The 72,089-nt window shown below is 39.6% G+C and overlaps 2 protein-coding genes across 5 annotated transcripts in view; one reads left to right on the forward strand and one right to left on the reverse strand.

The window, feature by feature from the left end:
- The first annotated feature begins 12,906 nt into the window (after positions 1–12,906).
- Positions 12,907–38,445, forward strand: dtx2 (deltex 2, E3 ubiquitin ligase). Of its 2 annotated transcripts, XM_012868889.3 has the most exons (9): positions 12,907–13,532; positions 16,035–16,623; positions 19,803–19,861; positions 26,056–26,277; positions 29,165–29,232; positions 31,061–31,228; positions 33,700–33,861; positions 35,823–35,912; positions 37,461–38,445. In XM_012868889.3, exons 1-9 carry the CDS (start codon positions 13,199–13,201, stop codon positions 37,698–37,700), a joined length of 1,932 nt encoding a protein of 643 aa, XP_012724343.3. In that variant the 5' UTR covers positions 12,907–13,198; the 3' UTR covers positions 37,701–38,445. The 2 variants fall into 2 exon arrangements, with proteins under 2 accessions (XP_012724343.3, XP_035998669.1); XM_036142776.1 differs by lacking the exon at positions 26,056–26,277 and having other exon boundaries at positions 12,908–13,532.
- A 3,603-nt stretch (positions 38,446–42,048) lies between these two features.
- gtf2ird1 (GTF2I repeat domain containing 1) overlaps positions 42,049–72,089 on the reverse strand; it is a 49,221-nt gene continuing 19,180 nt past the window's right edge. The window contains exons 6-27 of one of the 3 annotated variants that reach the window (XM_036142778.1): positions 69,761–70,074; positions 68,988–69,083; positions 65,253–65,336; positions 63,444–63,627; positions 61,494–61,519; positions 60,859–60,979; positions 59,162–59,205; positions 57,879–57,959; positions 56,457–56,609; positions 52,783–52,836; positions 52,620–52,700; positions 50,260–50,443; positions 50,064–50,125; positions 47,198–47,266; positions 46,833–47,100; positions 46,719–46,747; positions 45,981–46,028; positions 45,818–45,895; positions 44,429–44,621; positions 44,062–44,099; positions 43,873–43,982; positions 42,049–42,379 (exon numbers count right to left, since the gene is read on the reverse strand). In XM_036142778.1, coding sequence (XP_035998671.1) covers positions 42,311–42,379; positions 43,873–43,982; positions 44,062–44,099; positions 44,429–44,621; positions 45,818–45,895; positions 45,981–46,028; positions 46,719–46,747; positions 46,833–47,100; positions 47,198–47,266; positions 50,064–50,125; positions 50,260–50,443; positions 52,620–52,700; positions 52,783–52,836; positions 56,457–56,609; positions 57,879–57,959; positions 59,162–59,205; positions 60,859–60,979; positions 61,494–61,519; positions 63,444–63,627; positions 65,253–65,336; positions 68,988–69,083; positions 69,761–70,074 — 2,386 coding nt within the window. In that variant the 3' untranslated portion in view covers positions 42,049–42,310. Of the gene's footprint in view, positions 42,380–43,872; positions 43,983–44,061; positions 44,148–44,428; positions 44,622–45,817; positions 45,896–45,980; positions 46,029–46,718; positions 46,748–46,832; positions 47,101–47,197; positions 47,267–50,063; positions 50,126–50,259; positions 50,444–52,619; positions 52,701–52,782; positions 52,837–56,456; positions 56,610–57,878; positions 57,960–59,161; positions 59,206–60,858; positions 60,986–61,493; positions 61,520–63,443; positions 63,628–65,252; positions 65,337–68,987; positions 69,084–69,760; positions 70,075–72,089 lie in introns of those variants that run through there. The other 2 variants (XM_036142777.1, XM_036142779.1) reach the window with 2 other exon arrangements.

Consider the following 72,089-nt stretch of genomic DNA (forward strand, 5'->3'; position numbering starts at 1 on the left):
ATAGAAAGTAAATTATACACAATTTACAATTTAACGTAAAAATAAGTACAATTTTCTTAAAATTAGTGTATCTGTCCTTGATTTGAGCAGGTAAATAAGATGATTTGCCAATGGAATAAGATTTTTGCACTTAAAATAGAAACAACTCATCTCCATCATCTTATTTCAAGTGTAGGATGTCTAATTATCTTAATTTAGGGGTCAAAATACTCATTCCATTGGCAGATAATATCATTTACCCGCTCAAATCAAGGACAAAAACCCAAATTTTAAGAACATTTTACTTATTTTAAGGTCTGTTTTTGCAGTGCAACTATAAAGGGTTCCTGGGAACCCATTAAGTAATCTGGATTACAGGACTCTGGGAGTTCAGATGATAAAGTCGAGAGATATAAGGACTCGGGGAAGTCCAGTGTTGATTTTCTAGTTAACTGAAACATGTTTAGAATAATCAAAGAAAGTTGAGCAGGTCCTCTGGGCGATTTCTTCTTTGCTGAATCGTTTCTTCTCTTCAGTCGGTAGAGCTGTAGGTAAACTCAGCCTTATCAGCAGTACCTTTGCATAGTTGTTCAACAAGTTTACCAGTGACAATCAAAACTGTTTGGTTGTTCACATGCAAAAGAGGACCATCAGCCTACCAACCAATAGCGTACCGCGAGCGAGCTATTTTTAGAAACGTAACGTCACGAGGACGTCACATCACGTGGTACGCAGTAGGGCAAGCTTGCGTAGTCCGCCGCTGTTTCGCTGTAAAAGAGACGTGCGTTAGCCTTGGTTTTACTCGGTAAACGACTGATTTTTCCAAATCTAAAACCATGGTTTTTAAACATTGTTGCTATGGAACGTGCAACAGCGACTCGAGGTACGCTGATCGGCCGCATATGAAGGATGTTTTCTTCAAGACTGCCAAGGAGAAACGTGTGCGCTTGGTACACCGGTGCGGTCAGCCTACACAACAGTTCAACCCGGAAAAAGTTACCAAATTCAAGTACATATGTAGCAAGCATTTTGTCGGAGGAAAGGGCACAACCGAAGAACATCCTGACCCAATTCCAGCGACATCAAGTCAAGGTAAGAGTATTTTGGTGGCCGACATGTTAATAAAGTAGCGCCTGCTACCATGATCGCATATAGGCTATCATGGTAGCAGGCGCTAACATGATAGCCTGCTACCAGGATAGCTTACTCAAAAACATTTCAAATAAGACAAACATTAAACATATACCCATTCCTGGACGGTGATTACAAACAAAAAAAACGGCCAACGACGCCATGACTATGGAAGTTAATTTGTGTCACCGGGATTTGAATTAAAAATGCCACTGAAATTTAAATGTTGTATGTTTGTACTTCCTCTTTCGGTGTTAGAATATATTCAGAAAACGTTTTTAACCCCCAAAAAATTCATTGTCATTATATCTACATAGTTGAAATTTCATTTGTTATTTTCGCGCAGGAAAAAAAAACAAAGCTTACCGTTCGATCAACTCGGCCCATTTTCCGGTCTTTTTAAGCCCTCGACACTCAAGCCATCGTTTGAGCTGAAGGTTGGTGTGTTCTTCGACAGTTCGACCAGTAAACCGTGTGCCTGGGACATCGTCTTGGGAAAGTTTAATGGCTGTAAAGTCGGTCAGATCGCTGGTTCTGTTGTGCGTGTAATAGCTGGTTGCTACGGGCGTTCTCTACCTGTATGCCCTACCTAAGCGGCAAAAGGGGCGTTGCTCTTGAGACGGTGATGTCACGTGCGCGGTACGCTATTGGACCACTCATAAAAAAAACCTGTTTAACGAGGGCTGGTTTCTCTACACAAAAAAGTGGCTTCCTTTATGCCTCACTCAAACCAAAGTTTCTCTCGATTCAGCCTGAGAACATCTTCATCCCTGAAAGAGTGACCACTGGCCTGAAGATGAGTGTAAACTACAGAAAATTTGCCTGATGATGTTGCTCTTATCTACTGGGCCATCCCTTTGGCCTGTGGCTGCTTTTTTTCCCCGATGTATAAATGCTTATAGTCCTCCTGGCACCTAACAGCATACACGTTTGTGCTGGGGGACCCAATCTTTGGGGTAAAACAGTCTTCGCCTTAATGCAGTGGTCTCAAACTAAGATCCTCGAGGGCTGGTGTTCTGCAACTTTTAGACATGTCCCCTGCCCTGCACACCTGAATCAAATGGCTAAACTATCTCACTAGCATGGAGTCAAGCTCCGCAGAGCTCTGCTAATGAGCTTATATTGGACTCAGGTGTGTTGAAGCAGAGTTGCAGGACACCGAGCCTCGAGGACTGGAGTTCAGGGTGGTTGGAAGCGAAGGGGAGAAGCGGTGGTTACAAGACAAAGAATTGGGCATACATATCTCAAGCACAATCTCAGACGTTTAGGGAAACACACAACAGGACTCTGCACTCACTGTGACAAGAACAAGACAGTAGAACATGTATTGTTAGAGTGTGAAGCATACAACACAGAGAGAACCACACTACTAGAAGACGTCAAAGGTTTAGGGTACACACATTTAATAGTAGAGGGTTTACTTTCTTTTTCTTCAGTTAAACCATCAGCATGGCCAGGTCTCATGCGGTATTTAAAGAAAACAGGTCTTTTTAATAGAATTTAAGATTACACCCCCAGTCCTTTTTTTTTTTTTCTTTTTTCACGAATAATACAGGCGTCTAATTCCGCATTGAAGCTCCACACCCCAAACAGTTGGTGGCGGTAATGCACCAAGTTGGTATGCCAACTGCCATTAAATTTAAGGAAGAAGAAGAAGATGACTGGAGTTGGAAACCACTGCTCTGATGCGTTTGGGGGTTTGAAGCCACTGGAACGTCATGTTCAGAGAACAAATGTCTCAGTTTCTCTGAAGTTCCTGCAACATAGGGGACAACTACTGGTCTGGGCATCCTGCTGTTCACCCTGTGGCTGGCAGCAGTCCCGTTTGGGTTCCTTGTCCACTTTGAGAAAAGTCCAGTTGGGATAACCACATTCCCCAAGGGCAGGGGTCTGCAAAATGTGGCCCTTTACACCTTCAGCTTTGGCTCTTAAAAACTTAGACCAAAAATGCAGGGGGGATTGGTCAATGTTTCTAAATGTAAAGGTAATTTAAAATTGCTAGCTTTAGGATGCATTTAGTTCTGCAATATATGCGTAACATTTCCAGAAAGAAAGAAACTAATGGTGAATAGAATATTTTACTGTAGATAAATTAAGTATTTTTTTTCTGTTTCATCATTTTGATGCCATTTGCTATAAAAATCAAATGTCCATTTGAAGAAAATTTGTTAAACCTAAACATAAAAATACTGTTGGTTAAATAATAAAAACTGTTTAAAAACTGTTCTTTAAGAAAAAGTAAACAAATTTCCTATAGTATACTATGAAAACAAGCTCTTGTTTCAAAGAGATGTGTAACTTTTGTGGCTCTAAACAAAATTTGTTTAGCTGGACCGAGGGCAAAAATTGTTGTAAAGGTTGCTGACCCCAACCCTAGGGCCTGTCTTTAGTGTGATTTCTCCTTCCCCCTCAGTGGTTTGAGAACCACTGGACTAAATATTGATCTTCTCTCTCACCTCATTTCTCTGTGTGTTTTCTCTTTATAATGGATTTTAGCTTAAAGTAATAACTATTATGTTATTGTGTGACTTTATGTCAAATACAATGGGACATTTTAAATGAAGGGAAATTTGGAGTTTCCATTCTACAGCTGGAAAAATTAAAGATTGAGAGGAATAAATTAGATTTTCTTATTGTGATATATTACGAGAGGGAAATATATAATTTCTAAAAGTAAATCACACTTGCTAACCAAAAGGTAGTCGCCAAAAAAAAAAGTTTAGACTTGCAACTTCAGTGGTATGTGGTAAGATTTCAAGTTGCGAGTGAAAGGAGATTTAAAGTTGGGATTTTTTCTATGCTGAACCAAAGAAACGCCAAATTATAACTTTCCAACACAAATCTAGAAATTGTAGGTGTTTCAAACTGACTCACCAGATTACTTTTATCTGTGATTTACATATTGCACCCCAACTAAATATATGACTTAAATATATATTTTTAAATTACTAGCCAGGGTGAGTTTTTTTACACACTTATAATAGCTGAGTTTAAAATTGTGAAATTTTGAACTGTAAAAACCAGACATCATGAACCCAAATGTTTTAAAACCGTCTTTTTAGAAGAAAGCATCTCTTAATATGGGTATTATGGGTATTTCACCCATAAACTCTGCACAACATTTGCATATTTGCACATTTTGCATCATTGCATCTCCATCTAGCATCACAAATGCTGCCGAACTCTTAGTTTTTAAATTCTGTACATACAAGTGTTTTTTTTTTTTTTATATTCACCTGTACACTGTGACTTTCTCGTGCATTGTTTACATTTCAATTGTTTTACTTTTAATCAGTGCTGCACCTTATACTGTATTTTAAATCTACGGTAAATTACAAGCTGTATTCCTGCACAAATGCCCTTTGCACAATCAATTCTGCACATACAAATGGTTTTAAAAATACTCACCTGTACACTGTGACTTCTCCTGCATTGTCTGCATTTAAATTGTTTACTTTTAAATCACTGCTGCACCTCATACTGTAATTAAATTTTTACTGCAATTTTACAAGCTGTATGCAACGAAATTTTGTTCTGTACACACTCTTTACATACAAAATGACAAATAAAGTTGTCTAAGTCTAAGTCAAAGTCTATTAAAACTCCCCAGGAAATATTTCAAAGTATTTCCAGTGCTGCTGTTTGCTGAGGACCAGTTGTTTCTGACTCTGACTCTGACTCTGAATAGCTGGTTCTGTTTGGAGCACCAAGTCTGAGCTGGGCCAGAGAAGAACCAAAACATTGTCAGCACTCTGTCTAAACACTCATAATACTGAGATTTAACACAGGTTTAACAGCTCATTGTCCCTCAGCTTCCTGCTGTTCATTCACATGTCTTATGTACGAGCTACGTGCACAATTCCTCTTTTAACCTGAATTAAACTTAGTTTCCAGCCAGTGTGACTCGTAAAATCACCACAATAAGCACCAAAATCCTGACATGATGAGTGTAACTCCCATTTACAGAACCAATGAGATTGATTTATAAAAGCGGTGCACAAACACAGACTGTTGTTTAAATGTTGCCATAGAAAGCGTGAGATAAAAGTGATTTGTGTATTTAAACTGTCCCCCTGCACTGTGATCAGGTAATAAATAAAAAACCCAGAACACAACAGAAGAGCCAATGTTGACTTCGTTGTGACGTAATAAAGTAGCTTTCCTAACTGTAGACAACTAGAGCCCTGATGTGATTTATTTAAAGCTTTTTTAACATAAGATCAGAAATAACCTTTACTGTCCCACAATGGGGAAATTCGGGTGTGACAGTTGCCAAGACACAGAGTTAGAGTTTTTTTAGTATCTTTATTAAATTAAAGATTTGCATCTGACATTTGTTAACAACCAAATTAGTATATTTTTATCTATATATGCAATACAGGTTTGCCTGAAAATATATTTTCTTTTTACGACCGTCCATAAGCTCTATAGTTTAGACATACAATGTAACACTCGAATTTAGCCAATCGTTGTAAAGTTCTGTTTTAGAGTTAAAAAACCCCGTTTATCTTTAAGAATGCTCAGTGCCTTTCCTGTATTTCCCTGATTTAACGACCCATTCTACTGAATGGTCCTAAAACGAGTGAAGGAGAGCATCTTTCATTGATAGTGATGGCCACAATGTGGGCAAGACGCCATTGGGTAATGGAAATTGTTCTGCTCCCCTGATGCCAGCCATAGCCCCTTTCCATCCTGCACTGAAACCTGGCTTCCTAAGAGGACGCATTTCATTATTTCATCCTCAACTGGAACACCTCGCCTTGTAAGTCTGGCACATGAAAAGCATAATGCGAATGCAGCGGGCCTCATTCGTATAATTGACACCATTCAGAGTGGACAGGCCCTGACCACGGAGATGCTGAAAGGCTGGTTTTTGAACAGTGGAGTGGAAAATTACTTTTTTTTCCCACTTCACAATGACAGAAATGTTAATTTTCTTTAGGAAATGTTGGACAAGAATGAGTCCGCAACTAAGTGACCCAGTGATCTAAAAGATTGAACTCACGTGGACCAATTTGTCTTCATCAACCCTTCCATGGAGGCTTTTTTTTTTTGTAAAATGTTCAACATGCTTGCTGTGACAGAAAAAAGGTTGTGATCGACCCCTTCTTTGAAATGTTTTGTGTGCATCAAGGTTGCATGGCTTTGTAGATTGAAGGTCTAACGTGGAAAGTGTCATCCTTCGTGGTTTGCTGCTGTACACTTTTGATTTAACAGTGAGTTGAGAAATGTGCGAAAACGCTAAATGCACCGTCGCTGCTTTTAGGCATTAAAAGGTTGGTTTGAATGAGACGTTCCTCATAAAATATCTCTCACTGATCATTGAAATCTCTGAACATTTCTAGAAAGGCAGAAGTATGGCAGTTTCCTGATTTGGAGTGTAGCTGGCTCAGTACACATAATGAAAATAAAAAAAAATTACTCTGAAGATGCAAAAGCTGCCAGAGATCTGTAAAAAGTAAGACTTGGAAAAGTAGACAAAAACAGAGAGGACGTTTCAAAAAATGTAGCATAACAGCAAGTACTAACCATTGAGCACAGCAGGGGAGGAGCTGTATTTTAGGATCAGTTTTTCACACACGTGACCTTATATATGTTATAAATCATCCTCTGCTGTCACAACAGGGGGTCTGTTAGCTAAATCCAGATGGAACAACACAAACAGTTATTTTATTCCAAGAACTATTGCTTCACCATAAGAAAACAAAGATTTTTCTCAAGCTAGCATGCCACTAAGTCTGAGCTTTTTCCAGGGAATTCATTTGAGACAGGCACGCACTGGACATCGGTTTGGCAGGATGAGGACCCAAATGCGGAGTGTCATTGACACCAAAGGAGATATTTATGCAAACTCAAAAAAACGTAGAGCAACTGACCACCAGGAAGGCAGGACACGGAGCACAAAGGGGGAAACAACCAGAGGCGGTAAACGAGAACGTGAAACCTTACGGCTTGAAAACTGGGAGAAGATACAGAGAGAAGGTGTGAGGACCAGGTGGAGTTAATCAGCTAATAATGGGAACACAGGTGGAGGTAATGATGGCTGAGCTGAGGAAGAGGCAGAAGAACGACATGGAGGACAGAGAGGAAACAGAAGATACAAAACAGAACCTACAAATTCAAAGAATGACACTAAAAGCGCAAACAAGCCTAATACTGTCAGGTTTTCAGTTGTAGAAGATGGACCGAGTTGTAGACAAAAGCTTTGAAGTGGCATAATGACGTGAAAGAGATTTGTTGATAGGATCAATCAACAAGCTGACAGAAGGAACAGGCGATAAACAAGGACCAGGAAGCAACTAGAGGAAGACCAGAACAGGGGTAGTTTAATGGAGGACCCAACAATGAGTGTGGCTGAACTGGCTGAACTTATAGGGGAGCAAATGGAGGGAACAACAGGTGGAGCAACTTAACACAGGTGAGATGAGCAAAGGCAATTAGGCAGAAGGAGAAGAATGAACTGGCAGGGGCCGGAGGATAACACAATCTAACAGGGAAACATGAAAATGGCCAGACATGAAGGGAAAAACCTAACTAAACTAAGGAAGAGCAGGCAGAAAATAAAAAAACTGAACTCACAAAGAACAGAAACTCACTAAAATAGGGACTGAATCCAACAGATACAAGAATACGGTATAACATAAATACTGAACAGAAAATTAAACCAATGACAGAAACAAGGGTCTAAGGATAAACAATAATAAAAGTGCAAAACATAACGGACTGCAGGATCCCCAGGGCGCTACAAGAAGTAATCAAACCCCTGGGGATCCTGACTAATACCTGTTACAACATCTGGAACCAAACTATGACTCCTGGTTTGCTTTATGCACATTAAGCCCAAAAGTATTCAGTACTAAATTAAATTTAAAATGATTTTCAATTAACCAAGAAAATCAATTTCATGATATGTTGAAAATTATTTGTGACCTTCCAAATAATTACTTAAAATATGTAATAATAATGTTTGCCATTACAGCAAATAAAACGTTCTTATATCTGCTGAAGAGTTTTATACACGTGTCCATTGGTCAGTTGGTTACCCATCACCTGTTTTTCAGTGGAGATCTGCGAGTCCCACATAATCTTAACACGATCACCTTGCACCACTCTCTGTTTCAGGCACATCTTTGCACAATCTGCATCTTGGGGTCCTGTCTGGTGAGGTAGACCCTGGACTGTATTATGCTAGCTCCCTTCTTCTCCAATGAAAATCAACATGCTGCAGTTTTAGACACCGTCCTTGCAAAGTTCATATGCAGCCAGTGAGAAAGTTCCAGTTGCATGTGGTGCCTGCTGCCTGGGGACACAATAGCACACCTGCCAGGTGTGCACAACAATTACAACAGAGCCAGCGCCAAAGCACTCTTCAAATGATTTTTTCAGCATTCCTCGCATTCCCACCTCCGTGTTCGCTGCTCAGCTGCAACCAATCATCTGTGCGATGGAGGCGCCGTGCTTTCAGGAGGGAGGTGAGAGGGGTGTGAATCCAGCGGTTATCAAGCTCTGAACAATATTTGAGGCAGACCTGTGATGATTTGGGTTGTACCTGGATATGCTGTTCTCTATTTCATGTTTATGAGTATAGCAAGAACTACGCTTGTGTCATAACTGACTTAAATGACGTACATAAAGCTCATCTCTTCTATCGTGGCCAATGATCACAATGTCCGGTTGGTTGGCCATCACCATTTTGTCTGTTTGTATCTGGAAGTCCCACAGGATCTTAGCTCTGTCATTCTCCACCACCAAGGGAGGTGACTCCCATGTTGACCTCAGGGTCTCCAGTTGGTATTCTGAACAGATGTTTCTGTACACTATACCAGCCACTTGGTTATGGCGTTCCATGTATTCCTTCCCTGCTAGTATCTTACACCCTGCTGTGAGACCCTGGAAGGTTTCTAGGACCTCTTTGCATAGCCTGTACCTGGGTTTTTGCCAAACTTGTACATTATTTGGCTAAAGGGGTTCAGGCCTGTGCAGAACAGCAGAGGGTACAGAGCATCTCCATGGTATGTTCAACATTTGGTGGAGATTTGTGCACTTGGCTTGAAGTTGGCCTCAGGGGAGGGTTTCCACAGCCTCATGGAGTTTGCAATGAAAGCTCTCAGAGTGCTGTTGACCTTGTACAGCTTCAGGCATTGCAGGATCCATGTGTGTGGCATTGAATCAAAGGCTTTCTTCTAATCAATCCAGGCAGTGCACAGGCTGGTTTGTCTGCTTTTGTTCTGTCAACCGGCAGCTGGTGTCTGGCTCCTCTGGTGTTTTTACCTTTGCCTTTCTGGGCCTCTGTCATGTGTTGATTTTATATATATATATATATATATATATATATATATATATATATATATATATATATAAACTGTTCTCCATTTCCCAACCTCGGGTCCTCTACCAGAGGCCTGGGAGCTTGAGGGTCCTTCTTACATATCTATCTATCTATCTATCTATCTATCTATCTATCTATCTATCTATCTATCTATCTATCTATCTATCTATCTATCTATCCGTATGTATGTATGTATATATATATATATATATATATATATATATATATATATATATATATATATATATATATATATATATATACACGTTTGTGTGCCATTCATCATAACTTCATAACTGAAATAGGAGCATCAATATACACTGCTTACATTCATAAGGCATACTGTCGATTTTTGCACCATTTGTGATGCAGCATCATGGATTTATTTACTAGTTTTCAACGACTGACATCACATTAACATTTTGCAAACACAAACAAACATAAAAATAAATCAAAATAAAAAAAACTGCACCAAGAGTTTTTTTTTTTTATTTGGTTTGTGTTCAGTGAAAGAAATCAAGCCAGGTTGAATGTCTGAGATGAAAATATGGAGGACAGCACACAACTGATCAGTTCTGAGAATGTTTGTCCACAGATGCAGGTAAATCCTATAAGACCCAATATCTTCTGAGCATTTCTCCAAAAATGTGGAAAGATTTCCTCTTTTAGCGAGGCATAAAACTCTGACAGCGATTCTGACTTAAAATGCTCTGAAAATAGATTATCAGCCTGCAGATCAATCTGTTCAAGCTGAACATTATCCACACTATAAGTAAAGGACAGAAAAGAATCATGTGCATTTCACTCTTACCTGTTTTTTGAAGTCTTCAGATCTTCTTGAAAACTTGCCATGCAGTGCTTGAATCTAGACTGTAGTATATTCATAAGTTATGAATTCAAGCACACTGATGCTCTGGAAAGCCTATATGCACTGCTGGTCATGTCATACATGTTTATCTCCAGTTGAGGGCAGAAATCGTTCATACAGAGACGAGCAAGAAAAGAGAGAATAATGGTGTGCAACAGGAAAGTGAAGCCTTGGTGCACACTTTGTAACCTTTTATTTTATTATTCAAGAGGTTAACGTGGTTAGAGATTTTAAAAAAGATCGCTGGCATCGTGTTCGTTTATTTGCGTTTCGAGAGCGTGAAAGCTTTTTACGGAGATGTCTGGAGGAATTGTGGTCTACCCTGAGGATGATCTAATCCCACCCACAATGTCATAAATAAATTATTTCTTTGGGCTTTCAGTGAAGCAACAGAAAAATAAATATGCCAGATGGACTGAGATAACCTCAATCGGAGGCCCTGCTTTACGTTTCCTGACGTGGCAGATGGTTTTAATGTAGTGGTTAGTGTTAAAATATATAAGATAAGATTGAACACATGTAATGAAACAACCCTCCGCTTAGCATAAACCCCCCTGGCAAACACAACCTATTGATGTGAAATTTCAGCTTTATATTATTTGTCTTGTGGCATTTCTTTCTCCTTTATTTTTGTTTTTTATCCGTGTGGTCGACTCTGTTGAATCCCTCAAAAAGCAGCTGCAGACACTTTTATTTAGACAAGCGTTTACTTAAATGTACATATTTTTGATGTTATCTTTGTAAGCTGTGATATTTCTATTTGATGTTTATTACACTCTGTACAGCACTTTGTGATTTTTATCTGTGAAAGGTGCTACATAAATAAAGTTTACTTCCTTATTTAACCGTTTGGACATTTGTTAATATTCACTGTCAAAGCCAAAAATAACTTTATGTGCATGCTGTTATTTTATAGCACACTCTTTCTTTGACTGTAAATATTTTGTGCCGTATTCTTCATTCTTATATCATTGTGACATATTTTAATCTATTGATTTGGGGAGTTTTAAGATCACATTTTTGAGTGTTTTTGATTGTGGTTTTGTTTGCACCCTTCTGAAGAACAGAAACATCTGAGTTGATCAGAATGTGATGAAAAGGGCAATTCATTTCAGTAATTCAAATAAAACTACATTACATAAGCCCAATAAAGATTATTTTAAATACATGACATTTCTCTAGAAGAGAGCCAGTGACAACTCCTACAAGAACGGCAGGCTACAAAAGGCCATGGCTAAACAGCCTTTTTGTCTTTACAGAGTGCTGTATCCAAACATAATGGCTGAAAGTTTGGTGGAAGGAAGAAGTGTGGTATAAACAGGCACAAACAAAGAATGTCCCATTTCTAAGTAAAACATTTTCACCCCGCTAATTGATAGAGTGATGAGTGTGGGTAACAGAAAACCAAGACTAAGCCTTTGTCTGGTCCTTTACTGACTAGCATCAATAACAAAAGTTGAAAGTCAGTTCTTGAAACGATGTCACACAAAATATTACGGTGTAAAACCAGTAGAATTATTGGGTTCGCAGACTACCTATAAAACTTGATCTGCTTAACTCTACAATTATGCATTCAACCACAAGTCAGATACAAGTCAACAGAAGTACAAAATAAAACTGTTTATTAGGACAACCTTTTTCTGAATTTTATATAGCAGCCTTACAGGACTTTAACGTTTGGGTTGGTGTCCTGAAGTTGTGAGTTGGAATATCAACTGGAACATTCACTGAAGTCAGACTATGACTAAATGTATTGAAATTTGCAGATCTTAAACATTTATTTGCACTATGGCGGTTTACCACCATTTACACCAGAGAGACATATTTTACAGTCCGATCTCTATGTGAACATGGTCCTTTAGTGTGTAAAAGCTGTGAAACTAGTTGTAATCCTTTTTTTTTTTCTTGTTCAATTCTACATTGTGACTATTTTAAGTGTTAAGACTGAAACTGCATTTATTTAAAAAGAACAGAAAATAACAATTATGGATAAAACAGAAACTCACTAAAAGCAGAATAACATCAACTTAAAAAAAGACCTACAAATCTAAAAAATCATTTACCTTGCATTGCTAATAGTATTTAAATTTCCCGATGGATTGAGCATAATAGTGGTGCTCACTGTTCAGGCTGATGAATATTAGCAATACAGGCTAATAATGATGTATTACTCTGAAACCTCCTCTAATGTTATACATAAAGCAGCCATATTGGATTTTGTGTGTTGTTGGGGAGTAACGGTGCATTCCATTTTTATTCAGGACTTCCAGGTTTGCTGGGGGAAAAAATGGTAAAGTGGTACTTATGGAAATCAGGATTCTGACTTTCATTTGCGCTCTACATTTTATATCTGCACTAATGTCAAATACAGCCATAGTTCTGTAATTACCATTTTACTGCACTTGTTTTAAATTTCATTTCTTTAAATAAGTCGCCCTTCAAATCCTTCACAACATCGTTTTGCTGAATATGTTCGACTTGATTTTAAAAGCACAACAAGTAGATAAATGGGTTGTTATCAGCGTCAGGCTGTTGCTTAGCGTCACAATTTCGACACGGAACCACAAAATCCCGACTTTCCGGCACAAAGGGAACGCACCACTCGTATTTCTGACAGTCCGTGAAGGCAGCTGATCGAGAGGAAGGATCCACCGTTAACGTTGCTGCTGCTCGCGCTAACAAACGACGTTCCGCGCGCTCCAGCCTTGTCAACATGGTCGCCAACGGTTATTCAGGCCGTGTTCCGTTCGATCCCCGCCTCGTAGCTTCCTCACAGCCGCGTTAACGCATTCCCAAATGGAGTCATTCAACGAGCCCAGCTAGCCTCGCCGCGGACATTGTTTTCCTCGTAGCCCCAGTCGGCTAACCCCAGTCGTGGTGTTTAAGCGAACATGGCGATTGTGTCTGGCTCCTGCGCCAGGGTGAACGGCTCCAGAAACGGGCCGTCGGTGTCTGCTGGGGCAGCGGCGGCGACGACCTCTGGGTCGGTGGGGCAGTCTCAGCCCATGATAGCGGTGTGGGAGTGGCAGGACGACCTGGGCTACTGGCGGCCCTACAGCGGCCAGGTTAGCGCCTACATCGAGCGGTGTCTGTCGCCGCGCGGCCACCGCGGAGGCGGGGGAGGAGGAACCGGCGCGACGAGCATCTGCCTCGGCCAGTCGGACCCCAGCCTGTCGCCCTACCTCATTGACATCCCGACCCTGAAGCAGTTCCGACAGGACACAGGTGAACCAGTCCCGGCCTTTCGCACCTCTTTGGGCCTTAAACTTGTGAAACGGGCCTGGGTGGTCCGGCTAGTTCACGTTAGCTTCCACGGGAAAACTACTCACATTCTCAGGCTTAATCTTTTAGGGGCTCACTGTTTTATTTTATTTTAATTATAATATCACAACTGACCCGAATAGCTGTTGAGATTAGTAACGTTGCGTTTCTTAATCTGCAGACTGAATTAATGTTAAACAGCTCTAATAAACAACAAGAGCGTTTAGTTAAATGGCTGAGCAACAGTGGAGCAAATGTAAGACATAGAAATAATTACATTATTTAAGAAATATGTACTAGCAATGTAAGGCAAAGTTTAGTTTTACAAAGACAACGAAAAGTTCTTTACATGATTACAATAGGGGAAAATAAAAACACAATTAAAAGCGAGTTGGAGTAAAATGTAGAAAGACTAAAACAAAACATGGGAAAGTGGAAACTAACAGCAAATATTAAAAAAAAAAACAACAGCTGGATGATGTTTCAGTAAAACAGTTTAACTAGAACAGTTAAAATCTTAAAGAAATTTGTTTTTTAATGTAAGAGTATGGATTTTGGGCTTTTTTTTTTTTTTTTTTTTTTTTTTTTTTAGTATTTGATCATGTATGGAAAACAAGAGTTTTACCACCAGACCCATTTCCTTTTCCCATTTCTAAAAAAATTATTGTCAAAAAAACGTAGGGGAAAAAATTATATAAAAAAAAAATCTCAAAAGGCTTTTTGTTATGTGGGAATAAAAATAAATAAAGAAACCAACAAAAATCAATTGACTATAGATGCTTGATTAACTAAGCTAATTAAATTTAATTTAAGGGTGTCCAAAGGGCCAACGGCTATTCAAGATGGTTGATGCAGACGGTGGCTTTAATTAGAGAAGATTTAATACAGACAAGTTAAAATATTCTTACAGTGTAAAATGGTACAACACTAGGTAATTGTCTTCTTTAATAACCTCACCTTTTACATTCTCTTTAATTCATAGTAAACAAGATCACAAATATTCAATGACTTTTCCTCACCTCGATGCACCAAAAATTTGCTTTTAATTAATTTATTAAAGTCCTCTAAATTACAGCAAGTGTGTTTAAAGAAAGATCGACTCAATTTCTGTTTTACTCCTGAGAATTATTTTTTTTAATCAAGCACAAAAGAATTTGCAAACTGGACGGCCATACTTCAATAAGGCAACTATGTAAAAAGTAATTCATTTTTTTAATCTACAATGATTTGAGCTTCCCTTTCCTTAAAAAAAAAGCTGACTATTTTAAGTGATAATATTGCAAGGGTTAGTACTTTTTGTAAATTATATATTTTATATATTATATATTGGCCGATGAAACAGTTTTGGCCCCTGAGACGAAAAGTCTGGACATCCCCGCTTTGACGGGTGGGAATGATTAGGCAAACGGAGATAACTCATTTAAGGAAGAACGTTAGGTCCTCAGTCAGAGGACTAAGACCTAGCAACCTATTTTTAGATGCAGAACTGACAAAAACTGAATTCAAACTCAACCCTTTATTCAACCAACTTTTTACCAAAACTGCAAATTTTTAAAAATTAAAAAACGCGTACTCCCTGAACTCTTTGAAGGAGGCAGAGCTTGGTTCCTGGGTCTGCGTTGTGATTGGTTGGGAGGATTAATGACTGTAATATTAACCTACAGGTCTAGAATGCAAAAGGAAGGAAAACTTTTATTCTGTTGAACCTTTTATTGACCCTTTTTTTTTCTATGATGGATATACGTATATCGATCGATCGCTCCATCTTGATATTGAATTATCGTCCAGCCCTATGAGCATCCCCAGCAACTCTTTGAAGGAACTCGGATAACATGAGTAACATTTAATTTCTCTTTGGGATTATTAGGGTGTTTTAAAAAATGTAGTATTGTTCAACCTGCAGTGGAGCATCTTTCTTCTGATGTTGCTAGTAAGTGCTGACAGGCTCCTTGATGTTTCACATCAAGGAGCCTGTCAGCACCACCTTTATTACCATCTGGGTAATAAAAACAACACGTGAGAATAAAATTAGCAGGATTAGAAGGGGCTGAGCAGCTGGGACGTATCCTAACATACCGTTGATTTTAATTTATCAATAAACTAATCAACAAGAGTGTTGCTCTTTGGAAAAGCTTTAAATGCTGTCAAGAAAAAGTCACAATTACTAAATCCCTCCACCATCCATGCATCTGCTGAGACGTAAAGGAAAGTGGACCAAATATCTGAAAATCTGAGTCTGATAAAGTATAGAATATTAAAAAAAAAGGAAATCCAAAGGTTTCGGAGCACCAAAGCCTATAATCTTTAAATAATTAAAAGATAATAAACTGCACATGGAAGGAAAAAATAAGACGAGATATTAAGTAAACATTTAGTATGTTAATCTGAATAAAACCAGGTTGAGTTGCTGAAATATTGTTGTTTTTTTGTGTCGTTGCTTTACTGAAAAGCCCGTTTTCATTGCAGGGAAGACGCGCTCGGTGCGCCGGTCCTTGTTCGCCCAGTCCTCCGGCCTCGGCAGCGGCGTCTACTGGGAATGGGCCAACGACGAGGGAAGCTGGACGCCGTATGAGACGCGGACGTCGATCCTCCTGGAGCACAGCTACCAAGCCCGCCAGGGCACAGCGGACCTGGGCCCCCACGGCTACAACTACATCGTGGACCTGACGTCTCTGGCCCAGGTCAACAAGTCGACGGGCTTCCGGCGGCAGGTGCGGCGCCAGTGCAACCTGCCGTACCCGCTGGCCTCCGCGGGGCCCCCGGCCATCCCCTCTTCCCTGGCCTGCTCCTGCCAGCAGTGCCTGAGCCACAGCAGCACAGGACCCATGCCCAGCCGCTCGCGCCATTCCTTCTCCTCCAGCAGCCTGAACCGGCCCAGCCTCCAAGGGGCCGGCAGGGTCGCCGCCGCTCACCCCACTTCTGTGTACTCTCCCTACCCCAGAAGGCCGCTCTCTGTGGGGGGGATGTCCTGGGGCAGCCCCTGGCCCCCGCCGCCCTTAGCCGGCCAGATGCCTCCGCCTCACCTGAGCGGCTCCTCGGCCGCCAACGGGCTAAGGTGGGTCTCTGGTGTCGTTGGTGCGAATTAGCCGCGCCGAGCTCCTCGTTTAGGAAAGGCGTCGGCGGTAGGGCTGGGCGATAAATCGATTTAATCGATTAATTCGAATTTACAATTCTTTAAGATTTCATTTTTGGAAAATCTGGATTTTATTTTGCCAATACAGTCATTGGGTTTCCATGGAGATAACAGCATGTGATGCTGAATATATGTTTAGGCAAATGTATTGTCAAGTAGAAACTTTTTTTTACCATAATACTTCATTTACTTATTTACTTTTTTTTAAACTTAGTTTGAAGTTCACAAGTGCAGTGAAGCCTGTTCTTAGCTCAATGTGTAATACCACTAGCAGCAAATGTTTTGTTATATTTTCATTGTTTATAATGGCACGGCTGCCATCTTGTTTTACAAGCATGTTTCACAGCTTGTTTTTAGTTGCACTTTGAATTCAGGTCAACTCCCTGTCGAAATACTTGACATAAAAGCAAAGTTTGAAAATAACTTCTTTAATTTCTTTTTATGAAACAAAAAGGAGGGAAAAAAATCGATTAATCGGATTTGGTATGATAAAATCGGAGATTTATTTTTTAATCCATATCGCCCAGCCCTAGTTGGCGGTGTCCACTACTCCCAGCCCCCCCCCCCCTCGCTGACCCATCCTGTCAGACAGGCTCGGTTCCTCTTAATCTTGCCTCCCTTCCCTTTTTGTCCCTAACGGCACAGAAAGCAGCTTCCAGGAGACGAACTGCGAACCTAATGAGTTTAATGAATATGCAGTTCACTGGCAGTTCATTTGGGGTCTAATTTTCTTCAACACGGAGTTTAATTTAGTCTCTCCTCCACCACAGGTTATTAATAATTGTGCAGAACAAAACAAGTGGCTTCGATCCACACAGGGTTCAACGCGGTTCCCAAAAACAAATGTGTGCATCGCTGGCTTTTAGGTGACTTGGAAGAACCGTTCTGCGTTCTGTCTGACGTCTTGTCAGGCTGCAGCTGCAGCACTGCAAAAAGGGAACTAAAAGTAAGTAAAATTATCTTGAAATGAGTGTATTGTTCCTTTATTTGAGCAGCTAAATAAGACTATCTGCCAATGGAACGAGACTTTTACCCCTGAAATAGGAGAATTAGATAAACTGCACTTGAAAGAAGATGAAGAGTTCCTATTTTAAGTGCTAAAATCTTAATCCATTGGCAGATAATCTTATTTACCTGCTCAAATCAAGGACAAATACAGTAATTTCAACAAAAACATAACTTTTAGTTCACTTTTTGCAGCGAGATGTCAGTGTAGAGCATAAAGGTGAATCAAAACGACACCTACACTGCAAAAAGGGAACTAAAAGTAAGTAAAATTTTCTTGAAATTAATGTATTTTTTCTTGATTTAAGCAACTAAATAAGACTAATTGCCAATGGAATAAGATTCTTCCACTTAAAATAGGAACATTTCATCTATATCTTATTTCAAGTGCAGTATATCTAATTATCTTATTTTAGGGGTAAAAATACTCCTTCCATTGGCAAATAGGCTGATTTACCTGCTTAAATCAAGGAAAAATACATTAATTTTAAGAAAACCTGACTTACTTTTTGTTCCCTTTTTGCAGTGTAACCTGCGTAGAATGCATACATATTTAGCTCCTTGTACTTTAAAACTCTTTCAATTAAATCCAGTCGTACATCTGTTCTGTGAAAAACTCAAAAGTGTTGTTTGATGAATAAACAGCATCAAGAAGATCGAGTGGTCACGAGGAATAAGGTTTTCTGCCTCCGTACAAAACGACGGATCAGGTCCCCGTGTCGCGTCGTTTCGGCTGAGCGACATTAGGGCTGGGCGATATGGATTAAAAAAATAAATCTCCAATTTTATCATACCAAATCTGATTAATAAATTTTTTTTCCTCCTTTTTGTTTCATAAAAAGAAATTAAAGAAGTTATTTTAAAACCTTGCTTTTATGTCAAGCATTTCTTCAGGGAGTTGACCTGGATTCAAAGTGCAACTAAAAACAAGCTGTGAAACATGCTTGCAAAACAAGATGGCAGCTGTGCCATTATAAACAATGAAAATATAACAAAACATTTGCTGCTAGTGGTATTACTCATTGAGCTAAGAACAGGCTTCACTGCACTTGTTAACTTCAAACTAAGTTAAAAAAAAAAAAGTTAGTGAGTAAATGAGGTATTATGGTAAAAAAAAAGTTTCTACTTAACAATATTTTAACAATACATTTGCCTAAACATATATTCAGCATCACATGCTGTTCTCTTCGAATTCGAATTTACAATTCTTTAAGATTTCATTTTTGGAAAATCTGGATTTTATTTTGCCAATACACTCATTCGAATGAGTGTATTGGCAAAATAAAATCCAGATTTTCCAAAAATGAAATCTTAAAGAATTGTAAATTCGAATTAATCGATTAAATCGATTTATCGCCCAGCCCTAAGCGACATTAAAGCTGGCGTCCACAGACGCTCCAGCTCTGACGTTTCTTTCTTTGAGAAAGAAACGAGCGAACTCTTCAGCAGCGAAATGTGCGAAGCCAGTTGAGGCGCCGGCGTACGGCGACAGCTGCTGCAAAAGGTGCTTCTAAATATAAACACGCTCTTTCTTTTTAGGTTATTTGCAAAAATGTAAAACCCCTTTTTTTCTGTTGTCACATAAAACCCCAAGTGTAGGACTTCCTTGCTTCTAAAAACAGCCGTCAACATTTATTTCAGTTTGTCGATTCATGCAAAAACAGAACAAAGGCTTTTATAGTCGTAGAAACCCTGAAAACGCCCCACGCTCTTAAATTCAATGCAGACATTAATTTCCTGCTTTCCATGATTCTTTTTTTGGGAATTGGACTATAATTTCTGCCATTATTGGTTCTAAACGTGATGGTAGCCCAGACGTTAAGGTCTCCTGCTGCAGGGCTGTCCGTTGCTCCTGTAAACGTTTTTTTTTTTTTTTTTAAATAGCGGCGCCTCAACCTCACAGTTAGAGATGAACAAAACCCCCCGTAGGGTTTCCGTTTTGATGCCTCACCAGAACTTCTGCTGATATTTAGTCTGTGACGCGCGTTGAAAACCCAAAACGGTCGCCAGTCTTTGTTCTGTGCTTCCTCTGAGTTTCCTCGCCGCTGTTTTTCTTTACTGATTGAGTGTCTCTGTCTGTGTTTCCTGGCCCGCAGTGTTCCTTCCATCTCTGTGCAGCTGAACGGGTCCACCAGCGTGAGCTCTGCCCTGGCAGGTAAACGGGTCACTCATCATCCATCCTCAGCGTTTCCTCTGCGCCACATTTTTACAGCTGGACGCAGGCTTCGTGCCGGAGGTCGTTAGCAGAGTTCGGTGCCGCCGCGCCGCATTTGTCTCTGCCTGTTTGGGGGCCGGTGTCTGGAAAAAGGAACAGGAAGCAGAGAGTCCAAAGCTGAACGTTTTAAAGATGATAAATGTTCTTTTTTTTTTTTTTTTTTTATGGCTTATACATGAAAGCAGCTTCCCTACAGGCTGAATATTTCCTGATGTTGTCTAAAGCTTTTGGTTCCAGGAGGTCAACTTCAGCTCTCGGTTTTTAATCCATGACAGAAGTTCATTCAAGTTTGGTTGTTCTTTTTTTATCTACATTATGATTTTGGGCCACTTTTATCATCTCTGCTAATTAAACCATCACTATCCAGATGGGCCTGATGGGGGATTTTCCTCCAACCAGGTTGCTGCTTTGCACCAATTGGGACCTAATCCTAACATTAGAACCAGTCCCCCCCCACACACTGCAAAAACAGAACTAGAAATAAGTAAAATGTTCTTATAATTTGTGTATTTGTCCTTGATTTGAGCAGGTAAATAAGATGATTTGCCAATGGAATAAGATTTTTGCACTTAAAATAGGAACAATTCATCTCATCTTGTTTCAAGTGCAGGATGCCTAATTATCTTATTTTAGGGGTCAAAATACTCACTCCATTGGCAGATAATCATATTTACCTGCTCAAATCAAGGATAAATACACTAACTTTAAGAACATTTTACTTATTTTTGGACCCGTTTTTGCAGTGCAGGCGCTGTAGGTCAGCGCATAGAAAACCAACAACCAGTGAAAACATTGTGGGCGTCAAGTTTAAAACTCCCTTTTCATGTTTTATCTGCTTGATTTAAGACCAAAAAACCCCAAAACATTGATTTTCAGCATGAGTAAAATGTTGGTTTGGCTGGAATACCTGAAGCTCACCGTTACTTATCTTCTTGCTCTTTGCCGCTGACCAGTAATTAATATTAATATCTGCCATCATCCGTCGGCCATTTTGAATCGATAACCAAGGGCTGGCCGATTTTTGCCCTCTCTATTCTGCAAAGCCAATCCACCCCTCCAAAAAATAACTATAAACACAAAATATCTGCATTAATACATGTAAAGTAACCAGAAATATTTCTGCCATCAGACTACTAGTGCAAATAAACTCTCACAAGTTTAATCTCGGGTTTTGATTATGGTTCGTCATGCAGTCGATGCAGGTAAATGGAAATGATCTGAGCTGTTTTCTGCTGAACGTTTAAACATCGCTGTTTATAAACACCGCTGGACGGGGAAACGCGTAAAATCACGACGGGCTGTCATCGGCTCAGCTTGAACAGAAAATATTCATAATTTAATGCATATTGATGCTGCTCAGTACCCCGGCATCGGCACCATTCAGCATCATGTCGTCAAAACGGATCAGACCTTAAACCTTAAAGCTACATAGCCACGTTATATGCTTATAAAAAAAGACCAAAAACCGTTTGATCATGATAAAATAAAGTTACACCAAGACTCCATCTTGATTAAGTTTTGAAGGTCCTTTCTGAGGCTAAACAGAATCCAGCGCCGGGCGTGATGAGCCGATACAAACAGTTGTGGCGCCATCTAGTGGCAGTACCAAAGAACTATCATAATGCCGGTTTACTTAATAATAATTAATCATCATATTAAATCAATTTTAAATCACGCCAGACTGAGCCTGATCCTCTGCAATGCCTCTCAGTAAAGCAGCAGCTCGCTGTGATCAAAGATCAACCGTTATTAATTAAATTAAACGATCTGCAGCAGCTTTAAGAGCCTCATATCAGAACATTTACTCACATCAGTCAACTCTGCGTCACATCTAAGCCTCGGCAGGTTTAGCGTCCACTTTAGTGAACACCAACGTTCAGACTGTATTCCCAGAGACATTCCAGGCTTTTCCCTCTTGGAATCATATGTTTTTATTTATCTTTTTAACTGGATCTTGGACCTTTTTTTGTCGTTTCGCCGGAAGATGCTAATAGCCGTTAGCTGCTTCCTTGTTTTATCCCCTGCTGCGCATGCGCAGTGTTGTACTTCCTTCGTTATTATAAATAAACATGAAGGGCTTTATTTCCTAACAAATTGAGCAAAAACAAAACGTAAAACACCAAACTCTGGTTGCACACGTTGTATAAAAATGTGTGTGAGCTACTGAAGTATACATTTTAAAAAGTCAAATAACGTGGCTATGCACCTTAAAACCTAGTGCTGCTGCGTGAAAGATTGAGCTTTTTAAAGGGAACACTCGTCAGTTTTATCTATTTTATTCTATTAATCAGTGGAGTCAAATTCAAGCATTTAAAATTCAACGAATTGATGTAATGAAGAGAAACAAAGTTCTGCCTAATAAACCATAGTAAAGTTAGGCCCAACGTCTGCCACTAATTATTAGAAGATAAAGTGTTTTCTATCACTTTGTTTACTCCTGCTGCGCACCTTTTTTAATTTAAAAGCCGACTGAATCGGTCCTATCAGAGGTTGTTAGACCAGAACCTCATTAGGTGGGAGCACCGAACTGAGACTGTGGGTAAATTATTTAAAACGGAAGGTGACCCGTGCAGCCTCTTCTGCTAACGCTCGGCTCTAACTCTCATCAGGCTGCAATAAACGGCATTAATAAACGAAGCCAAACTTCCCTCTGGTCGGCCCTGTTGACTGAGAGCCGCCGACTCCTGCGCTGTCGTACGGGAATATAACAAATCACATGTGCGCTCCGTGATTCTTTGTTGTTGTTTTTTTATTCATTGCTAGTTGTTTGTGTGAGTTCTCGCTGCGGCTCTGTTTGTCCTCTCGCCTTAAGTGGAGCAGAGGACTGTGGGTACTCTGGCTAACGCAGCTCTACCTGGAAGCCCTGATCCTGAATGGACTCGAATTTATGTTCTGCTTTTCTAGTCCTACTGACCACTCAAAGCCACATTTGCCTGATCGCACCCACGGATTCATCAAGGCTCTTTTTTTTTTTTTTTCTGTTATTCGTGTCAAAACTAATTTATTATTTCATCTGTGGTTGCAAATGCTGGTCATATAATTAGAATATCATGAAAAAAATGATATTAACTCCATTAAAAAATGTAAACTTGTGTATTTTATTCATTCATTACACAGATTCAAATACAGAATTTTCTGAGATGCTGAATTTTGGGGTTTTCACCAGAATCATCAAAATTAAAACAAATAAACGCTTGCAATATATCAGTCTGTGTGTAATGAATGAATATAATATACAAGTTTCACCTTTTCAATGGACTTACTGAAGAAAAATCAACTTTTTCACAATATTCTAAGTATATGACCAGCAACTACATATGTTGCATTTCCTTTTTGGTTCTAATTGATGATGTTGACTTAAGTAAACTTAAGTCCTTTTATTTAGTTTTAAACTAAAAGGGGGCAGTGAAGTACTGGAAATACACTGCAAAAACAGAACTAAAAGTAAGTAAGATTTGAAATTAGGGTATTTGTCCTTGATTTGATCAGGTAAATAATATTATCTGCCAATGGAATGAGTATTTTTACCCCTAAAATAAGATAATCAGATATACTGCACTTGAAATAAGATGATGGGGATGAATTGTTCCTACTTTAAGCGCAAAATTCTTAATCCATTGGCAAATCTTATTTACCTGCTCAAATCACAGACAAATACAATCATTTCAAGAAAATCCTACTCACTTTTAGTTCCCTTTTTGCAGTGTACCGTATTCTTCGGACTACAAGTTGCATTTATTTAGAAAAGTATTTCACACAATCCAAGACTAAAAACTGATATTTAATCTGGTAAACCAACTAATTCAGGTACACAGCTGCATCCACAGCCGACTGAATAAAGTGGAACATACCTGGGAGGATGAATGAGGTAAATTAGCACAACAAGCCAGCAACTTAAACCGGGAAAGTTCTCGTCGGCGCGTTTCATCGTAATGGGCCGTCACGTTGAAAGTTGTCAAAATTACGCCTAAAATCAGACCGTGAGCGTAGCGGTGCTACATGCTAAGCTAACCGTACGACACAGATGTTAGAGCGCAGCATAAAGCTAAATCGCATCAGCAATGTTTAAAGCACCTGGACAACAGAGCTGTAAGCTAGCGCTAGCTGTTGTTAGCTTCACAGACTGCTTCAATAACAGGTTCTGTCGTGGTCTGGGTCCTTCGAGCTCCGCTGCATGAATGCAGACTGAAACAGTGTTCAGTCTTTTTTGTCTATAAGTTAATGTTTCATTTAATTTTTAAGTGGTACAGCAGCCGGATAGATTTCACAAGCCTAGAGCGCCCTCTGGTGGCTATAGACGCTAATGTTTACTCCTTGGTTCATCTTAGTCAATATAAATTACCATTTAAAATTTATATATAAGTCACACCTGACTATAAGTCGCAGGATCGGCCAAACTGTGGGGAAAAAAAGTCTGATTTATAGTCCGGAAAATACAGTACTCCACAGAACCGAGTCCTTTAAATCCACACTTCCTGTGATCTCTGGGTCATTTAAAGGCTGAAACTAAGAACCACAACAATTGGATGTTAATATATGACAGGAAATGAGCTCAATTATAACTCAAATGTTTGAACTAAGTCACCTTTTATATGTTTTTTTTTTATTTATTTTTTTAGACTGATCTCTGCGAGCTGGTCTGTCTGAATCAAAAGAACGCTTCAGATTAAAGCGAGCCTAAACCAGAGGAACAAGCCTTACAACCAGACATTAGTACCTAGCGCTGCGCTCTAGACGTGCTAAAACAACATCAGACACACATAACAGAACCGACCGAGTTAAACTAGTTCAGTTAAAGTGGACAAAGATCCATTAATGTCCTTTTTTTATGTCTGGTGAATAGCCTCTAGCAGCAGCTGCAGTTGGTTTAGTAATTATTTTATTAATTATTGTGGGGGGGGGGGGGGCTGTTTTACTGTTTTAAATCCAGTGTCGAATTATTATTGTTTTTTTTTTTTAACTTCTAATTCTAAGGTGGTCCTGATGCTAAACAGAATCACAAAAACTAAAATAAAATCAGAATTATTTTAAGGAATCTTAGTTCATTTCAGGTTAACCCAGTTCAGATTTCATCAGTCTGTTAGATTTTGAACGCGTTTTAGACTGACTAAAAATGATAAACGGTCAAATAATCTCGTTGTTTAGCTCCGATCAGAAGCTACAAAGCGACAACTCAAGTACCGCTTCCCGTCTTACTTAAAGATTAGCTGAATGTCGTTTGCCCCGCCCCTTACCGCCATGTTTCTAAGGGCGAGGAGGCCCCAGTTGTTTCCATGTAGTAGAGGAAGGGCCGTGGCTATTTGACCAGAGGTTCGTCTGGGGGCCGTTTTACCACCAGGTCTGAATATTTTCAGAGGCGACATGTTAATGCTGGTTAATCGGTTTCTCTAAATTAACCCATTAACACCGCCTCTCTGTGGGATGTTTGGATCCAGTGAGCCTAAACCACCCGGTTCCTCTTAAGTGTTTCCAGAAGAACAAACCGGGCCGTACCAGAACCAACAGGCTTAGATGGTGTTATTTCAGTTTCAGTATCCCCCCCCCCCCCCCTTTATTGAAGCATAGCTCAGTTTTAAGTGCAGGAAAAAAGTTTGTAGGAAACTTTCCTGTTTTAGATTCAGGGAGACGGGTTATTTTATGATCTGGAAGAAATCTGAAGACATTTTTAAGATGCGAAGTGTTCACTGCAGGTTTTATTTTATTTTTTATTTTTTTTATCACCTTTGGGACTCTTTGGGTGCCGTTCTGATTGTTCGTTGGCTTAAATCAACAAACGGCGTCGGCTCCTTTTGACGAACGGTCCTCTGGGAGCCGTGGAGAGTTTTCATCCATCTCGTCGGTGTTGGGTCCAGAAAGCAGCTTAATTCTGGCTGCTCGCTGCTTTCTGTGACGGTGACGCTCAGACGCCCCCAGGTTGTAGTTCACGGGGGGGGGGATCTGCGGGCGACGTTGAAAGTTTGCCGTCTGACTGTCTGTGCATGAGTGAGCGTCGCAGCGGAAGCATCGACCGCTGCTACATTACTCATCCTTTGGATTTGTTCCTCTCTGCTCCTGCACCCCTCACTCGCTCTCCACCTCTGCCTCATCCCGACCCATCCCCACCCCCACCTCACCCCCCCCCCCCCTCGCTCCAGGCATGGCCTCCATTTTGATGTCAGCGGTGGGACTCGGCGTGCACTTCACCTCCGCCCCCCTCCCTCAGCAGCAGCAGCAGCAGCATCATCATCAGCAGCAGCAACCTGCTCCTTTCGCTCTTCCTCCTCCTCCTCCTCTCCTCCCCACAGCCAGCAGGCCCCCCCACAGCAGCAGCAGCAGCAGCAGTTCAGTTAGGAGAGCAAAGAGGCAGCACAGGAGAGGTAGCTACCAGCCAAAATCCACCTCTTCATCGCCGTCATCCTCCGCTGCTCCATCTATCATCTCCACAGGCTTCACGGCTGATTCATCCTCCATGACTCTTGATTTGTCTGAGTTTGTGCACGCTCTGACCCGCCTCACCGCTCTGGTTTTTTTTTCACCTCCGTTGTGCCGCTCACGTCTTTAAAAACCATCTGCTTCACCTGCCGCTCTCCTGGTGCGACGCACCCAGATGCCGGGTTTGGTAAAAATGGCCGGTCCAGAGTCCGTCGGGTTGTTAAACTCCTGTTTTTTCTTTTCTTTTTTTAAATGCTGTGAGAAACTGGTATTGTTAGACCCAAAGCTGCACACAGCTGAAGTGGATGTGGAACAGTTAAGGCTGCACATCGGTGGTGGCAGCATCATGTTGTGAGATTGGCTTTTTATTTATTTTTTCAGCAGGAAGCTGATCAGAGATGATGGAAATATGGAGGATAACCTGAGAGATAGACCAGAACACTTGAGAAAGAGTTGGGGCTGGCCGATAAATCGATTTAATCAAATTTACTATTTATTAAATTCAATTTCTGGAAAATTTGGATTTTTTTTTTTTTTTTTTTGGGATTTAATGGATTTTTTTTATTTATTTTTTTGGATTTATTTTGTAAATGCACTCATTGGGCTTCCATGAAGACAATAGTGCTGAATATATGTCAAATGTAGAGGATTTTTTTTTTTTATCATAAGTGGAAACTCTTTATCGATTTTATTCTTTTTAACGTAAGTTTTTAACGTAAGGTGAAGTGAAGCCTGTTGTTGACTCATGGTCTAAAACCAGCAGCAGCAGCAAACGTTTAGTTATATTTTCATCGTTTACTACGGCAGGGCGGCCATCTTGCTTCACCAGCATGTTTCACAGCTTGGATTTAGTTTTTGAATTCAGGTCAACTCCCAGACAAAATGCTGGAAATAAAAGTGACTTTTAGAAATAATTTATTTTTTTGTAAAACAAAAAGGAGAGAGGGGGAAAAAAATAGTTTAATTGAGATTTAATTTTCAAGCCTTGCTGCCCCGGCCCTACGAGAGACTGACCCATCCAAAGTCAGGATATTAATCTTGTTAAAAACCAGGATTAATATCTTTAATAGTCCATCTTCATCCAGTCTAACTGAGCCTGGGTTTTAAAGAACGGGCCGAGAAAATCTTTTTCTTGCACCACTTTGCGTCGGTCTGTCCCAATGACATCCGTCTTTAAGTTTGCGGCTGCAAGCGACAACTCGGAACAGCTTTAAGGGGTGTGAAAACTTTTATGCAGCGCTGTAGCTCGTGGTCATAAAACGGGGGAAACTTATTAAACATTGAGCGAAACACAAAAAGGGAAGCAGCTTTGAGCGGAGTCACAGTCGGGGCTTTCTTAATCCTCCACAACAGGATTAAACAAACTAAACAAAAAGGATAAGAAGCTGTGAAAAAGGTTCTGGTTACACCGAGACCGGACTGAAGCTTTAAACTTAAATAAAAGGGTCGACGCTCTCGTTCAATCATCCGTTTTCTTTATAAATATTGCATTTGGGTACATCTTTTTCCCCTGAAATGTGGAAAAATAGAAGCAATACGGATAAAAGTTGGACTTCCCTGACCTTTAGTTCTTACACAATTATCTAAAAGCTTTTAGTGTTAATATAAATGTGGAGGACAACCATCAGAGCCATTAACTGTTTTTTTTTTTTTTTTTTTTTTTTATATACTGCCAAACATGGAAGCTTTTGAAGTTCATATTTTAAAGCTATTATTGACTCAAATAACTTTTAGGGTAACTGGGAATTTCTTTATTTATTCTGGGAAGATCACAGTCCACATTTTTCTAAGTCTTATAGATTTAAGTTTGTCCAGATAAAAACAAAAAAAACGGCTCCAGCGATCTGATGGCGACGCCCCAGCAGGCTGCTGGAGTTCATTGGTGTTCTAGTTGTTTACCTTTTTTTTTTTTAATGGAAGTATTTTAGGATCGGGTAAAGGCACAAAGACAGACATTGATCTTCAAATCTTCAGGATATAATTTAGAGATTCAGTCAGTCGGGCAATTTCTCCCCGGTTGTTGCTGATTGGCGCGTTAATTACTGAACATTGAATGTTTGTTCCTGTTCATTTATTGCATTAAAACTACGAATCGCCATAGTTCTTGGTCCATAGTCCAATCAACCAACGGCATGTTAATAGATTTTATACTCACAAAAAACAAGGAAAAAGTCTAAATCCTTTATTTTCTGCTGGATTAAAGCGTCCTCCATCAGGGAAGCTGCAGATTTATTTCTTTAAACTTTGAAGGGGGAATAAAAATCGAAATCTGTCTAAACCAGAACTCGTCCGGTCCTCTAGCTACCATCTCGTAGCTTTAAGGCTCATCCCTGCTCCGGCCCACCTGAATCAAATGAATGACCCGTTACCGAGCCTCCTGCTGAGCCGAATCATCGCCATTTGATTCTCGCGTGTTGAAGCAGCTAAACGAGGCAGGATGGATCTGAATCACCCGGATCTAGAAAGGTGAATCCTAATTCCTCACTGCTTTCCGTCCTCGTGAGTTTTAGCGTATTAACGCATGGCCCGTAGCAGCCTGCCAAAACATTTGTGGTCCGGGATGATCCATTGTGAGCGGTTTGCATTATTTTTTTCCTGATTTGTGAAATAAATTTAAAGGTGGAATCGAGCGTCGCTACTGCCTGCCGCCCGTGTCCGTCGGCCTCCTGCTGCTCATCAACACCTCCATCGCTCATCCTGTCTTCTCCCACACATTTCTCTCCTTTTGAACTTAATCAATTAGAAAATTCAGCAGGTTCACTCATGTTTTTAAGTTTCTGCTTCGTTCTTCTCGTTAATTTTCGTTCTTTTTTTTTTTTGTCGTCCTGCCAGCGTCGGCGCAGAGATCCGAGGACGTGATCCAGCGCTACATGGAGGTGGTGGCAGAGCTGCCGGAGGAGGTAAAGGTTTCCAATAGTTGGTCCTGATTTAAAAACAATTAGAGAAGCGTTGGACGGACACCGCTGACTAAATGGAAACTTATTGCCCTGCGTTTGTGTCTTTAATCAACAAACCGTCAAAGGTGTTGCAGCTTCAACATTTGTCAAATTAGTTTAACGCCTTTCTGAGATCCAGGATTAATTCATTTAATGTGATTTTTTTTTTTTTTTAATCGGTGAAAACATTTAATTTATGCAACAGCTCGGTTGCATAAATTAAATGATTCTCCATCGTGTCGGACAAATCAGCAGATTGGGTTCCTGGATGGTTGGGTTCTGCTGCACATCCCAGAGGAAGCGTCCTCTTTCGTTTCATCCACACAAATGTTTTCCCAGACGTCCCGCAAAAACAGAGAAAATCTCTACAGTAGATCCGTGTGCAGCAACCACACAGGACTGCTGGGATGCAAAAATGTTTCATGTGATTAGTTCACATATTTGGCCCGGTGAAACATCAGAGGTGCTGAGACTGGAAGGCTCCTGGAGAAACGGTGGAGAAAGAAAAGTCGCCCAGAAATGAAGGTTCATCATTGCTTATATCATCCCAGATAAATATTTTAGCCCTTCTTCCTGCAAGATTTTAGTCCGTTTCACTTCCTTTGCTGCCCCTCTTGTCCAAAAGTCTTCGCCTCGCTCCATGTTCAGTCCCGCTGCCGATGTCAGTCAAGCTCTGCGCTGGTGGCAGCGAGATTCTTAGAGGAGGCGGTTCTGAAGCCTTCTTTCAGGCTTACGTTCCCAGCAGCAGCTTCCTGATTGTGACGCCGAGTTGACGGCTAGCGGCGTTTCTTTGGAGGCAACAGTTGCTAACAACGATTTATAAAAGTGTTGCATGACTTTACAAATAGGTTGTTTTTTTAAATGTCTGAAGCTTAACGTTTGCTTTGTTCACTACCATGAATTGGTCAGCAGTGACCTGAAGGCGGGCTGGACGATATAGAAAAAAAGCATATTGATAAAATAATAATTATATTTAGAGCTGGGCGATAATTCATTTACAATATTTATCAATCGATAGACGTATATCCCTATTAAAAAAAAAAAGGGTCAATAAAAAGTTCAATAGAATAAAAATGTTCCTTCCTTTTGCATTCTAGCCATGTAGGTTAATATTACAGTCATTAAATCCTCCCAACCAATCACAACGCAGACCAAGGAAGCCCCGCCCCCTTCAAAGAGTTCAGAGAACACGCGTTCTTTTTTTAAAAACTTGTAGTTTTGGTAAAAAATTGTTTGAATAAAAGGTTGAGTTTGAATTCAATTTTTGTTCTTTATCTAAAAATAGGTCGCTAAGCAACAGCATAAAATGGCCAGGGCTGCATTTAATATATATGTTTTGAATTTGTTGATAATTATCGATATCGATCGATATAATTTCAATTTATCGATACGCTGTGTTTTTTTTCCTATATCGTCCGGCCCTAATCATATTTATCGATAATTATCAGCAAGTTCATAACCATATATTTTAAGAGCAGCCCTGGCCTATTTTCATTTAATTTTTCATTTAATTTAAAAAAATGTGCGCTCTCTGAAGGGGGCGGGGCTTCCTGGGTCTGCGTTGTGATTGGTTGGGAGGATATAATCACTGTAATATTAACCTACCTGGCTAAAATGCAAAAGGAAGGAAAACTGTTATTATATTGAACTTTTTATTTACCTTTTTTTTGCTTCTATCGATATATATTGTTATTGAATTATCGTCCAGCCCTAATCTGAAGAATGGATGCGTGACTGCAGTCCTGCCATGAAGCGGACGTTTTCTAACCGGGTTGCTCTTCCTCCCGTCCAGGACTGCATCATCTGCATGGATCAGCTGTCCAACCCGTCCGGCTACGAGCTGCCGTCCTCCGAGGACGGAGGCCAGAGCATACAGCCGGAGGCCGTGGGGAAGTTCATCAAATGCGGACACACCCTGCACATGCTCTGCATGCTGGCCATGTACAACAACGGCACCAAGGTACCAGAACCGCTCCGATCGGACCGGGTCGTCTCGTCGGGACAGAATCCTGAACGGGGCCGTCGACGTCCGGCAGACTGTGTGTGTCCAAAAATCAATTCAATGCTTTAAATTACTTTTTAGATTTCTCCCCTGGTTCAGAACACAGGCGGGTTCTGATTGGACGGAGAATTTGAGAGGTCCAATCAGAGCTCCTCCTTGGTTTGGCTCACCTGTTCTGCTCTGGAGCCGTTTGCTTTTGTTTAAAGGTTAGTGGTGGAGGTTCCTTCTAGGGCTGGATGATGTAGAAGGGGGAAAAAATCGATAAAATGGAAATCATATTGATCAATATCGGTAATTATCAACAAATTCAAAACATATATTTTAAGTGCAGCCTTGGCCATTTTATGCTGTTGCTTAGCAACCTATTTATAGGTAAAGAACAAACACTGAATTCAAACTCAAACCTTTTTACGATCAACTTTTTACCAAAATTGCAAGTTTTTCTTAAAAAAGAATGCGCTTTTTTTAACTCGTTAAAGGGGGCGGAGCTTGGTGACGGAGCTTTCCTGGGTCTGCGTTGTGATTGGTTGGGAGGATGTAGAGACTAATATTAACCTACATGATTGGCTAGAATGCAAAAAGGGAAACTTCTTCAATTGAACTTTTTATTGACCCTTCTTTTCTATCATCAATATACGTTTATCGATCGATTATATATTGTTATTGAATTATCATCTAGCACTAGTTCCTTCCTGTTGGACACACTGGGTGGGCAGGAAGGAACCTCCTCCTGTCACCACAAAGCTTTAAGACAAAAGAAACGCCTCCAGAGCAGCAGAACAGGGGTCCGTTCTTCGTACGTTGCTTAAAACATCCAAGATCAAATGAGACATCCAAGATGATTTCATCCGGCTAATTCTGATCCGGCTAATTGGGTTCCTCAAACACACCTGTTGTTTACGATTAGTATGGCTGGATTGAGTTATCTGAGATAACTGCGCGTTCATGCGTTTGTTTAAAAGGGGAAATGTATCGATAGTAGAAACAATGATCAGCAGCGCTGCTATTGGCTGTTCAGCATGGCCAAAGAACGCCCACAGTTTTTTTTCCCAGCAGAACAAAAGCTTTTAATGGAAGGTTATGCCGAATTTGAGTCATTAATTAAAACACCTAAAAATCTGTTAAAGCCAGGAGAGAGGGCTGGCAAAAAGCAGCAGACAAATTAATGCTTAAATACTGTCCATGGTAGATGTTTATATCACTTTCTACAGTATTAATTTTTGCATTTTAATAATTTGATATTAACTTTGTTCTTTTATGTCAGAGCCTCCATGGGAGCCACTAGAACATGGGAACAAGTAAAAGTGAAATACAAGAATATTCTACAAAATGGTAGCCTTTAATTATTATACTGTATTTTAAAAAGGCACTTGTTATATCAAGAGATCCAAATTTCAGTGTCATTCCTTAGATACGGGAAGTAAAGGACACGTGCAAACTGGGAATTTTAACAAAAAAAAAACAATCTTTATCCATAAAAAATGAAAATCTTCCTTTTCCAAGTCATCCACAGTTTACACGGTAAAACTGTATTGCTCCGTGTCTAGATAATCCATTCATAGTTTTTTCTAATACAATATACGGCTCGACAGGAAGCAAGCCTTTCAAAGTAAACTAAACTTCACAATAAAATGGCCCGAACAAATCTTCTTACTGAATAGGATAAAAATAAAAAGCAAACCACCATACAAATAACTTAAAATTTTAGATTTATGGCTCCAATACCACTTTTTCCTCTTTAAAAGCCACTGTTAAATGATGTGTTTGTCTGTTTATAACAGCCACCAAGAAAATCTCTCTACAATTACACTGTCGCGCTGCTCTAAAGGATCCTGTCTATTGCGCAATACGCGATTAATTCGAGAAAAAAACCTGCAAATTATTCTTGCACCTTTCGCAACAGGTTGCTGTCGTAAAAATTGTAATGGCTACGGCAGACTTCCCTATCTCCTCCGCTTATACAGCCGTGATCTAATCTTGTTTACATGAAATAAGCCTGCTCTGGAGCAGGTTTAAGCTGGCGCACATGTTGCTATGACAACAAGTGCAGGAAGTCTTTCAAAGAACCAAACGATCCAAGATCATGCCAAATCGTCAACAATGAAATCCGTACGAAGAACGGACCCCAGGTGTGAGGAGGACGGCGCCCCCTACAGGTGAACCCCCTTTACCGGCCGTCCTGGTTGGACCTCTCAAATTCTCCGTCCAATCAGAGCTCAGAACTGCAAAACTGGGCCCAGCCTGGGTTCTGAAGCTGAGCAGAAACAGGAAGAAAGGCGTCTGCCGGACATGTAGCCAATAAAAATCAGATTACGTTGAATTAAAACGGTTTGTAACCAAACTGATTCAATCATTTGGTTCCTCCAGTAAGCCAGAGCGACAGCTGGATGTTTTTAATTTGGGCTCATGGGTTCGGTTTTAACTTCCAGGACGGCAGCTTGCAGTGTCCGTCCTGCAAAACGATCTACGGCGAGAAGACCGGCACGCAGCCCAAAGGCAAGATGGAGATCTACAGCGTGGCTCAGTCGCTGCCGGGACACCCCGACTGTGGCACCATCCAGATCATCTACAGCATCCCGCCTGGGATCCAGGTACGGCCGCCCGCTCACCTCACTGCCGGTGCCCATGCGTCACTGGACGGTTTGGTTTTCCTGTTCAAAGTGAAATAAGCTACAGGTTGATGTTTAATGCAGTTACATAACAAATGGTATGGACCCCCCTGTGTTACAGTATGTGCCCTCACTGCTCTGCCCAGCCGGCTTTTGCATGAATTACTGCATCAATGCAGCGTGGCATGGAGGTGATCAGCCTGCACTGCAAAAATAGAACTAAAAATAAGAAAAATCGTCTTGAAATTAGAGTATTTTTCCTTGATTTGAACATGTAAATAAGATGATCTGCCAATGCAATAAGATTTTTGCACTTAAAATAGGGACAATTCATCTCCATCTTATTTCAAGTGCAGTTTATCTAATTATCTTATTTTAGGGGTAAAAATACTCATTCCATTGGCAGATAATCTTACCTGCTCAAATCAAGGGCAAATACATTCATTTCAAGAAAATTCTACTTATTTTTAGTTCTCTTTTTGCAGTGTGTGGTTCTGCTCGAAGCCCAGGTTGCTCTGATGGCAGCACTGCTGGTTCTGGTGTCTCCCATCTTCCTCTTGACATCCTCTGTGTCAAACTAGAGGTCTGCGGGCCGAATCCGGCCCATCAAGGCAATTTATCCGGCCCTCCAGAGCCAAAAAGGGCATTTCATGTCATAAAGTAGAGACATTTCTCCTTTTAAAGTGTATAAAGTGGCTAAAACTGTGCCTCCTGTAGTGAATGTTATTTTCTTTAACTGTGTAGTAACAGCATCCTGCCACTAGATGTCAGTTTTCCAACAACACATTAAAACAACCCAGAAATGTCCAAAAAGAGAAAAAGTGATGCAGAATATCAACTTTATTTGCAGATAAACTATAAACTGGGCCTAATGTGCTACTTTTGTTACTGTGTATTTTTTTTATATATTTCTATGTGAACTGAAATGAAATTATGAAATCAAAAGTATGATCTATAGACGTGCAACCGGCCCTTTTAATGACTTCATGATGTCAAAGTGGGCCAATATAGAACTGGTCAGAGAAGCTGGTCCATCCAGCACCGTACGCCATATTCACTGTTGGTTTTTTCAAAATAAAGTACATTTTAACATTTAATGAGATTTAAATTAATGTCAAACTTGTATTATGGTTAGTATAAGTGTGCAAATACAGGCTACAAATAATATGGGACATGTACTGTAATATCTCATATGCTTTACACTGTTTTAATGTTTATTTACAAAAAAATATTCTGAAGGTTTGCCGTCTTTTATGTTGCCGTGGCGATGCACCACCGTCTATTAATGCAGCAGAAACTCTTCAAAGCTTTTTACTGTTCTGATGTAATGTTCTAATAAACTACAGTTTAGGTTTTACATGAGCTGTAAACCATAAAAACCAAAATCAGTTCAATGCTTTAAATGACTTTGAGTGATTGAGCTGCACCTCTAGATGAATAAAGCAACCGTGAGGTTATCACAGGATGTGAAAATATGTACGTTGATTATTTCTGACTTTATGTACCAACTTTATTCTGACTAAACGCATAATAGGTTTTGGATTTTAAACCTTTTTTTGATTCATCGATCAACCGCTGGGGGATTTTAGTTGACAGAGCAGCCAGAAATCTAGATGTAACGAGATAAAATAAACACATAAGTACTAAAGCAGAACATCCAGGATCAGGTGAGTTTGTGACGCAAAAATGGGAACAAAGGAATACAAAAACGTGGCATTATAAGAAATTTCCACAATTAAGCCAGATGTGGAGAAGCTTAATTGGAAATAAGGCTGCAGTCTGGATTATTGTCTAAAGTGAATTTAACGAGGCTGATATATGGGGAAAAGCTAAATGTGATCCGCATGAAGCTGTTTGGTAATCAGATTATTCTGTTCCAGCTTTTTTATTTTTTTATACTAAAACATAAAGATCCCTCCTTGTTGCTCGTTCTCCTCCTCCAGGGCCCGGAGCATCCCACCCCAGGACAGCCGTACACCTGCAGGGGCTTCCCTCGCTTCTGTTTCCTGCCTGACAACGACAAGGGCAGAAAGGTAACCACCATGAAGATGATTGAAAAGTTTGCGGACGTATGTTCTGATTAAAACAAAATGTTCTGGTTTAAAACTAAAATCAAAATGACGATCGAGCTTTTGGAAAGAAACCCAAAATGTTTGTCCCCAGTTGTACAGTTTAATGGGTAGATCACACAAATACCGTATTTTCCTGACTATAAGTCGCACTTTTTTCATGGTTTGGCCGATCCTGCGACTTCTATATCAAATTTAAAGGATAGTTCATCTCGACCAACATGAACCGAGGAGTAAACATTACCATCTATCACCACTAGAGGGCGCTGTAGGCTTGTGATCAGACATGAGCCGAACGCTCCTTCCCCGCCCCGTCGGCGTTTCAGATCAGGCGAAACAAACCAACCCCCAGACAGAGACTCTCAACAAAATCAGAGACGATTTTCGTTTAGAGAAAGTTTAAAATTAATTGAAACATTGATTTATAGTCAACAAAGACTGAACACATGTTTCTATGTTGTTTCAGCATTAAACATATACAAACAACAAATCAATTTGTATCCTCGCTGTGCAGATTAGTTGCTAAAAGACCCGCAGCATCTAAACTCAGAGCAGAAATGATTGCGTTCTCTCTACAATATATTTCAACCAAAATTGCAATTTTGACTTTTCTCTGCATTAACCACAAGCAACAAAAATGGCCTCTAAATAAAAGATGTTTGTAAACAAGGACTATTTTAAATATGAACTTTTAATGTTTCTATTGATCAGAATATTATTCAAGAGAACAGTTTTTAATTTAATTGGACATCAATCCTTGTTGAACATAAAGTCCAACCAACAAGCAAGTCTGTTTTAAACTGATTGACCTGTACTTAATAATATGTATGATTATATAAACTCTAATACAAGTAATAAAATAAAATTATCTCACTTCTGCAACTGTCTTCCCTTCCATATGGAGGCAAACCCACTTTAAACATTTTACTGACACCTAATGGACGCGTCTAATTCCCTAATTGTTACATTGCCAAAAATTGCAGACTCTGCGATTTGGAAATTGCATTTTTTTAAATCACGATTATATTGAAAATGCGATTAATTGTTCAGCCCTAGCCGTTAAGATGCTAATTTACCTCATTCGTCCTCTCAGGTATGTTCCATGTTATTTAAGAAGTTATTTTACCAGATTAAATGTCAGTTTTTAATCTTGGATTGTGTGCAATAAATCTAAATAAGTCTAAATAAACACTTATAGTCTGGTGCGACTTGTTTTTTCCTCTATGACGCATTATTTTTATTTTGACTGATGCGACTTATATTCTGACAAATACGGTACCAAAGGAGGGTATGTAAACTTCTGACTCTAAAGTTTTTAGTTCATCGGATAAATGCAGTTTTATTAATACTTGTTAATGTCACGGTAATAAGAAGACGTCTAGTTTTTGACAGAGCTGGAGGAGCACGACGTTCTCCTAGATTGTTCTACCGGTCCTCAGCCAGAACTACAGCGGTTCTGACCCGGCCGTGGCGCCGTGCTGTGACCACGCCTCTCTCTCTGCCCACCCTCAGGTCCTGGAGCTGCTGAAGGTGGCGTGGATGCGGCGGCTCATCTTCACCGTGGGCACGTCCAGCACCACCGGGGAGCACGACACGGTGGTGTGGAACGGCATCCACCACAAAACCGAGATGATGTCCAACCTGTCGGGCCACGGCTACCCCGACCCCAACTACCTGGACAACGTCCTGTCTGAGCTGGCCTCGCAGGGCGTGACCGAGGACTGCCTCAAACCTCCAGCAGGCAGCAGCTAGGTCACAGCTGGCAGCTCCTCCCATTTCCACGCCGCTGCAAAACCTCCAGCTCAGAGTCCAGCAGGTTTCCCAGGAATGGAGGGAGAGAAACCGAGGAGCCGCCTGGGTCACACGCTGCTGCATTTCTGAGCAAACATGGAAAAATGGAGGGAAGAAAATAAAAATCCAGCCCCATCTCAGTCAAACCTCCAACGCACTGGAAAACTAGTGATTTATTTTAATTTTTTCTCGTTTTTTTTTTTTTTTTTTCCGGTTCCAGCAGCGTCATTATCCTCGTTTTCCAGCTGCTGCAAGAAGTGGAACTCACTCTGGGAATGAAAATGTCATGAAGCACTTTAGCTCTTACAGTAAATTCAGCTGACCTGATTTTTATTTTTTTTATTTTTATTTTTTTGTTCCTTACAGGCCAGTTAAGCCGTCATCAAACTGGGAACACGTGCAGTTTCATCTGAAACACTAAACTCCAAGTAGCAACGTCAGTATCATGAACAGATTTGATGAGAAGAGGCAATACTTCACTGTTGTAAATACAAATATGAATGCGTCAAAAAATATGAAAAAAAAAAAATGCCATAAAGTTGTGTTTTTTTCCCGTTATTATTTAGGCATCTTCTATTTAAAGCCTTCAAACCGGGAGTGGCTGTTCATGTCATTTAATGTTACAGTTGCTGTGTGAGGGAGAACCACAGCCCCATGAACTCAAGTTCTTTTATCACCTTTTAGGACAAAATAATAATTAAAAAAACATCTAGTTAAGATTTGAAAATGTGACAATCAGAGTCTTCAAACTTGGTCTTGATTAAACCAGGACCAGCAAAGCTGCAGCGAACGCGTCCCGGTTTCCCATGAGGTGCAACCTCCTGCATTCACACACATCCTGCTCACAGCGCTGCGGTCCAGCTCAGCCTCCATGTGTGTACAAGTTCAAAAGGAGAAAAATAAAATAAAACTGCAATAAAGAAATGATGCAAAATGAAACTCTGACTATATCGGCTTTTTTTTTTTTTTAAACGATAATCTGCAGATGATTGAAGGCTTTCCAAATATGTCTGAGGTAAGTTAGACTGTTGCTGGTGAGGATTCTCAGTCGTCCAGGTCATGATCATTGCACAAAAGTAAAAAAAAAAAACAACTGGACTTTTTTTCCGAATTTTGAAGACGTTTTGCTTCCTATCCAGAAAGCTGTCTCAATTCAAATGTCTGGAGTAACTTTATATATATATTTTTGGCAATAATATAAAGCTTGGAACTCCACACTACACCAGACATTTTGAATTGAGCTTTCTGGATAGGAAGTGAAACGTCTTGAAACTTCAGAAAAAAGTCTTTGTGTTTTTTGCAATAAGTTAGACCATCAACACGGATCATTGGAGAAGAGCGCCACATCGTCAGCGTACATAGTTCATCAGCCCAAAATAAAACTGTTTACAATTAAATTACACAAAAGATTATTTAAATATTACAAGGGGCTGATGCCGATTCAGCACTAAATCCCACTTTCAGTAAAACTGTTGATGGAAAAGTTTCATTGCATGTTAGAGATTCAGCCAAATTAGGAGAGTCGCAGTTATAGAATTGCAAAATTATACAGAAAAAAAAAAAAAAATGATGAACGCCCTGATTGGTCCTAGAAAAGCAGCTAGAAGTCGGGACCTTTTTTGGGTACATTCACACTGCAGGGAAATGCGACCCAAATTCGATCTTTTTGCCTAAATCGGGCTGTTTCACAGCAGTATGAACAGCCCAAATTTTTTTTTTACTTTTTTTTTTTTTTGTATGAAACAAAAAAAAAAAAGCCCAATTCCATTCTTTTCTATTTCTAATGTCAGCTTTCATTGCTCAAAAGCTTTATAATAGTAATAAGAGATGCCGGCAGGTATCAGTGTTTTTGTTGTTTATTTTTAAACAAAACTTTATTGAACACTTCTAGAAACAATTACATTCATCGTTATATCTTATCTTTGATCCACTGTATATAGGAAGATACACTGTATATAACTGATGCACCTTTTCCTACTCCTGACTATTGAGCCCATAGACATATATAAAGATAAGATATATTATGTCTATGATTGAGCCGATGTGACAAGTGAATTTCTCCAATGCCAGAGTTCACTGCTATCGTTATCATCCGGGTTTTTCGCGCATGCGCGCCGGACTGGAAGGCAGAAGGCGAGTACAGCGGCAGACGCAAACGAGCAAATGACGAGTTCTCGACGTATTTTTCTTCTTTAGATAACGTATCACAAGATCGCTTTAAGAGTAAGTTGATGGTATCAGATTACCAGATACCGTCCAGATCGGCCGTCGACGCCGCTTGCGGCTTTAATTACTTAAGCAGAACAATGACTAGTGCAAAATTAAGTTGTATTTACCGGAGATGAAGTGTAGACTGTCGTAGTATGATGGCTCCCCCAGTCCATTGGGATTGTCTGCCTGGGTCCTTCATTGAAATTATCCATTTCTTTTGTCTTTCTTCCTCCTTCGGTAAACGAAAGAAACGTACATCCAACGATTTGGAATGCCTCTGTGTGCAACCGGGAGCACAACAAGTCGTAGGCATTGTTTAGATTTCAAAAACTAACTAAAAGCACCCGTTTTGTAATGATAGTAGACGAGAACAGTCCTGTTTTTGACTACACGCGGGACCCGGAAGTAGCGCGGACGTCACGTGTGAACTACCCTATGTGAGATCTATTATCTTACTTCCGCAAACACTGCGCTGCTGTGTGACGTCCTCCTCCTGCGGGTCGCTTTGAGGTCTTGAACCCTTCAGACACAAGTCTGATGGTCGCATTTAATACTTTAAGGAAAAAATAAATGAATCCGATTTTAGCAAAAAAATCGGAATTGAGCATTGACTAGCCAGTCATGCCTCCTCCCCCACAGGGGCGTGAAAAGACCCCACGCCTGCCTCTGCCTGCTCAAATGTCACGTTGTGTGTTTTTCTTAAGTGCATTTAAAACTGGAAAGATTCAGTATTTCCTTATTCGTGAACCCGATACCAAAGAATATATTTACAAGACGCTCCGCATTCCTCGTTTTGATGCAGGGAAATATTTCTTTACAACTTTACAACTTTATTCTCATAACATTGTGACTTTATTGTCACAATTTAGCACCTGAATGAGAAAAAAAATCCCCAAAGGCAAAAAGTGGGTCGCCAGTCTCAGGCAGTGTTATTTTGGGGGTCGCAGGCTGAAAAGTTTGGGGCCCCCTGGTCTAAATCCTTGAATTAAACCTGTTAAAGGGTGCAGAGCCTTTTAGATGGAGGCACATTTTCTGACAGCCAACACTCATAAAAATACAACTAGAGCTACAATGGAAGGACCCAAACACTGCTGCTAATCTGTGCAAGGTTTAAAAAAATCAATGTTGACAGATGCTTTCCATATAATCTGACAGTTTATAATATTCAGTGATGGACTGTAGCTCAAGAAACCTCAATTAATTATAGTGAATCGATAGATACTGCCCCCTAGTGGAAGGTTTTATTTGGCCTCACAGGAGTTTGTGGATCTAAAGTCCTAAACCGATTATTGGCTTTTATCCATTTCCAACAACAACAAGTACATTCATCCATTTTTTACAAAGGTAAAAAAAAAAAAAAATGTAATTTGTGTGTGATGTGCACAGTTAGAAATAAATGAGCAAACTCGTAGAAAATTCAAAGTGCAAGGCAACACATTTTATTTCAAAGGCCTAACTGGCGTTAAGGTACAGCATATTAAATAGAATTAGTCCAGAGAGTCATCGCAGAGTAACATACCATTCTTTTCTTTACATGATACATTCAGGCTGACTTTAAATGACATATCTTACATGTTTATGTGGCGTTAACAGTTAAAGTACTTCCTGCTGACCAAACTGAGTCCATTTTTAGTCTTTTTTTTTTTCTGTTGTTCAATCATGTCCTGGTTAAAGAAACAACTTAAGACACTTAAAAGCTGCTGTTTCAGTCTCGTGTCTAGCAGCTACCTATAGTTATCTGAGTTAGTGTGGTGAGTTCCTCAAAGTAGAACAGAACAATATATTTTACATCCCTGCACATAATGTTATATTTGAATAAATATAATAAATAAAAAGGTACAAATATCTGAATCGTTAGGAACCACATCGTTTCCGCAGCCAAATGCTCGATTTAAAATTATGACTCAGTAGACGGACACTTTGTAACTGAAAAAAGGAAATGTCATGTCAAAAAAAAAAAAAAAAAAAAAAAAAAGGTTAAAAAAAAATAAAACTCCAGACATTTTTGAATTGAGAAAACTTCCTGGTTGTTTTATCTTTTTAAAAACCCTTTTTATTTTGAATTGATCCTGACCTGGATGACCGAGAATCTTCACCAACATGTTAGTGACGTTTCCAGCTTTAAAAAAAAAAAAAAAAAAGTAAAATAACTCGTGTTTTGAAAGCAAAACAAGCCAAGCTTTCTGACGCACATACATTCCCCCGTTCCTCTCATTCGGAGTCGAACCTGCAGCTTTTATTAAAAAAAATCGTCCTGCAGAGATCGGCGCGCCTCCTTCCTCTGGCTGAGTCTTAGTGTCCTGTGAGGAGGAGAGACGGACTCCTCCGCGGATCCCTTTGCTGCGGTCCGGCCGTGTCCCTCAGTAATGGACCTTCCCGGGAACCTGGACGTTGACGCCGCTGTAGTCCACCATGTACATGGGCCACTGCTGCGGGGACAGGAAGGAAGGACGGTCAGACGTCAGCAGCGCTTATACACTGCAAAAAGGGAACCTCAAAGTAAGTAAAATTTTCTTAAAATTAGTATATTTTTCATGGATTTGAGCAGCTACATAAGACTATTTGCCAAAGGAATGAGAATTTCTACCCCTAAAATAAGATAATTAGACATCCTGCACTTAAAATAAGATGATGGAGATGAATAATTCTCATTTTAAGTGCAAAAATCTTATTCCATTGGCAAATAGTCTGATTTAGCTGCTCAAATCAATGAAAAATACATTAATTTCAAGAGGATTTTACCTACTTTGAGTTCCGTTTTCACAGTGTAGCAGCTTTACTTCAGGTAGAAATGGACGAGGCCTCGTCGACTGAGGCTTAAATACGCTGCTGAACGTAACTGATGGTGAATAAAAACCCCGACACCTCCTGGTTGTGATCGTTAAACATCAGGAACGTCCTCACCGTCATCAATAAAACCTGCTGCCAATCAGAACGTGGGCGTTCATAGATGGGAAATGCTTTGCACGCTGCAAAAACAGAACTAAAAATAAGGAAAATGTTCTTAAAATTAGTGTATTTGTCCTCAATTTGAGCGGGTAAATAAGATTATCTGCCAGTGGAATGAGTATTTTGACCCCTAAAATTAGATAATTAGATAAACTGCACTTGAAATAAGATGATAGAGATGAGTTGTTCCCATTTTAAGTGCTAAATACTCATTCCATTGGCAGATCAGCTTATTTATTTGCTCAAATTAAGGACAAATGCACTTATTTCAAGACAATTTTACTAACTTAGTTTCTTTTGTATCGCAGCATTTGTTCAGGACTTGCACTGCGAAAAGGGAACTGAAGTAATATTTTCTTAAAATTTTTGTATTTTTCCTTGATTTGAGCAGGTAATTAAGATATTTGCCAATGGAATAAGATTTTTGCACTTAAAATAAGAACAGTTCATCTCCATCATATTATTTCAAGTGCAGTTTATCTAATTATCTTATTTTAGGGGTTAAAACACTCATTCCATTGGCAAATTGTCTTATTTAGCTGCTCAACTCGAGGAAAAAATATACTAATTTCAATAAAATTTTACTTGCTTTTAGATTCCTTTTTGCAGTGTACAGAAAAGAACCGGTGCACCAAAATCCTGAGCCGACACCTTTGTTCGATGTGACCATTTAGCTAACATGCAAACGAATAAATGTCCAGCAGATTGAATTTATTACAGCTGAACGTAAATTCAGGCTCATCGGATCTGCTGTAGAGATGAAAAAAATAATAATTAATACCTTTTCCCTCTTAGATCTGCTTGTTTTTCCGTTAAATTGTTGTAGGACGTGTGTGTGTGTGTCACATTAAAAGTGGGAAACAATTCTTATAACTACTATAAATCCTACATCTGAATTACTACCAGTTCATATTCAGCAGATGGCTGACTTATTACTGAGAGGTTAATTACAGAGAAAAGGGCGTTAAAGTACCATAACTGGAATCTGATTGGCTGATATCCCCAGGTCAGAGGAGGCGGGTATGCGGCTGCTCTCCTGGACTCTCTTGCGTTTCCGTCGGTTAGTCGAGGCGTCTGTTCCCGCTGAGGACGCCAAAGCAGACGGTTTTAGCTTCTTTTCTTTCATTTTCATCTGACAAATGCAAGCTAAAACGGTTCATACCTGTATTACAAGCCTGGCTGCAGATTTCTGCAAAAGGCCTGGGAGAAGTAGAAGGTTCACATCAGACGGCAGGTTACTTTCTGACACTTCAAAGTTACACAAAAAAAAAAAAAAAAAAAAAGACTGAAATCTGGATTATTTAAACATTTTCTCCTTTTTCTTTCATCTTAAATGAGGTGCTTTGATGTCAAAACAGACTTTGCTTTGTTTTATTTATATATTTCTGTATTATTTCTGTTGAAAAAGGGTACGCTTTGTGACATATCAAAGGGTGGGTTTAAATGCGGAGCAGAAAATAAGCCATCAGGAGCTTTAAATTCCCCCTCAGCCCAAAGCGCTGACACCTTCCAGGCGGCTCTGCACTCACTGCAGCTGACTCTTGATGGTGAACGTCACTTGATCCGCAGCTTGGAGGATTTTCTCCAGGCACACGATGTCGTAGGTGTTTGGGTTTCGGAGGGGGACGTCGTCTGGAAGCCCGCTGACTTCCACGGACTCCGGACTGCCGCGGATCAGCTTGTAGGGCACGACGACGGAGCGGTCCAAGCCCAGCGCCTCGCCTGCAGCGCAGAAACAACAAAAATCAATTCAATTCAACTTTATTTATATAGCGCCAATTAATGAAACATCATCTCAGGGCTTTTTCCAAAGTCAGACTCCATCAGATCCTCCAGGTTGGTGAGAAAGTTTCCTCTCTAAGGAAACCCAGCAGGTTGCATCAAGTCTCTCCAAGCAGCATTCACTCCTCCTGAAAGAGCGTAGAGCCACAGTGGACAGTCGTCTGCATTGTTGATGGCTTTGCAGCAATCCCTCATACTGAGCATGCATGAAGCGACAGTGGAGAGGAAAACTCCCCTTTAACAGGGAGGAGAACCTCCAGCAGAACCAGAACCAGGCTCAGTATGAACGCTCATCTGCCTCCACCCACTGGGGCTTAGAGAAGACAGAGCAGAGACACAGAAAGCACAGAAGACCTGACCCAGGAGTACTTTCTATGGTAGATGGTAATAGAGGATGATCTGTCTCCCCTGGATGATGTCACAGCACTGCAAAACTAAACTAAACTAAAAATAAGTTAAAATGTTCTTGAAATGAGTGTATTTGTACTTTGTTTGAGCAGGTAAATAAGATCATCTGCCAATGGAATAAGATTTTTGCACTTAAAACAGGAAGAACTAATCTCCATCAACTTATTTCAAGTGCATTATAACTAATTATCTTATTTTAGGGGTAAAATTACTTTTTCCACCGGCAGATCATCTTATTTACCTGCTCAAATCAAGGAAAAATACACTCATTTCAAGAAAGTTTTACTTATTTTTAGTTTGTTTTTGTAGCGAGCTAACAGAACACCAGACCAGGTGTACCTTCTATGAAGAGAAATGTGACAGAACAAAAAGCTAAAAATGTAAATAACAAAAAACAATGCAGATTGGAGAGCAGTAGGAGAACTCAGCAGAGAGAGAGAAATAGACCCTGATGTCCACCAGCAGCCTAAGCCTATAGCAGCATAACTATAGAGGTAGCTCAGGGTAACATGAGCAACTCTAACTATAAGCTTTGTTACAAAGGAAAGTTTTAAGATTAGTCTTAAAAGTAGACGGGGTGTCTGCCTCACGGACCAAAACAGGGAGTTGGTTCCACAGGAGAGGAGCCTGATAGCTAAAGGATCTGCCTCCCATTCTACTTTTACCACCAGCAGACCAATCATCGTTCTAAACACCCGGAGCTCGTTGTGAGGAATTAACCCTGTTACCGTATTTCTTGTTGAAAAGCTCTTTGACTTGCTCTCGGAGGACCACTTTCTCGCCCATGCGGTTGATGTCGTCCTCGTCTGTCGGCAGACAGGCAGAAAGTGAGAACACCGAATGGATAAACGCTGCAGTGCAGAGCAGTGGGAACAAAGATCTCCTCCTCACCGCTTATCGAGGCGTAGGCCTTCTTTAGTAAAGTGACTCGACGAGGTGCTGGTGAAAGAAAATAAAGACGTTAGCCTGGTGCCCAAAGTCCTGCCTGCACTGCAAAAATAGAACTATAAATAAGAGAAATTTTCTTGAAATGAAAGTATTTTTTCTTGGTTTGAGCAGGTAAATAAGACTAAATGCCAATGGAATAAGATTTTTGCACTTATGATAGGAATAATTCATCTCCATCATTTTATTTCAAGTGCAGGATATCTAATTATCTTATTTTAGGGGTAAAATTACTCATTCCATTGGCAGATAATATCATTTACCTGCTCAAATCTAGGACAAAACACAAATTTTAAGAACATTTTACTTGTTTTTAGATCCATTTTTGCAGTGAAAAAAAGTCTAGGAAATGGTAGTATACTGCAAAAATAGAATTACAACTAAGTAATTTTTTTTTAAATTAATGTATTTTCCCTTGATTTGAGCAGGTAAATAAGACTATTTGCCAATGGAATAAGATTTTTGCACCTAAAATAAGAACCATTCATCTCCATCATCTTATTTCTAGTGCAGGATGTCTAATTATCTCATTTTAGGGGTAAAAATACTCATTCCATTGGCAAATAATCTTATTTACCTGCTCAAATCAAGGGCAAATACATTAATTTCAAGACAACTTTACTTATTTTTAGTTCTCTTTTTGCAGTGTGATAAACGGGTTCTAGGCGGAAAGTCGGGGAATACCTGGTTTGGGAATAAGTCCTTGAAATGGTCTGAAGAGACAAAGTGATGAGAAGAACAGCGTTAAAGTCTGACCAACATGCGGCGCCTCAGACGCTGCAGGCGTGCGGTTCCCACCTGGTGATGGTGAAGCTGATCTTGTCGGCGACCGCCAGGATCCTCTCCAGGTTCTGCGAGCCGAAGGTGCAGGGCTTCCTGAAGGGGATGCCGGGCGGGAGGCCCTCGATGATGACCGAGTCCGGGTTGTTCTTGATCCTCTTGTAAGGCACTTGGACGGGGTACTTGATGCCCAACGCCTCCCCGTACTTCCTGTTGAACAGATCCTGGACCTGCTCCCGCAGCGTGTTGGCCAGGTCGATGCGGGACAGCTTGGACTCCATGCACTCTGGGGAAAAGAGACGGAGGACGGCCGTGCTTCGCTGGCTTAATTCGCCTTTAAAGCGGCTCCAGATGTGTGACTGACGGTCAGACGTGTGACATACCCGAGAATCCAGGTCTCTTGGACAGAGCTGCTGTGTCCTCTACCGGTGTCGCGTCCTTAGGCTCTGGCTCTGAGGGAAAAACAGGAACGTTTTGGTTTTTGTTGTCTCCCTAAAGAAGCTTTATTAGAGGTTAAAAGGATTTCCTTCCATTATTCCATTTTTATTATAAAGCTACTAGAGTGAAGTTGTCCCCCCTCCCCAACCTTCTTCAAATCAGACAAAATTGGTGTCAAACGTTTGTGCAGCAAAAATTTTCGTTTGTGCCGCTATGATTTTTTTCCAGGGTAAAATTAAATAATTCATATTTATATATTAGCAACTTATAACTTACATGAAATTCACAGTTTCAGCATGAACAGATGTTCACTGACCTTTGATGACCTCTACAAACTTATTAATATCATTAAAATGATAGCAGTACAAAAATTTAAAAATTTAAAATATTAAATATATATATATATATATATATATATATATATATATATATATATATATATATATATATATATATATATATATATATATATATATATATATATATTAGGGCTGGGCAAGTTAACGCGTTAATTTCGCGTTAATTCAGTAGACTATTAACGGCGATATTTATTTTATCGCATTAACGCATGTTGCTCACATGCTTTCAGTCAGTGTCAGTCAGCACGCGTGCTGACTGCAGCGCGCTGTCACGGCAGCACTCTCCCGCTCCCCCTCCCCTCTCGTACATGGCTCAGCGGCGCCAGCCAATCAGCACGCAGGCTCAGCCTGGCCCGCCCACTCAGTTCTCACACAAACTTAATACACAAACAGCTGAGAGAGACCGCAGCAGCGGAAAAACATGAACAGAGGAAGTAGCACCGTTTGGCTTTATTTTAATACCGTAAATGAAATCAAGCTGTATGTTTTGTAAAAAGCCGGTTCATTTCAGTGGAAACACAACAAATGTATCTAAGCACGTGAAAAAACATGAAAACGTCGAGCCCCAGAAACGGAGAGAGGAGACGAAACTTCTCTCACTGCCCCGACAGACCCACAGACTGATGTCTCTGACTGAGGCGTTTCAGTCCTCCAGGGAACATCCAGGTAGATCAGTGGATGGATGGATGGATGGATGGATGGATGTTACTGGAGCCCACACATAACATGTAATTAAGACCTTGAAAGAACCCAGTACATATATTAAAAAGTGTTATTTAAGATAACATAACATTAGCTAATCCTTTTTTTATCCCACGACGGGGAAATTTATAGGATTAAAGCAACAGGCAGGTGCACACAACACAGACAAAATTACATAAGGATTGAAATATATAAGAGGTGGATTAGCAAAAAAACACTGAACATAACATTATTGTTATTATTATTATTATTATTATTTAATTGTAATAATAAAATAAAAAACCCAAAACCCAAAAGGTCAACAGTTTCATGATACATCAAGCTTAGGGACTGGCTAATATACAGCAGGTCAAAAAAGGCCAAATTTTGGCTGCAGTGCTTGCTGTTCTCTTATGAAGAAAAGATCAACAGTGCACTAAATTCAATAGATGGGTTGAAAATATCCAGTATAAAATAAGTGCTACAAATGTTACAACACTTTTGTTCATATGGCAGCAGAACATTAAAATAAAAGTGCTCTTTACACTACTTTTGAATTCATTCTTGGAGTTTGTAAATACAATGCGATTAATCGCGATTAATCAGTGCGATTAATCGCGATTAAATATTTTAATCGTTGCCCAGCCCTAATATATATATATATACATAAAAATATATATTTTAAAATATATAAACATTTTGTATAGCAAAAATTTTCATTTGTACTGCTATCATATATTAATAATAGTTTAAATTATAGCGGCTCCTCCCTAAAGCTGCGTTAGGAGCTTCCAAATGGAGGAAATCTCTGAGAATAAACTGCAAAGCTATAAAAAATCACAGGATGTTGCAACCTGCAGCTAAACCTCTTAAGCCTGACTTAAGTCTATTTCCACCCAAAAAAATTCATATTCATACTTTTTAAGGCATTCCTCAACTTGTAAGATGCCTGAACTGATGATCTTGTTATTAACCAACATAAAGGTCCTGGAGGACGATGTGGATGTGAAAATCTGAGCGTAAATAAATTATTCTGGGCCTGAAATTAGTTTAAATGCCCACAAAATAAATTTGGCCTAAAAAAAACAGATGTTTACATTCAAAACTTTTTTTTTTTGCTGTAAAAAAGGAAATAAACACAATAAATTGTAACTACAACATCTCGGTTACACCTGCAGCCAGTTTGGTGTCACCACAACAAGCAACTGAGAAGTTCTACATGTTTAGATTGAATAAAATCCAAGTTTTTAAAATTTGGAGTTTATTCTTGAAACTGAAAAAGTGGAATTCTGTTATATATATTTGGTAGATACCTTTGTAGAGGAGTCTCAGATGAAGATCTGCACTGCAAAAACGGATCTAAAAGCAGGTAAAATGTTCTTAAAATGTATGTTTTTGTCCTAGATTTGAGCAGGTAAATAAATATTATCTGCTAATGGAATGAGTATTTTGACCCCTAAACTAAGATAATTAGATAAACTGCACTTGAAATAAGATGATGGAGATGACTTGTTCCTGTTTTAAGTGCAAAAATTTTATTTCACTGGCAGATTATCTTATTTACCCGCTCCAATCAAGGACAGATACACTCATTTTAAAGAAAATATTACTTATTTTTAGTTCTGTTTTTGCAGTGTGGACGTATGAGTGTCCGCTACAAACGCCTTATTGTTGCTAAAGAGCTCAAGCCGCCCTGGATGAAAGCTTAAAGTAAATAATTAGAAATGCTTAACAGACTGCCATCATTATGGGTGACCAGGGGGAGACGTACCTGCGTCACAGACGGGCATGGAAGGCATCTCTTGTTTAACTTGTTCTGCTAAAAGCTCCGGCCTGAGGAAGAGAGACGGGGGGAATTCACCACCATGTAAACCTGATTATGCAGTAAACGTGTCTGCAGAAGGAGCAGCGCGCCTCTGTAGAAACGAACAGAGAGAGAAACGTCGTTCCTGGATGCGTTCTCTAACCTCTTGATGACGAACTGGACCTGAGCGCTGACAGCCAGGATCTTGCGCAGCTTGGCGGCTCCGAAACAGTTGGGCCTGCGCAGGGAGATGCCCTCCGGCAGCCCCGTGACGTACAGGTCCTCCGGGTACATCTGGAACTTGGAGTACGGCACCTTGGCGGGTTCAGGGAGACCCAGCGCTTCGGCTGGGGGCGCAAGAAACAGGAAGCATTGAAATGTTGTGCGCTTTTTTTTATGAGACAAAAAACGACATTTTCAACAAGCGTGTTGCTGAAAGAAAAACATGTTTTATTAATAAAACAAATGGATTCAGGAAAGTAAACTATATCAAACCACTAAGTGTTTAAAACAGTGGTCCCCAATCCTGGTCCTCGAGGGTCGGTGTCCTGCAACGTTTATTTGTTACTCTGCTTCAAAACACCTGAGTCAAATAATGAGGTCATTAGGAGGACTCTGCACTGCAAAAACAAATCTAAAAATAGGTAAAATGTTCTTAAAGTTAGTGTATTTGTCCTTGATTTGTGCAGATAAATAAGATGATCTGCCAATGGAATTAGTATTTTGACCCCTAAAATAAGATATTTAGACATCCTGCACTTGAAATAAGATGATTGAGATGACTTGTTCCTATTTTAAGTGCAAATATCTTATTCTATTGGCAGATAATCTTATTTACCTGCACAAATCAAGGACAAATACACTCATTTTAAAGAACATTTTACTTATTTTTAGTTCCGTTTTTGCAGTGTGGAGATGATAAACACCTATACTGCAAAAACGGATCTAAAAGTAGTAAAATGTTCTTAAAGTTAGTATATTTATCCTTGATTTAAGCATCTAAATAAGATTATCTGCCAATGGAATTAGTATTTTGACCCCTAAAAAAAGATAATTAGATATAATGTACTTGAAAATAAGTTGATGGAAATGAATAGTTCCTATTTTAAGTGAAAATATCTTATTCTATTGGCAGATAATCTTATTTACCTGCACAAATCAAGGACAAATACACTGATTTTAAGAACATTTTACTTATTTTTAGTTCCGTTTTTGCAGTGTGGAGATGATAAACACCTACACTGCAAAAACGGATCTAAAAGTAGTAAAATGTTCTTAAAGTTAGTATATTTATCCTTGATTTAAGCATCTAAATAAGATTATCTGCCAATGGAATTAGTATTTTGACCCCTAAAATAAGATAACTAGACATCCTGCACTTGAAATAAGATGATTGAGATGAGTTGTTCCTATTTTAAGTGCAAAAATCTTATTCCATTGGCAGATCATCTTATTTATGTGCTCAAATCAAGGACAAATACATTCATTTTAAAGAACATTTTACTTATTTTTAGTTCAGTTTTTGCAGTGTGGAGAACTTGACAGCACACTGGGGAAGTAAGTCAGGTGTGTTGGATCAGGGACACATGTAAAACCTGCAGGGACACCGGTCCTCGAGGACCAGGACTGGGGACCATTGGTTTAAAACATGACCAAGTCACAGTTTTACGATGGTCTGGTATCGTCGCCGTTTCCCTGCATGCAACAGGCTTTATCGTGAGGCTCTGTTACAAAGTAGTAATTTAAGTTCAGCCTCTCCAAGTCTGACGTGTTCAGCGACGCTGTGATGAAGCTTTAAGTTGCTTTAGAAGAGCAACAGGTGGTCAAGGTCATGAAGAAATAGGGCTGGACGATAATTCAATATCAATATTTATCGATCTACAGACGTATATCGATGATGGAACAAAAGTGTCAGTAAAAAGTTCAATAGAATAAAAGTTTTCCTTCCTTTTGCATTCTAGCCATGTAGGTTAATATTACAGTCATTACATCCTCCCAACCAATCACAATGCAGACCCAGGAAGCTCCGCCCCCTTCACAGAGTTCAGAGCGCATGCGTTCTTTTTAATTTTTTTTAAAAACTTCTAGTTTTGATAAAGGGTTGAGTTTGAATTCAATATTTCTTCTGCAAAAAGGGACCTAAAAGTAAGCAGAATATTCTGAAAATTATTTTATCTGTGCTTAATCTGGGCAGGTAAACACAATTTCTGCACTTAGAATAGGAACAACTCATCTCCATCGTCTTATTTCAGGTGCCGTTTATCTAATCATCTTATTTTAGGGGTCAAATACTTATTCCAATGGCAGATAATCTTACTTCCCTGCGCAAATCAAGGACAAAAACACTAATTTCCAGATTATTTTAATTAGTTTTAGTTCCTGTTTTGCGGTGCGGATGTGGCGACTGATCCAAAGCCACCGGCTGCTGGAGGTGCTGGGGGCTGGGGGGTGAAAACTTTGTCCTATTTGCCGTTTGCTTCACAATAAAAATAATCCAGCTCAGAAGTACATTTGCTCGCTTACCGTACTTGATGCTGAAGAGGCTCTCCACTTGTCTCCGGAGCTGAAGGATCATTTCACCGATGTCCTCCACCAGACTGGACGCTGAGCAAAGACAGGAAGTCATGGACATGGTCTCCACCCCCCCACACCCCATCACTCCAGCAGGACGGCGTGAGACACCTACCTTCTGTGGATCTCCTGACGCTCTGAGAAGCTCCGCTGGGGGACAAAGCTTCAGCTGCAAGACGCAGAGAGAGAAGCGTGAGGAACGTCCAGCTTCTGCAGCGTCTCCGGTTGCAGAGACGTTTGTAAAGTTACAGCGAGAAGAGCTGCGTTCAGACTCGGCCACAGAGAGACGTTTGTAATCAGAAAAAGCTGAATCCATGCATCTGACAGCGTGTTATAACCTGATTATTCACCGTGTCGGGTTATTTAGAACAAGAATTTTCATTCTGATGTTAAAGTGCGTTCAGAAATTTGTAATTTCGTTTGCTGTGAGAAATGCACATTCTGGTAAAAAAGGTTAGATATGTTAAAATATGCATTTTGCTTGACACTAAGAAACTATTTTCTTTCTCTAAGCCCCAGTGGGTGGAGGCAGATGAGCGTTCACACTGAGCCTGGTTCTGGTTCTGCTGGAGGTTCTCCTCCCTGTTAAAGGGGAGTTTTCCTCTCCACTGTCGCTTCATGCATGCTCAGTATGAGGGATTGCTGCAAAGCCATCAACAATGCAGACGACTGTCCACTGTGGCTCTACGCTCTTTCAGGAGGAGTGAATGCTGCTTGGAGAGACTTGATGCAACCTGCTGGGTTTCCTTAGAGAGGAAACTTTCTCACCAACACTGCAAAAACAGAACTAAGTAGTAAAATTGTCTTGATTTGAGCAGGTAAATAAGATTATCTGCCTATAGAAAGAGTAATTTTACCCTTAAAATAAGATAATCAGATATAATGCACTTGAAATAAGTTGATGGAGATGAGTTTTTCCTATTTAAGTGCAAAAATCTTATTCCATTGGCAGGTTGTTTTATTTACCTGCTCAAATCAAGGACAAATACACTAATTTTAACGTATTTTTAGTTTAGTTTAGTCTGTTTTTGCAGTGAACCTGGAGGATTTGATTAAATTTGACTATGGAAAGTGCCTTGAGATGACATGTATCATGAATTGGTGCTATATAAATAAAATTTAATTGAGTTTTAGTGGTGAGGATCATATTTTACTCTTGACATAGTTCACATTCAGCAGAATGTCTCTTTTAGCAGTGATATTTGGAGTGTGGAGGGGTTTCTTACCAACTAGTTCTGACTTAACTACAACCAGCCGGGTGGTAAAAGGCTTACATTTGTATGACGGTATAAATTAATACACGCTGATAAGGCGCCTGCTGGCTAATACTGATTTACCTTTTAGATCTAACCTGCCCGCTTTCACACATACACACCAACTTATTCAATTTATTCAAGGATTAAATACGCCGACCATGAAAAAAAAAACTTGCTTTTGATCCAACGGAAACCAAATTTGGTAACAACATCTCAAAAACCTGTTTGTTTCTTATGTTCTGAGACAGAACGGTAAATATTCCAGTAAACGTAAAAATAAACCATGTGGGCCATCGCACCAACAAAAAAAAAAAAAAAACCCTCAAATGATCCTAAAAGACGTGAAAGAAGTAGAACAAGCTGCTAAAAAGGAGTTTAAACCATAAAAATCTGTGGAAAAGTACTTCATGAGCTCCAGGACAAAACTTCACAATAATTAAAAAAATATAATCAAATAAAAAAAATAGTCTGTTTTTATCTTTCCAATAACAGAGAGGGGAAATAGCTTTCTTATAATTAAATAGTGATGAACAGGTGTAAAATATTTTAGGTTTTTATACACAATTATAAACATAGTAGAAATATATGAAAGTGTTTATGTTATTACTCTTTTTTTCCAGGTCATACAATCAAAAAAACAAAATGAAATTAGAAAACCCATCCAAATTAACTAAATTTACCAGAATCTGCCTAAATATAGTCAAACTTAATATCATCTACATACAACAGGAGGCAATTGGGGCTTAATTAAAATCAGATAATAAACTGTAACCTGGATTTATAGAAATAATAATAATTAAAAAAAAAACACTGCTTTAACGATTTCAGCTCTTACCTTCATTTTTCTTCCTTTACTGGTAAATTGTGAAAGAAAAGAAAACTTAAAGAAAGAACAATCAAATGAACCAAAAAGAATAATCACCTCTGTTAAGCAATGAAAGCTATAACCAAGACCCCTTTGAGTAGACTCGTTACTAAAGTACAAAGATTTACAGAAAAGATTTAGACTCGGCCCGCGCTCCACGCCTCTGGCTTCGACGTTTCTGCCAGATTTTTCACCGACAAAAACTTTCCAGATTAGAACGTTTTTCTGCACATAAATTTTCCTTTTAGATTTATGTCTACATTGCAAAAAAGGGAACTAAAAGCAGGTAAAATTTTATTTAAATGAGTATATGTTTCCTCGATTTGAGCAGCTAAATAAGACTATTCGCCAATGGAATGAGTGTTTTAACCCCTAAAATAAGATAATTAGATATCCTGCACTAGAAATAAGATGATGGAGATGAATTGTTCTTATTTTAAGTGCAAAAATTTTATTCCATGATCTTATCATTCTATTTTACCTGTGGAGCACTTTGCTGACTCTTACGTGTGTAATATAGCGACACACACTGCAAAAAGGGGAACTAAAAGTAAGTAAGATTTTCTTGAAATAAATGTATTTCTCCTTGATTTGAGCAGCTAAATAAGACTATATGCCAATGGAATGAATATTTTTACCCCTGAAATAAGATAGACGTCCTGCACTTGAAATAAGATGATGGAGATGAACTGTTCTTATTTTAAGTGCAAAAATCGTATTCAATTGGCAAATAATCTTATTTACCTGCTCAAATTAAGGAAAAATGCATTTATTTCAAGAACATTTTACTTACTTTTAGCTCAATTGTGCAGTGCAGATAACCATGGATAGATAGTTGCACTGCAAAAACGAAACTAAAAATAAGTAAAATTTTCTTAAAATGAGTGCATCTGTCCTTGATTTGAGCAGGTAAATAATATTATCTGCCAATGGAATAAGATGTTTGCACTTAAAATAGGAACAACTCATCTCCATCATCTTATTTCAAGTGCAGGATGTCTAAATATCTTATTTTAGGGGTCAAAATACTCATTCCATTGGCAGATAATATTATTTATCTGCTCAAATCTAGGACAAAAACACACATTTTAAGAACATTTTACTTATTTTTAGTTCTCTTTTTGCAGTGCTGCCATCTTAGCCGGGGTGTGTTCACTTTTAGGACGCCCTGATGTAAGGCAGAGCCGTCTCCTCTGCGTTTAAACACCAGTGATTATATGTGGGTGCTCTCAAACGGTCTGGAGCCAGAGACGCAACCCCAACCCCCCCCCCAGCTGAGTGTACTCAAATGTTCTCGGTGAGGTTAATCTAGCTAAAAGTTTCAGGGGAGAAGCCACTTGTGAGTTGAGGACAGAGATTTAGGAGTTTAACCTGCAAAAGGCACGATGCACCACCTTTAATTGCTGAGGTTCAGGTTTAACAGCGACTCACGGTGGAGACTAGATGATGCATGGTGCTCTTCAGGGAGGGGGGGGGGGGCTACGGGAGGATAAATCAGGGGTAGGGCTATTCTTAAGGTCACTAGTGACTGAGGAGGTTTAGTTACAGGGAGGGAGCAGCAGGATGTAGAGAATCTGGGTTCATACGTGCTTCGTTCTGCTACCTAAAGGAGGCCAGGAGGAGCGGCGGCTGCTGGGAGGAGCTGCCTGGAGAGGAGGAGGAGAGTACCTGAGAGGCTTTCCTTTGGGTGGAGGGGGGCAGGAGGAGCCGGGGGAGCAGGGGCTGCGGAGGGAGCGGCGGGCGAGGCCGTGGTCGGACACGGAGCGGCTGGGAGCGGCTCGGCCAGAGACTCGGCTGGCTCCTCCCCACTAGTGCCGGCCTCTGCAAAAAACAAAAATAATAATAAAAATTAATTAAAAATATCATCCTGAGGCGTTTTTCTGATAAACGGGAATCCTGCCTGAAGAGATCCAGCATCTTCTTGATGTCTTGTAAACGTCTTATTTAATAAAGAGCACAGAAATAAAGTAAAATAAAGCTCTTTGATCTCGTGTTGGTGCGTTTAGTTGGTTTAGACAACCTGAGGCTCTTAATAACTTTGGCTACAAGTTATATTTTTACTATGGTATATAAATGTAATAATGACAATAAATGCCGGTTGTAGCAGTTTTTTTTCTTGGAATAATTGCTTTTAATTTTCACAACAAAATGATGCTTAAAGTGCCAGTAATACTTAATTTTAAATCAATATTTTTTCATTATGTTGGAAACTGTTTTTTTTTTTACATCATTATCCACAAATATCAACATCCCATCCATCCTCTTTTTTTTAAACCTCAAAATAGACATAAAAGGGTGTTTTCTTTAATGATGACAACATATTTCCTTCAGTAGATCTTTATCAAAAATTAAAAGTTGTCTTTTTCCAAAAGGCCAGGCAACATTTGTGGCTCTGAACGAGGAACATGCTGCAGAATGACAGGAAATTAACTTTTAGTTTGATACTGAGGACATTTTAATTTCACTGTGTGTACATGGTTTTCTTATCTTTTAAATGTATTCTAGGTTCTTGGACTATGTAGCTTTATCGTGCTGCCGCTGCCTATCTCGGCCTGGACTCTCTGGAAAAGGAGGTTTTTAACCACTTCCTGGTCAAATAAAAGTGTAATAATAATAAAAAGCACAGTAGCAGGGACACTTTTTAACGCATAGGACCACTTATATTTATTCTGTGGGTTCATGCGGTCAAATAATGAGACCAATCGTACAAAAAGTCGTTGGAAATGCTGCATTTTGGCGCTGACGTCGCACAGTTGCTTTATAAAAACTGGGATTATTCTTCAGATCAACAGGTTAACTGTTCCCTGGGAGACTTAAAAACTTAAATAAAACAATAAAAATGACTTCAGTGTTTCCTAATGTTCATTGTAATCCAGCTCAGGAAGAGAAGGAAGGTCCTGGTAATGCAAACCCAGACTGCTGCTGTAAAGTTGTTGTTGTTTCAAATAAAATAAAGATTTGTTGTATGTAAGGCTCTCAGATAGTCGACCAGCGGGCTTTCAGAAGAGGTGAGGAATGATTTCTGGGCCTGGGTGGAGGGTGGAGAGCTGGAGCGTGATACAGAAGTCAGGGGAGCCCTGAGGATCTTACCGGGCACGGTGACCTGGATGATTTCCCCGTCCGGAGGCTCCGTTTTGATCCTCCTCAGGGGAACGCCGTCTCCTGACGGACCTGCGCGATTCAAATCAGCCGTGATTAAAGATCGACAAAGACAGCCCTTCCTTCAACTTTACGATCTAAAGCAGGGATGGGCAACTGGCGGCCCGGGGGCCGCACACGGCTCTTGTCATCACTTAGTGCGGCCCGCGAATAGATCAATAATAATTTAATAATGATTAAAAAAAAACAAAAAAAAAAACTTGTAATTATACTTTTGACCGATAGGGGGCCGTACCCAAACAATAGCGGGCATGGGCCGCTTTGCAACAGCGAGGAAGAAAGTCAAGAGCCATGGCCACTAGCAGTGGAATAAAGGGAAAACTTGACGAGAAAGTCACATTTTTCAGACAAAATGGGAAGAAGTACGGACATGGGGAATTTTTTTTTTGGTCTCTTGTCATTTACACACAACAATAAACCGTGAGAGCCGACGTAAGTTTTGAAACTGCAAAGCTTTGTCTTAAGCGTAAGATCAAACGTGCAGCACCGCGTTCACAGACCAGTGTGATGCATTCGTGAGCGTCAGAAAGCTATGGTGCATTCAGGAGCATGGGACATTAGATTTTTCAGAATAAAAAGCTAACAGATGTGCATAATCAAAAAATAACAGAAAAACAATTATAGAGCATTCAGTATTGTAAGAAAGCCCACAGTTTCTGGATAGACACATTATTGTTTGAGTTAAGTTCTGTGCCGTTTTATGCCTCTTTCCTTGTAAATTTGAAATGATCCATGCTCCTGAATGCATTGATATGGAGGAGTTTAAATTCCTTTTTTGCAATTTTTTTTAAAGCAAACGGTTTGTCTTTTGCTTAAGGACATATTAAAATGCATTTATATGCAGAAAATAGTTATATGTTGGTGCAGTAAACATACAGATATAAATTCATCTAAAATTTGTTCTTATTGAGAATAATTTGTAGCGTCTTTCATATCCAATTATTTGAAGTGCATGGTCATATGGCCCTCCAATGGTCGTGCTGAAAAAAATGTGGCCCTCTTTATCATGGAAGTTGCCCATCCCTGATCTTTTTTTTTTTTTTTCCCTAGTGTCCTGTCTAGCAATGTGGCAATAAGAATTGATATCTTATTGCCAAATAGAGCTCGACAGATTTTGCTTTCACAAGTGGAGCAAACAGCTTTCGCCATAATGCTCCGCTTGATTTAGCCCATCCCTGATCTAAAGTAATTACTTTTTCTTATAGGGCCAGTACCTGCTTCCGGGTCAGCCTGCGGACTCACACAGGTGCTTGTTGATCTGTGAAGGGAAGGAGAGACGAAAACATCAGTGTTTATTCTACAACAACTAAACTCTGATGACAAGTTCAGCAAACGGCCCTCGGTGCGGCTTTTCTGGCCGTCGTCAACAAACTTTCACTCTGTGGTGTAGCGACTATGCAGCGATCGTCTGTACAGAGTCGCCGCGGTCTAAAACAGGCGTATGGAGCTAAAACAGCGGCAGATTGCAGCGACGCTGACTTTAGCATTAGTAAAATCAAACATTGAGAAATGAAACGTTGAAAAGTCACTCGCAATGACACAGAAAAAGAGATTTGGCATTGTAAAAATTAGACATTGAAAAGTCAAACATTGTTAGAAAGTAAAAACTTATGATGATATTCTCATTTAATGCTGCAGTTTTTTTTAATGAGATGTTTTCAGTGTCACTGCAGAGCTCCTTCAGCTATGATGTCACTACAAGCTGGCCTGTTTTACCGTCGGGGGCGGGGCTAAACTGAAGGCCCCTTCATGGACCCTCCGTTTTTCCAGTACTCATCATCTACCTGCTGTCCCTGGTTTAGCTCCATGTCACTACAATCATTAGCTGTATAAGCAAATGAAGTTACACTGCAAAAAGTGAACTAAAAATTAGTAAAAATGTCTTGAAGTTAGTGTATTTTCTTTGATTTGAGAAGGTAAATAAGACTATTTGCAAATGGAATAAAATAAAATAGAAACAATTCATCACTCTCATCTTATTTCAAGAGCAGAATTCCTAATTATCTTATTTTAGGGGTTAAAATACAAACTCCATTGGCAAATAGTCTTATTTAGCTGCTCAAATCAAGGAAAAATACACCAATTTCAAGAAAATTTTACTGGCTTTTTAGTTCCCTTTTTGCAGTGTAATATTAATAAAAATAAAACACTTTCTTGTGGTTAAGAATATCATAAGTTTTTACCTTATAACAATGTTTGACTTTTCAATCGAGCGTTTCTCATTGTGGGAAGTAAACTCCTTGGAAAATGACCGGAAAGCTTTTGCGGTTTTCCAGAATCTTTCCAACACAACTAAAGATGCTACATGGTGTGGAACGGGTCCTTAAACCCAAGTTTCCCCAACCATTTTTTTCTTTTAAATATAATATAAAATATAATATCATATAATAACCCTTCTTATTATATTATAATAAGCTGTGCCCCAGAGCGTAGTTGTATCTGCACATGAACATGTGAGCACATATGCGTGAAATCTCAGAAAAGTAAACCTAACTAGCTTTTTCCTTTCTTTATCTGTAAATTAGTAGAACTAAAAGAATTAGAATTAGAAGAACTAAAAGTGAACTTGATCTTTCTTTCCTCGGTCCAAGAAGCAGATGCTCGATTTGAGCAGCTAAATAAGACTACATGCCAATGGAATGAGTATTTTGACCCCGAAAATAAGATAATTAGACATCCTGCACTTGAAAAAGGATGATGGAGATGAATTGTTCCTGTTTTAAGTGCAAAAATATTATTCCATTGGCAAATAGTCTGATTTACCTGCTCAAATCAAAGACAAATACACTAATTTTAAGAACATTTTACTTATTTTTAGTTCTGTTTTTGCAGTGTAAAAGCTAGCAGCTGCTCCCACGCTGAGGCTAAGCCGGTATCGTTCACAGAGATTCTCTGCGGGCTCAGAGCCAACCTGCTGCTGTGAGCGTTGCTGAGCAGCTCGGCGGCGGTGGGGGGGATTCCCAGGCAGTCGGAGAAGCCGTCTTCAGGCGTGGAGCCCGGGTCAAGCTTGCCCTCCTCCTTGGCAATCTTGCCTGCAGCTTCGACAAACAGGACACAGAGGACAAACAAGCAAAGCATCCCATTAGCACAGGGCAGGTTAGGGGGGCAGACGTGTAAATAAAAAAAAACCCGACAGCCTTTTCTGCTCTCCTCTGCTTTGATTAACCGCAAAGACAAGGAGAAGTGTTCAAAATGTATCGTCCGGCTTTATTTCGTCATGGAAAGCTGTCAAAACCCGCCGCCAATGCTCCTTTACTGAAGTGTAACGTTTGAGTAAACAAGGTAACATTGATCGTTTTAAGGGCATTGCATTCATGGCACACAAAAGAAATGAGTAGAAAAAAAAAAGGCTGAAATGTTCTGCAGAAACTTTGCCGTGGTGGAAATAATTCCCTCTACATGTTCAGCTGTTATTAGTAGTACTAATTTCAAGGAGTCATGGAGACGGATTAGCAGCGTTTCAAGTAATGAGGAACCAAATAAAAGGTTTTAGGGAGAACGGCGTTAAAACAAAAAAAAAAAAAACAGAGTCGATGACGGCCTTACCCGTGAAAATCCTCTCATCGAACATTCTGCAACAGAGAAAGAGAAGCAGGCCGTTAGTCAGAGTTTCTGTTTGAGTTCTCAGGACGAACAAACGTTAAAATGTTCTCAGGTAAACATCCAGGCGTGTGGAGCAGGAAGTCGTTAACTGCTGTTACAGCAATCCGTCTCACAACAATCACGTTTTCTCCTTACAGCTGAAACAACCTGATTATTAGGATAAATATAAAGTAAAGTATACTCCTGAACCTCTCAGCTACATCCTCATCCCTCCATCCGTCCCTCCATCCCTCCATCTTGAGATGGGCGATATGGCATAAAAGCAATATCCTGATGTATCGAGCCTCTACCTCCGCTGCTTCAACATTTTAAATTTCCTCCTCTTCCTCAACCTCCCGGTCTCTTTGGCTCCTTGTTCCAGATTGGATGGGGTGGAGTCATGTGACCAAAGGCCGTATCGTCTTAAAGGGACCATTTATCCATCCATCCATCCATCCATCAATCCATCCGTTCATCATCTATCCATCCATCCATCCATCTATCCGTCCATCCAACCATCTATCCGTCCATCCAACCAACCATCCATCCATCTATTCATTCCTTAATCCATCCGTTCATCATCTATCCGTTCATCCATCCATCCGTCCGTCCATCCATCCATCAGTCTATCTGTTCATCCATCCATCCATTCGTCCATCCATCCATCCAACCATCTATCCGTCCATCCAACCATCTATCCGTTCATCCATTCATCCATCCATCTATTCGTTCCTTAATCCATCCGTTCATCATCTATCCGTTCATCCATCCATCTATCCGTTCATCCATCCATCTATCCATCTATTCGTTCTTTAATCCATCCGTTCATCATCTATCCGTTCATCCATCCATCTATCCGTTCATCCATCCATCTATCCGTTCATCCATCCATCTATCCGTCCGTCCGTCCGTCCATCCATCCATCCATCCGTCTATCCGTTCATCCATCTATCCGTCCATCCATCTATCCATCCATCCATCCATCTATCCGTTCATCCATCTATCCGTCCATCCATCTATCCATCCATCCATCCATCTATCCGTTCATCCAACCAACCATCCATCCATCCATCTATTCGTTCCTTAATCCATCCGTTCATCATCTATCCATCCATCCATCCATCTATCCGTTCATCCATCCATCATCCATCATTCATCCATGCATCTATCCATCCATTCGTCTATCCATTCATCCCTCCATCATCCATCTATCCATCCATGCATCTATCCGTTCATCCATCCATCTATCCGTTCATCATTCATCCATCCGTTCATCCCTCCATCCTTGTTGTCATGGTGTCCACAGTGACAGAATGGACGCTGTAAACGTGGAGCTGCTCTGCTCAGTGACCTCCATGTGTGAACAGGCAGCTGTGGATTCCTGAAGCTGCTCAGAAAGCTGAACTAAAGCTGAGAGAGTGATCCGTGTTTCACCATCTAGACCCGCGGCATTAAACGAGAAGAAAACTTCGGTTTCGGTTTACTGAACCATGCATTGGTGCTCATTTGTTTTGGGCAGAGACACACCGGGGCTGAAACGTCTCACGGAGGGAGACAATGGGAATGTAACATAATAGTGAATTAATCACATTCTCAATCTTTGCTAATTATATTAACACTAATGAGCTGCCTGCAGGACTGGTAAAAAGATGCGTTATCTCAAACAAGGCATGGCGGCTCATTTAAATCAGCCTGAACAAATGGGAGGAAGAGCAGCCATTAGTGCGGCGTGCTGGTGAGTCGCTGGGGACAGAAATGATTTAGTCAGTCAGTGGGACAGACGGCTGGAGGCAGGGAGATGATCTTTACTAAAAACTTACAAGCACACGTTGTTTAAAACCACACAAACCAAACGTTTCTTGGCTGCGTGAATGAACACTCTTCCTTTAAGGAATCTCTCGCCGCCTTGATTACCGTTTGATGATGAATCTGATGCCGTGGCGCTCGTCCAGGATGCGTTTGAGCTTGGGCACGCCGTACGTGCACGGCCTCTTGAAGGGGATCTGATCTGGGATGCCGATGATCTCCACGGCGCCCGGATCGCAGGCGATTTTGCGGTAGGGGACAGGCACCATGTGATCGAGACCAAGCGCCTCCGCTGAAGACAGAGCAAAAAAAAAAAAAAGTGCTTTAACTCAAATGGTTCTTTTAGGAGGCATCATTTAAATTTTAATGCCACACGTTTCCTTTCTTTAAAATAGGGACCCGGGTTGATTTTTGGTCCACAGTCCATTTCGATGGACGCGTCTCCACCAGACTTAAATTACAGCGTCCTTGTTGAAGGACCGTATCACTCCTCGCATCGCTCATCCATTTCCCCCTATTACCATTACACTGCAAAAAGAGAACTAAAAATAAGTACAATTTTCTTGAAATTAATGTATTTGCCCTTGATTTGAGCAGGTAAATAAGATTATTTGCCAACGGAATGAGTATTTTTACCCCTAAAATAAGATAATTAGATATCCTGCACTTGAAATAAGATGATGGAGATGAGTTGTTCCTATTTTTAATGCCAAAGTCTTATTCCATTGGCAGATCATTTTATTTACCTGCTTAGATCAAGGACAGATACACTAATTCTAAGAATATATTACTTATTTTTAGTCCTTCGATAAATCCTGAAGCAACACCACACTAAGTTCAGCGCTGCTCTATTTCAACTATTTCTTACCAGCCTGTCAAATCCGGACAGGTTTGTATTAAACTAAAGACGGTTTCTTTAAACCACAACCAGCCAACTGTGAGCATTTATTTTGCAAACCTTAATTCAAGCCAAAAAAAGAAGTAAAATTGTCCTTTTTTTAATTGTTCAGTGCGCCTGTTGCCATCTCACAAACAGAACAACTCCTGAAACGGACTGGAGTGTTAAAATGTGGTAAACCAAAGAAGGAGGACACCTCCTAAATGTTTCAGAAACATTTTTCTTCACACTAATCCAAATCTGCTAATTAATAAAGACAAATGTGACATTTTTCCCTATGTGAAGAATACAAACCTTTGTTTTAATGAAACAGGGAAGGAATTGATGATCAAACGAAGCACAAAGCCCCAAACCATCGACAAACGCCCAACTATGCAGAGAAACTTACTAACTGCACTGCAAAAGCTGAACTAAAAATAAGTAATATTTTCTTAAAATTAGTGTATCTGTCATTGATTTGAGCAGGTACATAAGGTCATCTGCCAATGGAATAAGATTTTTGCACTTAAAACAGGAACAACGCATCTCCATCTTCTTATTTCAAGTGCATTATATCTAATTATCTTATTTTAGGGGTCAAGATACTCATTCCATTGGCAGATAATATCATTTACCTGCTCAAATCTAGGACAAAAACATTAATTTTAAGAACATTTTACTTGTTTTAGATCCGTTTTTGCAGTGTGTAGGATCTGTGATACCAACTTGTGTTCAAAGAGCAAGAACACTACAAAAAGGGAACTAAAAGTAAGTAAAATTTTCTAGAAATGAGTGTATTTGCCCTTGATCTGAGCTGCAAGTTTAAATGATCTGCCAATGGAATGAGATTTTTGCACTTAAAATGAGAACAACTCATCTACATCATCTTATTTCAGTAGCATTATATCTAATTATCTTATTTCAGAGCCAAAATACAGATCATCTTGTTTATCTGCTCACATCAAGGACAAATAGACCCATTTCAAGAACGTGGTACCTCCTTTTAGTTCCCTTTTCAAAATGACGTGACGGTTTCTTACCGTATCGGCTGTTGAACAGGATCTGAACGCACTCTCTCAAAGTGTTGATGTCTTCCGTTTCACGGATAAACGAGTCCCATTTTTCTGCAGGAGAAGAAAATCCTCTTAATGCTCAACAAGCACTATTTTTGGTTATTTGAGGGTTAACACAAAGGAAACCTTCAGATGAGGTTTATTACCACAGAAAGTCAGAGAAATATCTGGAATCAAGCGTTTCCTCTCGCTCAGTGGTAAACCTGAGCAATCTTCTTAAAGGATTACAGCCGGGCGGCTCAGTTACCGAACACAGGTGGACGACGGCTTGCAGGAACAATGTGTGGCAACTGAGTCTGTAAATCCACTCAAATACACAGGATTTTTTTTACTTACAGCTAACCTCTGCTATCTAAACTAGAGACATCTGGCCTGCAACACCAGCAGACCCACACTGCAAAAACGAAAGAAAAAATAAGTCAAATTTTCTTGAAAATAGTGCATTTTTTCTTGATTTGAGCAGGTAAATAAGACGATTTGCCAATGGAATAAGATTTTTGCACTTAAAATAAGAACAACTCATCTCCATCATCTTATTTAGAGGGCAGAATATCTAATTATCTTATTTTAGGAGTCAAAATACTCATTCCATTGGCAGATCATGTTGTGTACCTGCTCAAATCAAAGGCAAACACACTCATTTCAAGAAAATTTAACTTATTTTTAGTTCTGTTTTTGCAGTGCATAGCAATGTGGGGTTTTGTTTTCATAAATTCCTAAAAAAAACGGACCAATTCTGTGACCAGAATGTTAACAAATACAGACGCCGAGCCTGAAGCCGGTGAAATAAACCGTAATGCGCATCTCCAGCGCGAGTCTTGGTCCTGTTTGAAAGAGACGGCGCTTTTCTCACTGCAAAAAGGGAACTAAAAGTAAGTAGTACATTTTTCATTGATTTGAGCTGGTAAATAAGATTATTTGCCAATGCGATTAGTAGTTCTACCCCTAAAATAAGATAATTAGATATTCTGCACTTGAAAAATGATGATGGAGATGAATTGTTCCTACTTTAAGTGCAAAAATCTTATCCCATAGGCAAATAGTCTTATTTACCTGCTGAAATCAAGAAAAATGCACTAATTTCAAGAAAAATTTACTTAATTTTGGTTCCGTTTTTGCAGTGCTGACACATCCCAGAAAATCTTTTGCAACATGCTTTCTCCGATCATTAAATTATGAATGTCAGAGCGTCAAATGCAGTGTAAGTCGACGTGTGAGCATTGCTATACGATGACATAGCTTCCTCTGCTGCCATTGCACAATAATATGATGAGGGCGTTGGTCTGCACTGCAAAAAGGAGAACTAAAAGTAAGTAAGAATAAGTAAATTTTTCATTGATTTGAGCAGGTAAATAAGACTATTTGTCAATGGGATTAGTGGTTCTACCCCTAAAATAAGATAATTAGATATTCTCCACTTGAAAAAGGATGATGGAGATGAATTGTTTCTACTTTAAGTGCAAAAAAACTTATTCCATTGGCAAATAATCTTATTTACCCGCTCATTTCAAGAAGAATTTACTTACTTTTAGTTCCCTAACGGTAAGCATCTATCTGTAAGCATCAATAGATGGAAGCCTCATGCATACACTGCAAAAACGGAACTAAAAATAAGTAACATTTTCTTAAAATTAGTGTACCTGTCCTTGATTTGAGCAGGTAAATAAGATCATCTGCCAATGGAATAAGATTTTTGCACTTAAAATAGGAACAACTCATCTCCATCGTCTTATTTCAAGTGCAGGGTGTCTAATTGTCTTATTTTATGGGTCAAAATACTCATTCTATAGGCAGATAATATAATTTACCTGCTCAAATGAAAGACAAAAACACAAATTTTAAGAGCATTTTACTTATTTTTAAGTCCGTTTTTGCAGTGCACTGTAACGTACGGTGAAGGAATCTATGATGCTGTGGGCCTGTTTTTCTCTCAAAGGCCCTGAGAACTTTGTCTTGAGATCATGAAGTGTTAAAACTAAAAGGATAATATACATAAAAATCTGGTGGCCTCTGCCAGGAAGTGGAAAATGGGTCTTTGGTTCCTTCAGCAGGATAATGATCCAAAGCAGAAATTCAGCCTTCTGTCCTCAGAGAAATCCCTACAGAATTAAAGCCTCTCAGGTGAGATGAAGAGAAGGGGGCAGTAGAGAGGACCCAGGACTCCAGAAGCTCTTTAAATTAGGGGTTCTCGAACTTTTCCTGGCCTGGGAAACCTTAGCAGCGGTAAAATATTTACAAGAACCCCTTTAGATTCCTCATACAGATAGTATTTTTAAACAGCCTTTTGTGCTGTTAAATACACCAGGAATTATGTATGTTTTTAAATCTCTATATAAATACACCTAATATTAGAGATTTGGTGGAGATTAGATCCTCATTCTCGATGTAACTGTTGTCATGGTTCCTGATTTTATCTTATTTGGCTTTTACCTTACTTGATGAAGTGGACGGAGTTAAATATTTGTCAATTTTGCCCAACAACGCACCCCAGTTTGAGGGCCGCTGTTTTAGGGGTTATAGAAACACTGCAAAAACAGAGCTAAAAGTAAGTAAATTTTTCTTGAAATTAGTGTATTTATTCTTGATTTGAGCCGGCAAATAAGATTATTTGCTTCAAATAAACTAATTAGATACCCTGCAATAAGATGATGTAGATGAATTGTTCCTACTTTAAGTGTAAAAATCCTATTCCACTGGCAAATAATCTTATTTACCTGCTCAAATCAAGGGCAAATACACTAACTTCAAGAAAAATTTACTTACTTTTAGCTCCTTTTTGCAGTGTTTGTATAACCTCTAAAGCAGCGGCCCTTTTAGCAGTACACTGCAAAAAGGGAACTAAACGCAGGTAAAATAGTGTAATTTTCTTTGATTTGAGCAGGTAAATCATTCTATTGTCAATGAAATAAGATTTTTGTAATTAAAATAAAAACAATTCATCTTAATTCAAGTGCTGGATGTCTAATTATCTTATTTTAGGGGTAAAAATACCCATTCTATTGGCAAATAGTCTTATTTAGCTGCTCAGATCAAAGAAAAATATACAAATTTTACTTACTTTTAGTTCTCTTTTAGCAGGGGAGAGACAGACAAAGACCCCAGCTGCCTCCGTCTGTTTGCTCCAACCACATGAAAGCGTACAGGACAACACAAAGTACTGACCCGACTGACAAAAGAGAGCGCTGCAAAAAGTACTGAAACCAAAAAGCGTGGAAGCAGTGATTTTATTTCACAGCACGATTTTTCTCAGATGAACTCAGAATAAGTCGCGTTGTGGAAATCCAGCAGAAATAATGACAATAACCAATGTAATCATGCAGGTCTTCCCTGAAACAGCCATTCAGAAACTTGCACTGCAAAAACAGAACTAAAAATAAGTAATATTTTCTCGAAATTAGTGCATTTGTCCTTGATTTAAGCAGGTAAATAATATTATCTGCCAATGAAATGAGTATTTTTACCCCTAAAATAAGATAATTAGATATAATTCACTTGAAAAAAGGTGATGGCGATGAGTTCTTCCTATTTTAAGTGCAAAAATCTTATTCCATTGGCAGATTCTTTTATTTACCTGCTCAAATAAAGTATAAATACACTAATTTCAAGAAAAAATTACTTAGTTTTAGTTCCTTTTTTGCAGTGTGTGTGATGCATTGGCCTTGACACAAAGCAATCGCTTCTCAGCGATCGATTAAGACCAACCTGATTTTTCGTGCACGATGGAGAAGAGCAGCCTCTTTGAGATGTGGACACCGGGAGGACTCTGGCCCGGCTCCGCGGGTAGTCTTGTTGGCTCATCTAAAAGCAAAAAGGCCAAATGAAGAGATTTAGCGGCATTAATTTAAGGCAGTAATGTTAACTTTGCATTCTAACTCCCATTTCCTCAATTACTTTCATTAAAACTGTAAAAGTGCACAGCTCCATTAAAAAGGACTGAAGCTGTTTCACTGGCTGCACTGCAAAACTAAGTTGAAATTTTCTTGAAATGAATGTATTTGTATTTTATTTGAGCAGGTAAATAATATGATCTGCCAATAGAATAAGATTTTTGCACTTAAAATAGGAAGAACTCATCTCCATCAACTTTCGATATAATGCACTTTTGAAGTGCATTATATCTAAATATCTTATTTTAGGGGTAAAAATACTCTTTCCATTGGCAGATAATCTTATTTTCCTGCTCAAATCAAGGACAAATACACTAATTTTAAGAAGATTTTTACTTATTTTTGGTTCTGTTCTTGCAGTGTGTTGAGGAGCGATTTCCTGAATCTCGAACACAAACGTTAAAAACCGTCAAACAGATCCAACTAAAAAGGAAGCTACGTATTTAAACTGACACATTAGCCATAATTTATTTGTTGCATAATAATAATAATACTAATAATAATAATAATAATAATACTAATAACAACAATAATAATAATAATAATAATAACTACTATACTAATGCACAGTGTGAACCCCAAACCGACCCGTGTTGGCACCCTCCTTCCCAGAGGAGCCCTTTTCTGTCCAGCCGGCTAGCCTGTCCTTGCCCAGGTTGAGGAGGGTTGCTGGTTTGAAGTCCAGCTTGCTGTCAGGGTGCGGTTTGGAGGACATGGGCATGCCGTACAGGAAGTTTGACAGAACCGAGTTGCTGGAGGAGGCTGGGTTTGGCGAGGTGACACCCTGGCTGGTCGTCTTTGCTGCACTATGGCTGCTGTGCGTCACGACGGCGGCGGCGGCGGAGGGGTTGTTGTTCACTTCCGCGCTCGGCTTGGCTTCTCTGGACAGTTCCTCCGGTTGCCTGCGCAAAAAAAAAGTCAGAAATCAGAACTGGTATGAAGGGAATTCGGCTCCAGAGAACGTTGGCCTGTATTTAATGGCTGCGTTCTTGGCTCCCTGCGCTGCAGCTCCTCTGCATGTGTTTTTCAGATCGTAGATATTTAACTTCATTATACAGTGGTAGCTCACCACAAATTGGGGATTTCCTGTTTCTGAGCATGTGACAGCTAATCTCGTCGCATGAAGAGGTGAAGACCAACTCCACGCATAACAGAAAGCTGAAAAGCCTGTGCAGAAAAATATTCACGCCCTTCAACTTCTCCATATTTTCTTCTGTTGCAACTACAAACTTTTGGTCTACTTTAATGAGACTTTATGAAGTTTCTGTAAACTAAGACTTTCTAAGATCACTACAGTTTAAATTTAGCGCCTACATGAATCATAGATGCGATATAATTTACCTTCATCACCGAGGTTAAATATAGAACAATTTACTGTAATCATGAGCAAAAACTTTAACAATAAATAACAGAAAACCATATATAGCCACACTCCTCAAACACTTCCCAACGGGTGCGATCTAAGCAGTCCTGTAGGATTGAGAAAGCCTCGTTAGTCCATAAAGTTATGCATATTCGGGGTTTGTGGTAGGGCTGAACAATTTTGGAAAATAATCTAATTGCGATATTTTTTCTTAATATTGCGATTTAATGCGATTCTTTTTCCAATTTAATTTATCATGTGTTTTTAAACATATACAAACAACAAATCAATTTGTTTCCTCGCCGTGTGGATTAGTTGCTAAAACACTTACAGCATCTAAACTCAGAACAGAAATGATTGTGTTCTGCCTACAATATATTTCAACCAAAATTGCAATTTTGACTTTTCTCCGCATTAACCACAAGCAACAAAAATGGCCTCTAAATAAAGATGTTTGTAAACAAGGACTATTTTAAATATGAACTTTTAATGTTTCTATTGATCAGAATATTATTCAAGAGAACAGTTTTAATTTAATTGGACATCAATCCTTGTTGAACATAAAGTGCAACCAACAAGCAAGTCTATGTATTAAACTGATTGACCTGTACTTAATGCTTTATATGATTATATAAACTCTAAAACAAGTGATAAAATTATCTCACTGCTGCAACTGTCTTCCCTTCCATGTAGAGGCAAACCCACTTTAAACATTTTACCGACACTTAAAGGACGTGTCTAATTCTCTAATTGTTACATAGGCAAAAATTGCAGACCTCTGCGATTTGGAAATTGCGTTTTTTCAAATCATGATTATATTGAAAATGCGATTAATTGTTCAGCCCTAGTTTATGGGCCAGGATTGGTTCTACAGAGATGTGAGCTGATCCAGGTTTGAACGCTTTGTGCAGGAAAGCTGGTCAACAGAAGAGTTTAGTTCAAAGCATATTCATGTGTCAGAAAGGTCCTAGTCAAAGCCCTGACCTAAATTTAGTTGAGAACCTGCGGTAAAACCTGAGAAATGTACGTTTTCCGTCTAATCTGACCAAGCTGGAACTATAAAGGTGAAAATCTTTCATCTATGAACATTTTGAAAACGAAATATAATTTTTGCTTCCACGCTCCTTTGTGTTGCTCTATTTCATTAGACTCCCATAAAACTAGTTGAAGTCTGCGGCTGTAATTTGACAAAAACAAACTCGAGGCGTATAAATATTTTCAGCAGGAGGCTGAATCCAGACCGTTGTTTTGATTTTTGGCTAAAACAACCAAACAGAAAGCGTCATTTCTGTTACTGATCACACCATCCTGGACCAGGATTGGTAAAATCCTCTCCCCCAGGATCAGAAGTCCCGCTGCCGCTGATAATCCTTTAAATTCATGGATCCATCTTTCAAACCTGCGTCACCATAACAATTCTTTGACTATTAGGAGACCGTTTCTAATTCTTGACAGCATTCTTGTACAGCTAAAAGAAACATATCACTGCTCCTCTTGTAGCTGCATGCTTCAACCCCATTAAATATTACTGAATGTGTCCTGGAGACTTAAAAA

The sequence above is a fragment of the Fundulus heteroclitus genome, chromosome 11 (assembly GCF_011125445.2).
Source record: "Fundulus heteroclitus isolate FHET01 chromosome 11, MU-UCD_Fhet_4.1, whole genome shotgun sequence".
Classification (NCBI taxonomy): Eukaryota; Metazoa; Chordata; class Actinopteri; order Cyprinodontiformes; family Fundulidae; genus Fundulus; species Fundulus heteroclitus.

Bases quoted from the DNA above. Each gene is read 5' to 3' on its own strand.
- dtx2 (XM_012868889.3), top strand. From the start codon at position 13,199: ATGGCGATTGTGTCTGGCTCCTGCGCCAGGGTGAACGGCTCCAGAAAC. The intron at 13,533-16,034 runs GTGAACCAGTCC...TTTTCATTGCAG, and splicing joins GCAGTTCCGACAGGACACAG to GGAAGACGCGCTCGGTGCGC. The intron at 35,913-37,460 runs GTAACCACCATG...GCCCACCCTCAG, and splicing joins ACAACGACAAGGGCAGAAAG to GTCCTGGAGCTGCTGAAGGT.